Source organism: Curcuma longa, chromosome 5, assembly GCF_044706935.1.
Source record: "Curcuma longa cultivar G26 ecotype Majalengka, Jawa Barat chromosome 5, ITB_CL_G26_1.1, whole genome shotgun sequence".
Taxonomy (NCBI): Eukaryota; Viridiplantae; Streptophyta; class Magnoliopsida; order Zingiberales; family Zingiberaceae; genus Curcuma; species Curcuma longa.
In genome coordinates this window covers 13,799,539-13,871,627 of record NC_133865.1, presented here as the reverse complement: position 1 = coordinate 13,871,627, position 72,089 = coordinate 13,799,539, and the positions used below count along the sequence as shown (strand labels likewise).

At 37.1% G+C, this 72,089-nt stretch overlaps 2 protein-coding genes across 2 annotated transcripts; both read left to right on the top strand.

Annotated features, from left to right (window-relative positions):
• Positions 1-20,535: 20,535 nt before the first annotated feature.
• Positions 20,536-48,294, top strand: LOC141829510 (uncharacterized). The gene is made up of 3 exons (XM_074716998.1): positions 20,536-20,757; positions 21,112-21,294; positions 47,730-48,294. Exons 2-3 carry the CDS (start codon positions 21,133-21,135, stop codon positions 47,895-47,897), a joined length of 330 nt encoding a protein of 109 aa, XP_074573099.1. The 5' UTR covers positions 20,536-20,757; positions 21,112-21,132; the 3' UTR covers positions 47,898-48,294.
• Positions 48,295-70,209: 21,915 nt separating this feature from the next.
• LOC141830232 (transcription repressor OFP3-like) lies at positions 70,210-71,358 on the top strand. Its single transcript, XM_074717717.1, has one exon. It carries the CDS (start codon positions 70,366-70,368, stop codon positions 71,188-71,190), a length of 825 nt encoding a protein of 274 aa, XP_074573818.1. The 5' UTR covers positions 70,210-70,365; the 3' UTR covers positions 71,191-71,358.
• Positions 71,359-72,089: the final 731 nt, after the last annotated feature.

Genomic DNA, 72,089 nt, shown 5'->3' with positions numbered 1-72,089 from the left:
CGGAGCATCCCCGTAACAATTATATTTAAAAATTGAGAGTTTAAATACTATATAATTTTTAAATAAATTTGGATCAAAATTCATTAATAAATTTAACTTAATAGATTCAATCTAAAGCAAAATCAATATATTTTTGAGACTCTGTTGAGTGTAACAATGCTCTTAATCTTAGTTCCACACCCTATTTAATCCCTTGTGAGTTAAAAAAAATTCAGTCTTTTTTAGACACAAATAAAAAATTTAAAATCCTATTTTATGATCTATTTTTCATGATTTTAAATGTGGGTTGGTGGTTCTAATAGGTTGGGTGAGTGTGCATAGACGGAGGTGTAATTTCAAAAAGAAATGCATATTTTGATAAATTAAAAATATAATATACAATTCAAATATTTGTAAAAGTAAGGTGCGTAGGTATTAAGAAATTAGAGGAAAGGTAGGAAAAAAGAGATATTTATCGAATTAGATATGCAATTTAGATATTATTAAAATTGGGTAAAAATAAAAAAAATTATTAAAATCATCAAAAAAATATCTCATTTTTATTTATTATTAAAATAATATTCTATCTCACCTTAATATATTTTTATTTTTAAAAATATATTTATTTTTAATGTTGTTGTTGTAGTTACGAGATTATAGTTGTTATAATATTGAAGTTTCAATTCTAATCAATATTAGGAGGCGCTTGGTAGGTGGGTTTAGGAGAGGGGAATGGGAATGAAATCTATTTCATTCCCATTCTTAATGCTTGGTAAACGGGAATGGAAATCAAAATAAGGATTTGATATCCCTGATTTCATAACCTACCCCTCCCCTGGTTATCAAACACATTCCCATCTGTGCAGCTTTTTCCCCTTTCGCTTCGCTTCTTTCTCGTCCGCGGAAGCCCCTTCATCACCTTCTCCACTACTATCGCCGCCACCGCGATCTCCATCTCCTCCGTCAACGCCTTCATCGACGTCTCCGCCAACGCCTCCTTCACCAAGCACACTCTCCGCCTCAACAACGGCCAGACCTTCCTCTGCTACTCCTCGCGCAGCAGGCAACTCGCTGCTCTTCGCCCCGAGCTTCACCGGCGTCGTGCGCCTCGCAGCTCTCCCTGATCCCGCTTATGAGCCAGTCCTCAATTGGTTCAACGCCTACTATTCGATCTCTGACGAAGCCTCCTTCACCCGACCCTTCTCTGTGGAGTACAGGTGGGAGAAAAAGGGATGGGGCGACCTGCTTCTCCTTGCCCATCCCCTCCACCTCCGCCTCCTCTCCTCCCACGACTACCGCGTCACCGTGCTCGACGACTTCAAGTACAACAGCATCGACGGGGAACTCGTTGGACTGATTCTCATTCCCATTCCAGTATCTATACCAAGCACCAAAAATTCGGTAATCATTCCTATTGCCATTAACTCCTCAATGGAAATAATACTCATTCCCATTACCGATTGTATACCAAGCGCCCCCTTAATAATATTATATTGTAGCAGTTACACATTTGTAACTATTACAATATGACACTTCATTTCTAATTTTTTTTTATTAATATTAGTCAATATAATATTACAACAATTACATAATTATAACTATAATAATTGTTAGTAGCTGTTATAATATCGTTGAAAATATAGATATTTTTGAAAATAAAATAGATTGAGACAGAATGTAGTTATTTCAGTAATTGTCCAAAGGGTACACTTAAAGTTTCTTATTTCCCAAAAGGCGAATTCAACTTTTAGAATTTCCAAAGGGTGTACCTATTTCCCATTTTACCCCTCTTGTCAATAGCTTCCCTCATTCCCTTTTTCCGAAGCATGCGATCCACAATTTTAAAAAATGGTTTGGATGTACATAATCTCGACATCTCTCCTCTCTTTCTCAGCTCACGTAATCATCGAGAAGTCGAAACCTCTTCTTCTTTCCCACTCAACTCATGTTAAGTGTTAGGGTTTTCTCCAATATTCCCAATTCAAGGTTAGGGTTCATCTTTCCCTCTCTCATTTAAGTTTTGTTTTTCCCATTTCATCATGTGTCTCGATGCTAGTTATTTCCCTATTCTCCTTCGAAGATTACTTGTAAGATATGTCCATTTAGGAAATTGGGCCAGCCTTTAAGCCCATATAATCAGCCTAAATTAGAAGCCAATTAAGATAGGATAATGGATCCGGGTTTTAAACCCGAAATGGTTGGGAATCCAGCGTGAATAGGAGGTAGTTTTTTTCCCTTAACCACGCTGCGCTGATCGTGCTGTGCAGCTGGCTGAGAAATAGCAGGTCTCCACTCAGTAGGAATCTGACTCTGTGGTGTAGCTGACATCGACTGAACATAAGAAACAGGTGCTGTTGGTGGTTGATGTTGCATCGGAACTGCTGCATAACATATCTCCGATTGGGAATCTGCTGGATATACTATATAGTCTCTCCCCTGAATCTGGTATAACTGTCCGGAAGATGGTGGGGCTCTTTGCCGCTAGGGTGCTTTGAATCTCGGTGGTATCCTCTGCTGTCGTGGCTGTGTAGGTCGTCCTCCAGCAGAAGAAGTACCAGTACCCTCCAACTGAGCTCTTCGTGGGCAGTCACTCAACATATGACCAGGTTGTTTGCAATAATAGCAAACAACCTAATCGGATGGGCAGTCTGCAACTCGATGACCACCAGATCTACAATGATAGCATTTACTCTCTATACTGTCCTTCCGCTGGCTACCACTCGAAGGTTCCGCAAATCGTTTGCCTTTCTGTCGGTCGGAGAAATCTCGTATACCGGATCCCTAAATTGGCCTCTTCTGACCAGATCTCTGTGAACTCCGACCCTTGAATTTTTCTGCCTCTCTCTCACGTGTAATCTGCTGCTGGGTAGACTCAATGATCAGAGCCCGATCCAGGGCCTCTCTGAAGGTACTGATGGGGCAACTAGACATCTTCGAGCGGATATACGGAGCTAAACCCGCGTAAAATAAAACAGTCGATCCTTGTCCTGAGTTACCATATGAGGGCAGAACTCCGCAAGTTTGAAAAACTCTACATGATAATCAGTCACTGATCGGTTCCCTTGCTTCAGATTCATAAACTCTTCTTGCTCCGTATGACAGAATGCCTCTGAAAAGTACTGTCTCTCAAAGGCCTCTTGAAAAACTGTCCATGTTGAAACTCGCTCTCGAGTATAGTCTGCTGAGTCCCCCACCAGGTAACTGTCTGATCACGTAAGTGATATATCGCTAGCTCGACTATCTCTGCCTTCGTACAGGAAATGTAAGCGAACGTGTCTGATAGACTCCTCAACCACGAACGAGCGAGCCATAGGTCAAATCCCCATGGAATAGTGTCAATCGATCCTTGACAGACTTTGCCAATATCGGTATACGGCTCAAATCCACCGTCTGACTAACTGGAGCAGTAGCTGAAATTTACTTACACTGCTCGGAGAGTTCATGCCGCTGTTTGTCCATCTCACAACTCGGGTCAGGTAACCAAATTAGACATACCCAACAAGATAACAAACTCGAAAACTAGACCTAAATCCTAAAACTAAATGTTTACCTAATATGCTCCGATACCAAACGATTGGTATCAGATAAACCTACAAATGCGATGATAACTCCCGAAACACCGATAAATCCGACGACAAATCCGACGGACATCGAAAATCGACCCAAATGCAACAAAAATCCTAATGATATGAACCTTTGCTCTGATACCACTAAATTGTCCGGGTTCGATACCCTCATCTATTTACTTGAGGTATGATTTTAATTAATATGGTATTTGTGCACTGTAGTATAAAGGAAGTAAATTTGGGGACCATCTATTTGGTTACAATCTATGTGCCATTACTTGGTTTCCAATCATTATTTTGGAATTTTAGCTTTGTTGCCTAAGTAGATTTGTCATGGACAATGAATAAACCACATGGTGATGATCAAGAATTTTGGATTTAGAGTTATGGAAAGAGAAGTAACTTCAGGTGGAAATTTTATCATTTAGATGGAGTTTAACTGAAGATCTACTTGAGTATTTTTAGATTTACCATGTTGCTTTCATTGCATGAAATGACTTTACTAAAGATTTTACTAGAATGTGATTGCATGGAGCTTGTTGAGCTGTCATGGTTAGAAGTTTCACTCATATAACCACTAAGGGACACGTGGGTCAGGATGATATATCATGACTATCGTCCGGGAAGCTTTTGAGAGACAATATTTTATTGGGATCGGTTGGTTCGCTAGAGGGGGGTGAATAGCGTTTTTCGAATCTTCTTTGATTGTTTCTCTACAAGAGTGTTAGCGGAAGCAAAATATAATAGAGAAAATAATAAATCAACGCTAACCCGGTTCGTTTACTTGGTATCCACCTCCGCAGAGGTGACTACTCCAAGGATCCACACGCACGCACACACCCGCTGCACTATGAATCGTCTCCTTCTCGAAAACCTCGAAGGCGGAGAAACCTTTACAACCTTTTCGTTCTCCTCAAAAATGATGTGAAATAATGTTTTGGAGGAGAAGACGAAAGCAAAGAATCAGAGAACAACAAATTCTCAAAAGAAGCGTAAAGAGACAAAAGAATGACAGAATCTCCTTGATCAGATCTCGAGCAGGCTTCTTTTATAATTCTGCAATATCAGTCGACTGCTGGCAGGGCCAGTCGACTGATGGCTTCAATCAGCAGTAAAATCTTGCATTAAAACGCATTAAATGCTTGCCATCTTTCTCCAACGTTCAAATATCAGTCGACTGATCCAAGACCAGTCGACTGGCATCAGTCGACTCCAATACTCCAGTCGACTGCCTAGTCGACTCCTGTCTTCCTCTGGCTCGACTGATTTTTCTGTGTAAGTTTGATTTATGCGCAGTCGACTGCTGGCAGGGCCAGTCGACTGGTAAAGCTGAAAAATCTCATTTCAGCTTCTCTTGACCTTGACCTCGGCCTTCAAACACCTCTTATAGCCTCATGCCTCCCCTGGATGCTCCATCATTCTCGCACTAGCTTGAGATGCTTCCATCAGCTTCGTCATGTCAAGTCTTTGCCAAGACCAACCTTGGACTTCTCCTTGCCAAGACTACCCACTTGGACTTTTCTTTTGCCACGACTTCCCCCTTAGACTTTTCTTTTGCCACGACTTTCCACTTGGACTTTTCTTTTGCCAAGACTACCCACTTGGACTTTTCTTTTGCCAAGACTTCCCACTTGGACTTTTCTTTTGCCAAGACTTCCCACTTGGACTTTTCTTTTGCCAAGACTACCCACTTGGACTTTTCTTTTGCCAAGCACTACAAGAAAATCGGTCTTTAACAACACTCAAAAGACATCGGTTTTATGTCAAAACCGATGTCTTTTACTTTTTAACAACGGTTTTAACAAAAACCGATGTCTTTGAGACATCGGTTGGAGCCTACGACAACGATTTTTGGAGGCTACAACAACGGTTTTAAAACCGATGTCTATGTGCGCTTTCAACAACGGTTTTTGAAGACTACGACAACGGTTTGAAAACCGTTGTCTATTTGCGCTTTCAACAACGGTTTTGAAAGCTATAACAACATTTTAAAACCGATGTCTATTTGCGCTTTCAACAACGGTTTTGGAAGCTATAACAACAATTTAAAACCGTTGTATATTTTCGTTGTCTTTGAGAGGTTGATTGGAGACTACAACAACAGTTTTTGGAGGATACAACAACGGTTTTAAAACCGTTGTCTATGTGCGCTTTTAACAACGGTTTTTGAAGACTACGACAACGGTTTGAAAACCGTTGTCTATTTGCGCTTTCAACAACGGTTTTGGAAGCTATAACAACAATTTAAAACCGTTGTATATTTTCATTTTTTCTTTCCCTCTCTCCCTCCAAATATTTCTTCCACCACACGCTTCCAAATCTTAGGTTTTTAGTGGTAAACCCCGTTTAATTGCGCCCCGAAATCCCTTCCTCATTAATAAAGGTTTTACTAGATCCCTTGATAAATTCATTAATAATGAGCATTTAAGCGTGTGGTGGAAAATAAATTAATAAAGGTTTATCATCATTAATAGCATTATTTATTAATATTACAACGCTTTAATATTATATCGGTTTATCATCATTAATAAAGGTTTTATATAATGCTTAATATAATATAGTTTAATATATTTTAATAATAATATTAATTAATAATATTATTTTATAATGAGGAAGCGAAATAATGTGGTATTAATAAAGGTTATCACCACACGCTTCCAAATCTTAGGTTTTGAGGAAAGTCCCGATCGCTTCTGTTCTTCGCGAAACTCCCCCCTCCGACACCGACTACTTCTCGCCCGCGCGATCGGCCGGCTGCGCTCGCCCGGCCCCGGTAGCCAATCCTCCCGCGCTCGACCGCCTCTGTTCTCCTCCAGCGCTCGCCCGCCCCCCGCCGGCAATATTTGCTCCCGCGTCGGCTTTCCTCCAGCGCTCGCCTGCTCGCGCCGGACCGCCCGCCTGCCCGCCGGTGATATTTCCTTAAGCGCTATTTCCTCCAGTGCTCGCCTGCCCGCGCCCGGCCGTCCGTCGGCGATTTTTCTCCCGCGCTCGCCCGCGCCCGGCCGGCCGTCATTCGTCCCGTCCCAGCACTCCAACGAGGTAAAATGCCGGTTACTTGTTTCTTTTAGGGTTTTTGTGATTCCTTTTGTTGTTTGATCAGGAAGATGAATATCTATAGGGCAGTATACTTGTTGTTTGATCAGGATTTGCGCCCATCTTTTACTTGTTGTTTTAGGGTTTTTTTTGGCATGCGGCAGTATAGGCATTTTGGGGGCTAATTTCTTCAGAAATGGATACTGACTAAAAAAATAGTTAGAAAAATAGTTAAAATTCAAAGTTAAATGCTATTTGAAACTATATTCTGTGATTTACTTTGTTTATTTCCATTCCTTTTCGTGGGCAGATTAAGGAAATTGCTTAAAGAGGATAAGGAGAAAAAAATCAGCCGGGAAGAAGTTGTGAAAGCCTTGGGAGAACTTCAAGCACAAGCTGAAGTAGCACTTTGTTTCGCTAGCGTCAAACATTGACTTTGCATTGTAGTGGTATGCTTTTCTGTCTCCATGGTACTAATGCTGGCTCTAGTGATGCGGAAGAGTTCTATCATGACTAACAGCTTGTTTTCAAGAATCTTTTCAAACAGGAGATTTGACAGTCTACAAGATTAGAACCAGTAGCGGCACATCATTGTAAATGACATCCTATGGTATAATCACCGGAGAGGTCCATAGTTGTAGCGGTACCATTTTTATACAAAATGATACATGCAACTCTGCCTAAGTGGAAGAGAATCATTTTTCTAATCTCGTTCCATATTAATTTTTATAGTCATAAGAGTGGTAATTTATGATGGAACGTTATGTTTGCACTTTCATTTTGTATATGAACTGTGATGGTATAGATAACATGCTGTGTACACTGATTAAACTTTGTAGACCGATGAATATGGTATTAGTTTGTCCCAGGAAATTTGCTGCCACTGAGCTTAAGATTAAACCTAGACAAAGAATTCAAAGATATTTGTAGGACTTTGCTTTCCTCTGTTTTTCATTGCAGGTGGGAAAAAGAGAGACTCTTCTTGGGTATAGCATCATCTTCAATTGCTGGATATTTGTATTAGTGATTAATGTTCTTATTCATCAGTTGAAAATGTTGTTACACTATCAGCTGTTCTTCAATTTCTTGGCTGCCTCATGATTTGACTATTAGTGTGGATTCTTCACCTGCAATGCTTGATTATAGTCCAAACTTGTTAAAACTGATGCATGCACTTTTCTTCTTTGTGGCTGAAATACTTTTTCTCATTACAGTTTTTCATAGTTTCTCTAACATTTATTGGAAGTTGACAAACTATCCAACTTTGCAGATCACTGGTTTCATTATTGCTGCAGTCTTTTTTCCTCTTGATTTTAGCTATCTATTTAGTTGACTATGAATTGCATTTCTGTCCCAGCTAAATTGTCCACATTGTTCTAGAGAAAATGTATTATTTGGAACTTGGAAAGTGATAGACCTTCTTTATATTTTCTTCTAAATCTAATTCCAGATCGATTTCTGTCCTTTCCTGCAAGGAGGTTTTTTTTTCGCTGCTACTGATCAAGTGATATGGGGGTTGGGAGAATTATCAGCCAGCTTCTAAGGAAAAGGTGGCAGATTCAACCATGTGTAAGCAACTTCTGCAATCCTTTATCTGAAATTGATATTATACCAAGAATTTAAAGGAAGAACAGAATGGAGTGAATGGAGTCTACGGAGAGCATCCAAGAATTTAAAGCTTGCTGGTCCAAGCCTGTTCCAAGTAAGTGAATGGAGTGGCTCATGATTCATTGCTATGCTAGATGGAGATTTTGTTTACTTTTCCCTTTTGGATTTGTATCTGTAGAAGTACAGAAGTCAAAAGGTTATTTGTAAACGTTGAGGATTCTATATTAGTTCCTTCTGAGGATGAAAACAATGTAATATGTTGCAAGAAGAATAATTTTTTTTAGTTACTTTTGATTATTTGTAAATATTGAGGTGATTAAATATATTGGTGCTTTTGTATTTGTGATTTGTTTGATGAATTTATAATATTATGATAATTTTGTCATCTTGCTCGATCATAATTTACAAACAACATAAAAAAATAAGTGTTATTACAACAGTTTTAAATTCAATGACATCGGTTTGGAAGCGTTGTCGTTAAGTGATATTACATCGGTCGAAAATCGTTGTTAAAATTGATGTTAAACATATATTACATCGGTTTTATACCGTTGCAAAACCGATGTCGTTGTGATATTACATCGGTCGAAAATCGTTGTTAAAATTGATGTTAAACATATATTACATCGGTTTTACACCGTTGCGAAACCGATATCGTTGAGTGATATTACATCGGTTTTACATCGGTTACAAACCGATGTCGTTGAGTTGTATTACATCGGTTACAAACCGATGTCTAAAATGTCAGACCTTTTACAACGCCTTCATAGACATCAGTCGATTTTCTCATAGACATCGGTTTTCCACCGATGTCTATGACTGTTTTTGTTGTAGTGAGGGATATCGCAGACTTTGTTGTGAAATGGTTAGCGTGTCAGCAGGTGACGGCTGAACATCAGAGATCAACAGGGTTACTTCAAGAGATATCGGTACCCGAGTGGAAGTGGGAACATGTTACGATGGATTTTGTTACAGGCTTGCTTAGGACTCGAAAGAGGCATGATGCGATGTGGGCCATCCTTGTATTTGGTCAATACAGAATAAGTTCTAGTGCAAGTTATTTTTCTATTGTAGTGGGTTGGACATCTTAGACATTCATGGTTATTCTATGCTTGTATTTGAGCCGCTTGAATCTCAGATGACATCTATTTTGTTGCGTGTTCAGACATGTTGCTGTCCATGTTGATTTAGCATAGTAACTGTTGGCCATTGTTGCTTGATCATTACATCATACATGGTGTAATGTGACGATTGTAATTTGTGGGTCAATCATCATTGATAGTTAGCCTAGTAGCGGTAAATTATAAATTAGGTGGTTAGAAATTCCTTACTCATTGAATCATCGAGGGATGGTGGTTGTATAGTTTGTACGCAGCCGAATTTATATCCTGTGTCCTGGTCACCGCAGAGGGGTGGTACTCAGAAACGAGTATAAAGAACAGACATTGATTATATGATAAATGTGTTGGGTTGTAAAGGTGCAAACATAGTCCCACATCTAAAACACATGGGAAAGATCATGAGTTTAAAAGGATGGAAAGTATCTCCATTGGCATGAGGCCTTTTGGGGAGAGCCCAAGAACAAAACCATAAGGGCTTAGGCCCAAAGTGGATAATATCATGTCATTGTGGAGATACAAACATCCTTGGGGACCCAACAATTGGTATCAGAGCGAGGCCGCTCTTCACCGGACTAACCGCCGGATGAGCCATGATCCAGATCTAATCATGTGGGTTGAACCTTAAAAACAAAGGAAGTAGGGGCTCCCGTATTTGAATCAAGAGGATCAGACACCGGGCAGGAAGTCCTAGTAGGTCGGGTAGACCGAGGGGCATGAAGTCCTGGTTGCGGCTGGGCAGGAAGTCCTAGTAGGTTGGGTAGATCGAGGGGCATGAAGTCCTGGTTGCGGCTGGGCAGGAAGTCCTAGTAGGTCGGGTAAACCGAGGGGCATGAAGTCCTGGTTGCGGCTGGGCAGGAAGTCTTGGTTGCGGCTGGGCAGGAAGTCCTAGTAGGTCAGGGTGGACCGAGGGGCAGGAAGTCCTGGTGGGTCGAAGATTCAGACATCAAACGGAGGCTTTCCGTTTGAGGGGGGGTCTGTGGTCCTTTGTTTGAGGGGGGGATTGTTGGGTTGCAAAGGTGCAAACATAGTCCCACATCTAAAACACATGGGAAAGATCATGAGTTTAAAAGGATGGAAAGTATCTCCATTGGCATGAGGCCTTTTGGGGAGAGCCCAAGAACAAAACCATAAGGGCTTAGACCCAAAGTGGACAATATCATGCCATTGTGGAGATACAAACATCCTTTTGGACCCAACAGAATGTAGCTATATATGGCTGTATATTGATCTATCACCAGGTGACTTGTTGTGGTCCTGGATTTATGGTAGTGTGATACCGGACATCCTTAGCGACATATATACGTGAGTACTGGGTTAAGTGTGGGCAATTGCATCATGTATGTGTTGTTTTGTGTGCGTGATATATAGGTACTGGACTGTATATATTACATCGGACGGTTTCACTGGATTGTTTGGCAGATTTGTAAGATAGAGAGATCATTAGGTTACATGAAGTACCTGCGTGTATTATGTCGGATGGAAATCCATGTTTTATCTCACGGTTCTGGTAGAGTCTGCAGCAAGCTTTGGATACAGAGTTTCGCTTTAGTACGATAGTTTATCCACAGACAGACGGTCAGTCAAAGCGTACTATTCAAACTCTAGATGATTCACTTGAGGTATGATTTATATTACTATGGTATTTCTGCACTATAGTACGATAATAGTAAATTTGGTGATCAAATTTTTGTTAGTGGGGGAGAATGTAAAATATGTCCATTTAGGAAATTGGGCCAGCCTTTAAGCCCATATAACCAGCCTAAATTAGAAGCCCAATTAAGATAGGATAATGGATCCGGGTTTTAAACCCGAAATGGTTGGGAATCCGGCGTGAACAGGAGGCGCGATTTTTTCCCTTAACCACGCTGCGCTGATCGTGGATCGTGACCCCGTCTCCGCGATTGCCGGCGCCGGCAACGCGAGAGAGACTGATCTAAGGGGAGAAGGAAACCCTAGTGAGGCTGTCTTCCTCCGCCGTCGCTTGATCCGCAGTGGTTGCCGACGGTGAACAAAGCTTCGGCTATCGGGGTTGACAGGGAGTTGCGACGCAGCGACGTTCAACGCGAACAAGGTGTTGGTGGCAGCAATCGACGTGGACAGAGGAGTCGACAGCGGCATTCGATGCAACCAGAAGAGCGAGATTTTGACGAATTGATCCGTAAGAGTCTAAATTCGTGGATTTGTTAGGTTTTCTATGGGTGTTGAGACTTGGATTCGGGTTTTGTGGAAACAGGTTAGAGACAGAGGGTTTCGGCAGCTAAACCCATCTTGAACGGGGCTGAGCAAAAGTTGTTAGGGCTTCCGTGAGGTAAGTCTTTAATTGAAGTCGATTCTTGTAGTTTGTCTTGCTAGCGTTGAAAATTTTGGGATGGTTGGAAACAAGAGGGGTCTGATGCATTGAATGACCTTGATTAGTTTTGATATGAATTGATCTATTGATTTTGTTGGAATGGTTAGAATTAAGTTGGATTGGAGCATGAGTCCAATTAACATGTAGTAATTAGTTAATCTGTTGGTTTTGGGTTGAGATGTTGGATCCGGTAAATTAAACAAGGGTTGAGGTTAATACAACTAATCAATGTATTTGGTTAAGTTGTGTAAATAGGACCCAAATGGTTAGATTAATCTAACTCCGGGTTAGGTTATATTGGATGGGGTTAAACTACCCTTTGATTTGGCTAGGGTTTTGTGAATGAGAAGTATATATATGTCGTTGCATTTAGGAACGTCGTTATTCTTATTGCAGGACCTTGATGGTTGATCCTGTTACACACGAGGGGTTCTTTATCGACGTGCATACATCAGATGGGTACTCATGTGCTTGGTCAACACAGGATTGTTTGTAAGTGCATAATTAATTTCGTTGTTAATTACCTTGTTGATTATCTTGCTATCTTAATTGTGATCTTGCTCTATGATACTTTATTATGGATTCTACTGTTGTCCTATGTTGATGATACTTTACTGTGATTAGTTCCTTACTTGTTGTTCGATATCATTGTATGATCTGCTGATTATGCCTGATTAGATATAGGCTTAACTGTTGTATTGAGTATCATGACACATACATGATAGTAGTAGATGTGTTGTTCATCATTGTTGTTGTTGGCCTCACTTGTCGCTGTGTGATAGTGGCATAAGAGTGAGAGCAATTGTTGCGCTAAGTTGGGTGCAATCAGGATTGACCCTCCTGATCCCGCCCGCTCCCCACTTGTGTAGTAGTGGTTTATTGTTTGAGCGAGTGCGGTTTTCCTGTCGTGCGCCTCAGTTCACTGCACTGGGTGAGTGTCTGGGGGTGGCGAGTGCAGACAGTGATCATGCATTGCATATGTGCATACATTGTTAGTAGCTGTCTCCTGCATTTATGATCATTGCACTGGTTATTACATTATTGTAGTTATTACACTTGCTGATATATGACTGTGATCGTGTTGCATGATACTTACTGCTATACATAGTTTATTGGTCTTGGATGTTGTTCTGCTGTTTTCTTATATATTGATCTGTTGTGCACTTTCTTGTTTATACCCACTAAGTATTATATACTCACTACCCAGACCCTGGGGGGTCTCTTATTTTCTCCCCAGGTAACAGGTAAGGATGCCATGTGAAGCTTGGAGATCTGCTAGACTGCCCTATCTCACAGCAGGAGAATCCATCTTATGGTATTACTTCGTACATATTTTGATTGTTTTTGGATATGTGAGCTTTATTTATGGATGTGTAAAGTTTTGTGTGTACATGATATTTGGTCTTATGTTCGTACTTATGTAGTTTTGAATTGTGTTCGATATGTCGTTTACGGAGATTTGGATCCGTATATGTGGTTTTCGTTGTTTGTTTCCTTTGGAGCAGTTTCTTTTATCGTACACTCGTGTAATTTGTCGTTTGATTTTATTGTCAGCATTAGAGATGCGTTTTGGGATTCTCGTTGTCATGTAGTTAATGTCTGTTGGCAATTATACCTTGTTGGTATAAGTATGTGATTTGTCATTGTTGTTATATTGTTGTGCGGCTGTGTGGGCCTTGCATTATTTATATGTATTTAGGAAAACGACATTGTTACAGGGGAGATGCTGAAATTTTTTGGACAGCCGTCTCCCGAGACGTGACATTACTAATCTAGTATTGCAAATTATACTCCTATTGTAGAATGGTGCAAGAACATAGTTCAACCTATTGATTATCTCCAAAGGTATGTTTCCAATTTCTACTATATTCAAGCATGAAGTCCCACCTTGGTGCTACATTTTGAAAATTAGCACTATAATACCATGGTAATACAAAGTCTTGTAATCGACACTTTCTGCATCTAAAAATTTAGCTCACTATCCTCTTTCGAAAATTAAATTTATTTTTATTTGTTAAAAGTGTAGGTATTAGTTGATGTTGGACAGAAACTACAATGGACTTATGTTTTGGGACACTCAACTTTCACATTTAAACTATGACTCTGCTGATCTAGTGGTGGTAATAGTGATTACACAAATTTGACTATTAGACACTAACCATGTAATTGACTACTTATTAACAGATTACTTATTATAAATAGTAATCTGATTATAGTGTAAATGATTATTTTGTATACAAATAAAATATAGTATAAATGATTACAATGTAAATAATTGACTAGGCATCAATGGATTTTGTTTTGTTGAAACTTTAAAAACCTTTTGAGCATTGCTGTTAATGGAAGAGGGTAGTGCAGAGAAGACATTTATGGTGTCAAATTCGATTTTGAGATTCCTACAATAAATTATGAGTCCGTGTTAATTGATATAAAATTTGAAACTTTATAAATTTTCTAAGTACTACTATTAATGCCTTTAAATTGATAGCTCAGGATACAAAGGACTCCTAGGCACTACATGAACCTACTTAACTTGGAATGAGTTCAATTAGAGCATCATATATCCATCAATGGATTTTGACAAAAATACATTGATGGACCTAAGAGATTTAGATTTTTATAAAGTTGACATGTAATTAAAGAGGGTAGTGCAAGGAAGGTATTTATAATGTCTAATCCTGGTTCTAAGATCTCCATGATAAGTTATGAGTTCATGTCAATTGACATAAAGTTTGAAACTTTAAAAACCTTCTGAGCACTACTGTTAATACCTTAGCTTCAAGCTGATAGCTCTGGGCACCATATAGACTCCAAGATACTTCAGAAACCTATAACACTTGGAATGAGTCTTAATTAGAGCATCCTAAGTCCATCAATGAATTTTGACTGAAACTCATTAATAAACCTATGAGATTTAAAGTTATATAAAGTTGGCATGTATTGGACGAGGATAGTGTAGAGAAGATAAATATGTTGTGCATGACTAGTTCTGAGTCTCCAAAACTATGTTAAGAGTCTATGTCAATTGACACAAAGTTTGGTTCTAAATTCAAAGGGTGGCATCGGTTTCTAAAAATCAACACTATTGTGGTATTGTTCTTCGAATAATAGAACCACATTGTTTATTCTTCTCATAAAGGGTGGTGTTGATTTTCAAAGATCAACACCACTGTGGTGTTGTTCTTCGAAGAACAAGACCTTAACGTTCTGTTCTTCTCAAAAAGGATAATGTTGGTTTCCAATGATCAACACCATTGTAGTATTGACTTTCGAGGGCCTGCACCACTATGTTCTGTTCTTCTCACAAAGGATGGCGCTAATTTCCAAGGATTAACACCACTGCCATGTTGTTCCTCGACGAACATTACCACAATATTCTATTCTTCTCACAAATGGTGGTGTTGGTTTACAAGAATCAACACCACTATGGTATTGTTTGTCGATGATCAACATCATAGTGTTTTCTTTTGATAAAAAAAGGTGGTGCTAGTTTCGAAGGATTAACATCACTATGATGTGTACCAATTATGCATATATTTTTGATATTATTTAGCATGCATTTGTTGTATTATATGAGGATATTTTGTGTAAACTTCTAGCATTTATTTTCATTTTATCTTTTTAGTTTAGATAATTACAATTTGCATTTTTATTGATAGAAAGGTGAGATCGTGACATTGGCGCATGCAAATCGAGATGTTAAACTAAAGGATTATGCCTAGAGATGCCAAACTTGAGTAAATGTACTGGCATAATGATCCATGGTCTTGGTTCTCAGTGCTAATTGGAGGAGAGCTCGTAGGAAAGTGTGGGAAATGGATAGAATGATCCACAATCAACTTGTGGAAAGTTCCACGGCGTGGATCATCATTGGAAGAAGGATCATGCCCGTGGAGTATCAATTGGGACATGTCGCAAGATCCACATCCATCCCTTGGAAATGTCCATGGCTATAGATCCTACTACCGAGTAAAATAGAGAGTCGAGATAGAATGATTTATGACCAATTCATGGAACATTCCACAATTGTGGATTGTCTAGGGTTGGATGTTGCACTCCTCTTTTATTTAAGAAAGTTTATCAGGGGCTAAGGGGATATAAAAATGAGCAAAGGGTGTCATTCCAGGGGTCACCTGGTGACAACAGACCAAAAAGGTGGTCACATCAAAGACACCAAAGGATCTAAAATATTTCAGACATTAAACAACATGAAGAGACACCAACAAACATCAACAATCAAGTTCTTCTACTCCTTTATCTTTATTTTTAGATTTTTAGAATGTTATTATTGATTTTGATGGATTGTATCTTTAATTTTATAGAGTAGTTTATTTATTCCTTCACCTTCGCAGAGTAGTTTATTTAGTGTATCTTTCTCTATTGACCGAAAGAGAAGAATAAACTTATTATCATAACATTAAAAATCTCAATTATACTATTGACTTCTTCTTCTCTTTCTCCGTTGACTGAAAGAGAAGAAGAAGTCATCATCCTCTAGGTTAATGAGTACACCATTGAAGAGGGGGTGTATGGTAAGTAAGGAAAGGAAAGTTTTTAAAAATAAATTGAAATTAAGAAGAAATCTCCTAGAGTACCACAAGAAAAAATGGAAGGAAAAAAAGATCAATCCAGTGATATAATTGCCAAAAAAAGGGGCATATGAGCAATCAATGCCCCAAGTTGAAGAAAGCCAAGGAGAAGGAGGTGGCACCAAAGAAGAAGGAGAAGACCTTAACGACAGCTACATGGATGGTACCTCAACCTCCTCCCCATCCAATGAAGAAGTGATGGTGACTCATAGACCAAACATTGGCTTTATGGTAATTGATAATAGAGTCTCTTGACCATCATCTGAAGAAGAGAGGAGATCGAGTCAAGGGATCAGAACCAAGGATGAAATCTCAAGGGACTCGATAAGTGAGGTAATTCTCATCCTAAATTACTCCTTGCAATGAACTCATGATATGAGAATTATGGATGAGGAGCATTGGAGTTTGAGTGAGTCGAGGAAGCAAACTTTATAGGCGAAGGTGTGAAGGATGACATGAAACCACAAACTTGGGTGCATCTGGTAGCCTGGTGAGAAATTACTTCAAGGCAGAGGTAAACTCTTTGTATGTTGAGTGTTGAGTTATACTTGGTAGAGGATAAAATCTCAATATACTCAACCATAGAAGTGGTTGGAGTTATTGACTAGTTGAATGGTACTAGACACAAATCGACTACTAGCTAAGTCACATACTAAGTGGTTTTGAACAAAAGTATTTTTTGTTCATGGTTATCTAGTCTACTAATGTATTGGGATTAATCAACTAATGAAATCTCAAATCTTAAATGAGGAGTTTTAGGGTTATGATCAATTTGTGGTAACACTAGTCAACTATTATGAATTACTAATTGACTAGTGGTCTAGTCAACTAGTGCAATTGATTAGGGTTGGATGATAGGTAAATAGAATATTTCTATTCATGACCAAATTAATTGCTAAGTTGACAGATGAAGGTTAGTCGACTGATGACAAAATGTTAGTCGACTACTACTACAGGAGTTAGCCTGGAAGCAGTTGTTGATAAAATAACAATGATTGGATTTGATAATAACAATAGTGGATCAATCAATTGATGAAGAATCTCAATCAACTACTTAGAGTTAGATAATACTGACTAATAAGTTGTATGAAGGCTACAAAAAGAGAGCAAGTGACTAAATTGAAGGTTAACGTTATCAACAATATTTGAGAATTTCCCTAATCTTCTTGTGCTAATTTGAGAGTTATAATTGTGAGCTTCATTGTAATTGTCAATAGAATTATAAGAGATTTCTCTATCTCTTATAATTAATCGAGAAAGAGAAAGCTAGTGGTTGTTTTTGAGGTGATCAACTTGAAGGATTGATAGGCTATATGGATTAAGAGCCAGGGTGTTGTCGAATCATGTTACATCTCAATATTGTTAGTTTGATTATCTTTATTTTTATTTCCATTGCATTTGATATGTGTTAACCTTGCTAAGAAATTAACAAAGACATCTTAACTCATTAAATTAGAGACGTGTATTATCCACCTCCTCTAGTTTAATTGCACTAGCACCAACATAGTCGTGATCCATTCAAAGGAGTTGAAGATGAAAAGAGAAACAATAAGATTTAGATAAAATTCTACAAATCAATCTATTGATATTTGTGACCTCATCATAATAGCATGAAAAATTTGAATAAAAAAAGGCTATAAAAGGAGCATAGGAGGTTGCGACTAGAAAATCATAATCAAATGAATATAATGCCCATACTATATTCTTTTGAAAAGACTTATTGTATACTACATTTTCATATATTATAATTCTTGAATGTTGAATTGTAAGAGGCTTCTCAAACTTGATTTTATCAAAAAGGATAAAAATATTGTTGGATATGATTTTGCAAGGCAAAATTAAAGTGCCATCGATCGTTGAAAGTCTGATATGACTTCAAAATCGAAATCTACGTTTCGCATAGATAAATCTAGACTATTAATTTGCTCAAAACCGATTATGGATGAATGAGAAATTAATTGGCTAAAGTGGTGTCCAAAATAATATTAAGGAAAAGATGAGATTTTAGTCCCACATTGCTAACCGGCGATAGCTAATGTTTCCTTATATGTGTTGCTGTGTTAATGAAGTTAACACAAGAAGCACAGGTACTCTCTATCCATGGGCGAGCTGGTGCTCGCACCTGTGAGCCCGCCACCCGCCACCCGCCACGTGCGCACGTGCGCAATGGGCGCTTTGTAGGCGCACTTTGCACTTACGCGTCGTCGCGAGGAGCATTGAGGAGCTTAATTTATTGCTCCGGGTGATATTGCAGTGCCTGCGTGGCACTCGGGTGACGTGTTGGGCGCGCATGTGACGTGGCATTGCCTGTGTGGCATCCGCGTGGGCAAGTAGAGGTGACTGTGTTGTTGATTGGGCAGGCAGATGGCAACCGTCGATCAAAGAGGTGTGATGGATCGCTTGTGATGCGATCTGGAGCGTTGGATCGCGAAGAGTCACGATCAGACCGCTTGGGAAGAGACTTGATCTGAAGCGTCGGAGTGAATGGATCCAGATCCGATGGCTGATGGTAATAAGCGAGATCTGAGGGTTGTGTCCCTCAGATCTGATGGATGAGATTCGAGTGGGCTGTGTGAAGGGTTACAACCCTTCAAATTGGACGATCCAGATCGATCCAGCCCAAAGAACACATCCTCTCTTCAAACCTCTTTGATTAGTATAAATAAAACCCTCCAGATGGTGGAAAACTCATCGAATTCATCGATTCAAGCCTTCCTTGTGCATTCATCCATCTAGTGCATTCGGAGTCCAAAAAGCCTACGAGCAAGTTCGTCGGTCTCGGAATTTGGAGTGCTACGATTCCGAGACATTCGTCGTTGTATCTTGGGAACGAGTTGCTGCTATCCGTTGAGCACCGTAGCGGAGCAATATCGTTTACGGAGATAGTGTCCAACACTAGCCTCGACGACCCATATCAGTTTGCGTACTCCCGGAGCTACCGGAGACAACAAATATAAAGGTGTTCTCAAGAGTGATCCACCTATGAATAATAACCATGAAGTAAGATCCTTAGGGGGACGATCGAACTATGTTCAACAACCATGTATTTTGGTTTGTATTTCTTTATAATCTTTACTTTCCACTGCATATTTCTTTAGAACACTAATATTGTATAAAGTGGTATCCATCCCTTCTACCACACTAATCATTGATCGAACACGCTCCAATAGGAACATAACTAGGAGACTACTGAACCACATAAATTACCTTATTGATTTGTGTATTTATTTTATATTTGCATTCTTTATGTTTTATGCTATATAATAACTTTATTGTAGATGAACACACAAACTTAAAGCGGGTGTCTATTCACCTTCCCCTAATTATGTCTCACGATCTAACAATGATCCATTAAATGGATTGTAGGTCATAGACTAGACATGAGAGTTCTAAACTATGTAAATGATTTGTGTTAGCATTGTGACCACTGTTTATTTGTTATTCTATTATTATTTCTATTGCATTTTATGAGTTTATTTGGCCTTACAGAACATACAAGAGAAAATGATAATTTTAACACATTTAATCGGCACTCTAGTCCATAATGTCAGTTCTCAACAAAACTCATGACAATATCTTATTACCATTTTATCCATTGAAAAAGTTATTAAAATTTCCAGACTAAATACTTCGATCAACTTTCTAGTAATCAAAGCCTCATATTGTCATTTTGACCAATTGAAAGATATTGTATAAGAAAATCTTAAGTGCTTTGGCAAACTTATGACTAAAATACTTTGATAACATTTCAAGTGATTAAAAATTTAGCATAAGACCATTATTGAGTTCAAGATGCTTTCAAAAGTTCATTTGGGTTGCACCTTTTAGATTTTGATTGCTAAACCTAAAAGATCATTAAAGCATTTTAATATATTTTATAGTCAAAATGATAATATGCATTTATAGCGCTTCAGATTGTATTTATTTTATTATTTTAATAATTTAATTTTTAATAGCCAAAATGACAATATGGCACATCAATACTCCTAGGAGTTTATTTATACTTATTTTTTTAACAAATAATTAAAATATCATGATCAAAATATATTTGTTAAAATCCTAAAATAAAATCACTATTAGAATTTTTATTGTTAAATTAATTTACCGTTTCGCTTATTAATTTTGTCTATTAATAAATTATTAATATACATACATACATATATATATATATATATATATATATATATATTTGAAATTTTAGAGGCATGATTAAATTTTTATATTAAGAATTTAGTTCATGGTTGATAATTCCAAACCGGTGATGCACGTTTGGTAAGCACTTGTGCACCAGGTCGACCCACAAACATTATTCAGCTATGCATTTGCCGTATGATCCTAATCAACCCCTCAATCAAGCGGAACCCATCACGGGCTAAGTCGGGGTTTTCCCCCAAATTTCCGTTCCAAAATCATCTGCTAATTTAATTCCACAGTTAAGGGAGACGGTGAGCTTGGATTCTAGAGGTTCGGCTTACAGCTTCCTCGAGGCCTGCACTCCCATGCAATCCCCGGTGTGTTTCTTCACATCTTTTGAGCTTTTATCGTCCATGTTGATTATTGTATTTGTTCAAGGGTTCGCTTGGATTTGGAGTTTTCATTGTTGTTAGAACAAGTATAACCAATGATTATGAAGGAATTCTATTTTTTTACGGCTTTTATTTTGCCATGCTTGTTTGGGAAAAACGAGATAGTTTCCCCAGATCTACGAGGTTGACCTAATCTAAGCGGCCACATACTGTTGGATCCGTTGATTGTCCATGCTACTTGATCAATCATGTTGATGTTAATCTCCGTTGGTTAGCTTTCCCTTGTATCGTCGAGTTTAACATATGCCTTGAATCTGACCCATGATTACTCCATGATAGGTTACTTGTTGACTGCTGGCAATGATGTCAAGACCTGTGGTTCTTGTTTTTCTTCTGGTAATATTAATAATCACATCACAGTTTGAATGGAAACAGCAACTCACGAATGAACTAGAAACCGGCTCAATCTTCTCCCCAAGGCAGCCCCAGGTTTCTAATAGAGAAGAAGTCATTAAGGAAAAGGTTAGTTCATAGCATACAAATCCTTTATATTGTTAAAGCTGATAATAAACTGTTGAAGGTGCTTTTAGCATCAGTACCTGAAATATGAATCCATTATGGATGCCATTTAAAGTTAGTTTCGGGATTATTTTGATAAGTGTTATGTGCTCGTGCAATTCAGTGAACAACTAGAGCTCAATATTAACAAATAGTTGTGTTCATTCAATTCTACTATTTAGATTTTATTATACTTCTGAGTTTGTATGGAGTTGGCCCACCAAGGAGAAAGGTATTGCAAATTTATTTATTTTTTAATGAGTTTATTATTATGAGGCTGATTCAAATGTACACATTGCATACTAAGTTTATTGAAATTACAAAGAGTAGATAAGAGTGGCTATACATGTTTACATCAATAAGGGGACCAAAAAAATTGTAGTTACAACTAATTTCCCCTCCTTCAAGAACAAAAAAACCTTACACAGAGAACACAACTTTAGCAAGGCAGGTAGACATTTATAAATTGACTATCCTGATCCATATTCAAATTTGCCTTAAAGTCATCTAGTCCATACTCTATATGAGAACCCTCAAAGGGTTATGTTGAAATGCTGGAAAGAGCAAGCATATTTGCAACTGGGATTGATATAAGTTGGCTAAGGTGGCAAAATATAAGCCTCAGAGGGTTGAAGAACTAAGGAAACAAGAGGAGAAGTGCCCATGGGACTTTAGTAAACATCCTTCTTTTTTTTTGGAGGCCTAATACTAGATGCCCACATATTCAGGTGCTCAAGGATCAAAATCTACCATTTCTTGAGCTTCATTTTATTCTATCATGTTCTACGATAAGAATAGATTAAAGTAATATTGATACCATAGAGATTGTAGCCATCATATGGATGAGTGCATTTATCCAATATTTCAAATTAAGGTATTAATTGAAGAAAGGAGGATAAATCAAATAAGAACAAATTAGGGAGATAATGTAAAATACATTAATTTGATCATTAGCAGACTAACATCTTAAGGGAGTCTAACAATTTACATACTAAAAAAGTCTTCATATGCTTTACATGATAATTCTTAATAGAGTTGAAATTCAGTGTTTTTGGAAAAAGATGCAAGGGGAATTAGCTTGTATAATCAAGATTCCTTATGGTTTTTAACTTGAGTCATAAACTGCTCGACAAGATGGGTGTTAGGGATGCTGGTAATTTGTTGGAATAGTTGTCACTTTGACTTGGAGAGGGAAAGTATAATTTTCACATGCTTCACTAGAAATGAGATAATAACTTTGAGGACAATAACTAACATTTAAGATCTGGTATCATGTCAAGCGACACAATTGAAATGTATCATCGCTATGATATTGTGTTATGTCAGCAATTGACACTCCTTTACATGCTACAACATATGCCAAGATGAATTAAAATTTTGTAGCTTATGCCCATACAATATAATATAAAAATGATACTATTTCAAATAGGATATAAAGTTTGAATTTAGGTATATAATTGTCATCTTTGCTTTTTCTTCTTTATTTCCTTCCTCTTCCACTTGCAATTTGCCATTGACACCATAAGTCGGAACACTGGCATTGTATCAACACCATATCATTCTAATCAAACGTCGAAACTTTGGCACAACTCCAAATTTTGAATTTTGATAATCAGGACTGTAAAATAATAATACAATGGATTTCTCTTATTCTATTACAAGATATAAGCCCCTATTTATACATGAATATAGGGACCTATTGTAGGAGAATTATTCTAAAAAAGAAAAATAGAATATTTATCCTTAATAGAATATTTATTCCTAAATATTCTAACACTCCCCCTCAAGCTGGAGGATATAAATCATATGTACCCAGCTTGTTACATATGTAGTCAATTCGAGGATGTCATTTGTCTTCATACAAAAGACCCTTTCCTGGAGCATCTCTGATATATCGGATAATGCTTGTTACAGCATCCCAATGTTTCTTTCATGGAGAGTTTACTTACTGTAAATGAGATATTCGGACGAGTAACAGTAAGGTAGCTTAGTCTCCCTACTAATTGCCTGTATCGTTCAGGATCTGAAAGAGACTCTCCCTGATTTGGCATGAGCTTGACATTCGGAGAACTGGAACTTGCTAGCTTGCTGCCGTTATTGGAAGAGGGCAGCGGAGAAGAGAAGTGGCTGATGTTGCTGCTTCTGTTGAGAAGAGAGGAGACGCGGACGAGTAGAAGAAGACGGCACGATCCTTGCGTCGAGACCCTAGCCGTGTGATGAAGACATGCTGCTCAGAAGCGCACAACCACGAGAAGAGTGGCGTCGCAAGGAAGAAACAGGAGCGCACGACCACGGGAAGAGTGGCGTCGCGAGGAAGAAACAGGAGCATGCGACCACGGGAAGAGTGGCGTTGTGAGGAAGACGTGTTGCTCGTCGCGTCGAGGAAGACACGCGACGAGGAAGCCGCTGTGATTGCTGCGTCGCGACGAGGAAAACACGCGACGAAGAAGGCGACGGAGGAGACGTGCTGCTTGTCGCGTCGAGGAAGACGCGCGATGAGGAAGCCGCTGCGATTGCTGCATCGCGACAAGGAAAATGCACGAGGAAGGCGGCGGCGGAGACGTGCTGCTCGTCGCGTCGAGGAAGACGTACGACGAGGAAGCCGCTGCGATTGCTACGTCGCGATGAGGAAAACGCGCGACGAGGAAAGACAGCTAACAGAAACACACGCAAGGAAAACACGTGGCGAACAAAGAGAGAAGGAAGCCACTGCGATTGCCGCGTCATGACGAGGAAAACGCATGATGAGGAAAGACGGCAAACAGAAACGCACGCGAGAAAAACGCGTGGCGAATAGAGAAAGAAGGAAGTCGCTTGTGATTGTTGCGTCGCGACGAGGAAAGACGACGAACAGAAACACATGCAAGGAAAATGCATGGCGAACAGAGAGAGAAGGAAGCCGCTGCGATTACTGCATCGCGATGAGGAAAACGCGCGACGAGGAAAAACGACAAACAGAAACGCAAACGTGTGGTGAACAGAGAGAGAAGGAAGAGGATTGGTTTGGATAGATAACCCTAAACCTAAGGAGGGAGGAAAACCCAAACCTAAACACGAGCACACGTGAGGAAAACGTGTAGCAAACAGAGAGAGAGAGAAGGAAGAGGATTGGTTTGGGCGGATAACCCTAAACCTAGTTTTGGCTCTGATACCATGTAAAATAATAATACAATGGATTTCTCTTATTCTATTACAAGATATAAGCCCCTATTTATACATGAATATAGGGACCTATTGTAGGAGAATTATTCTAAAAAAGAAAAACAGAATATTTATCCTTAACAGAATATTTATCCCTAATAGAATATTTATTCCTAAACATTCTATCAATTCCTAAATATTCTAACAAGGACATTAAGTATAAAAGAAGTGCCACGTGTTTGAGTTATTTGAGTCAAATTTCTGGTAGTGGATTTGTCCATGCCCTATAATGTTATCTTACAAAGGCCAATAATAAGTTGAAGACTGCTGTGCCAATTTATCATTTGGATATGAAGTGCCCAAGATTGAAGTGGATACGAATTATTAGAACTGATTTGGTAGAATCAAGAAGGTATTACCTGCACTTTCTCGATTTACCTCCTCACAGATGGTCGTGGGGCCGACCGTGTGGGGCCGCTAAGGTGGCGGATCCACCTTTTTGCAGAAGAAAAGAAGGTATTACAAGCATTTTCCTGGATATGAATTGAAATTCAGTGCCCCGAATTGAGAAGGTAAACAAGTTTGAAGTTGAGAGGTTGGACAGACCTTCCAGAAGATCTATGGTACAAGTGAAGCAATATTAATGCATTTTAGGAACTAAATCAGTGGAGCTATCAAGAGAACATGAATTTGTGAAAAGTGGAGATAGAAAGCTAAAGGTTGGAGTTGAATTGAGAAAAGATGAAATACTACAATTTTCCAAAGATTACAAAGATATCTTTTCCCAATCTATGAAAGACATGCGTTATATTTCTAGAGAAATTACAGAGTATCTCTCTAGAGTAATATTAAAGGATTGAAAGTTTGCTAAAGAAAGGAAGGAAGCTATGGATGAGGAGATAAACAAGCTGATGAGAGTGAATTTTATCAATGAATAGAATTCTTAACCTATTTGGCCACTGTAGTAGTCAAAGAGCCTAACATGAAGTGGTGGATCTGTGTAGATTTCATTGGTTTAAATAAATCTTACCCAAAGAATTATTTCCCATTGCCCATGATAGACCTACTTTGAGTATTAAATGTTGTATATCTTGGATACCTTCTCAAGTTATGATCATAATTTGCATGGCTAACAAGGATGAACCTCATACGGCCTTTTGAATTTCAAATACTTATTGCAAAACCAAAAAATATATCAAAGATTAGTTGACAAATTGAATTATATTATGTTATAATGACTATTCTTAACATATCTTTTGCTTTGAGCATGGTCACTAAGTTCTTTGAATTTGAGGAGGTATCTAAAAATTGCCCCAACAAGCATCTCCTCCTCTATCATGATTGTGATAGAGGTCATTTACATAATTTATGAATGTGAATTAATCAAGTTCTCCCGTAGATCCATGATCTACATCAGGTTACTAGGGCCTTCTATAAGGAAATTCTAATGTTGGAAAAGTAAAAAAGGTAAATGTAGTGGCTAGATCAAGTGTAGAGGTAGAATACAAACACTATCTCTTGCTATATAAGATTTTTTGGCCTTAAAACTCATGATAGACTCTAGAGAGTCTTATTAAACCAATGAAGTTATATGGTGAGAGTCAAGTTATGTGCATATTGCCTTCAATCCAATGTCTCACAAGAGGATAAAACATAGAGATACATTGTCATTTTGGGAGAGTGTGTAGTCTAAGATCATTACACCTTTTATTAACTCCAATGCTTAATTATCAAATTTATTAGGTCTTCAAAAGGAGATATTTGTAAGAAGTTAGATTTTCATATTTTAAAGCATGCTTGAAGGGTAGTCTTGACCATCTATTTTTTACTTGTGTAGATTCATAAGAGCTAGATGGCGATACTACAAATATAATTCATATGAGGGAGAGGGCATTGCCTAGAATTATTCTTTTTATTTTTCCCCTATTCCTTCTGTGTGACAGTGGTTCAGTTAATTTTAGTCGAGAAATTCAATTTTCTCCAATAAATCAATTATTTATTTATTTTGAGAAGGAAGAATCTGCTTTCAAGCAAGTAACAATATGACCTAGAATAACTGTCGAATAAAAATACGATTCACACCCAGAGAAAAGCAAATTGAAAATATATTTACTCAAAACTTATTCAATACATTGGATCCTAACCCTTTTTATAGGTTGATAGCGTGACTTATTCTTTATAAAATCATAAACTTTTCTAACCTAATCGTTCTAATAAAAACCTAGTAGAGTTTTCTAAAAACACCAAATAACTTTTTTAAAGTTCAAATAAATTATAAAAATTAATGACTTTGACAAATTTGAATAATTCTAAATAGAATTAAAGTCGTGACTACATTATTATAAGACAAGGGAACAAATATTGTAGAAAAGGATATTGCTGATAAATTCTAGATTGGTGCATCCATGATAAATGGAAATAAATTTCAAAAAATCAACATTAATATATCTGTGTTATCAAAAGAATACATAAAATCTTATTCAATTAAGAGATACAAGCCCCTCTTTATATAGGAGGTTTATGGACCTATTCTAGGAGATTTATTCTAATAAATATAACCAACTTCTAATAAATATAACCAACACTCCCCCTCAAGTTGTTACAATGAATTAGAAATTTAGTTTTTATCATATAGTAAATAACATTTCCTGTTTTGGTAATAAATAAGGAATAATTATAATCCCTATTAAGAGTAGAACATTTTCTTTATTTAAAATATTTATTTTCATAGTTATTATCAAGTCGAGTTTATAAAAGGTATCTAGAGTTCTGAATTTTAGGTATCTTGAAATTAATATAATTTTCAATTTAACTTCTTTGTGTGATAGTTATTCCTCTATGTGAGGTTATTTTCTTCTTCGCTTCAACTTCGTTCCAAGTTGGATTTTGGTTCCATAGTTGGATTTTGGTTCTATGGGTGGTTCGATAGTTGGATTTTGGTGTTGTGTTTATCATATTTTTGAATTTTTCTAGCTATTCTGTGTGAATCAATAGGTTAATCTTTGTTACTACATGCTTTTGCAACAACTTAATTTGTGTGAATCAACAGGCTAAACTTTTGTTGCTATATGCTTCCGCTACATCAGTTGGTATTAGAGCCAAAGCCTGGTGGTTTGGTGTTGGTATTAGTTATCTCCATTATCCATTATCCTCAAACTTCAGCTTTGCCCCTATCTATTACTCATTTACAACCCAAGATCCGTAATAGTAAAAAAAAAAAAAGAAGAGAAGTCGCTAACTCGTCAGGAGTCAAGTTTTCCTTAATAGGGGAGAATGATGCAGACAAGGAAACAAATAATGCAGAAGGGGAAATTGCTCCATATTGATGCATCCATGATAAATAGAAATAAATTGAAAAAAAATCAAGATTGATGCATCTACAATGAATTAGAAATTTAGTTTTTATCATATGGTAATTAATATTTCATGTTTTGGTAATAAATAAGGAATAATTATAATCTCTATTAAGAGCAACACATTTTCTTTATTTAAAATATTTATTTTCATATTTATTGTTGAGTTGAGTTTATGAAAGGAGTCTAGTACGCTTCTGCTATACCAGTTATTCTCCTTAACCAAAAAGAACTTGACTTTGTCAAGTGGGAAGGTGAATTAGTTATTGAGTGAAGGTGCCTTTTCATGCATATGTTGATTTATTTCTTCAATTATTGTCTTTTGGATATTGATGTTTTTCCTTGTTTGCGTTATTCTCCTCCACTAAGAAGAACTTGACTCTTAACGAGTTGTTGACCTTTTCTTTTTGGATTGCCTTTTCTAAGCATATCAGTGACTCTATCTAGCTGTGTCTCTTCATTAATTTTGTTTCTTTGGACGCCCCTTCCCATGAGAAACAAATAGATGCTTTTTGCATTTCGATTTTGAGACATTTTCTTTTGGACATCCTTTCCAGTGAGTAAGGAAACAACTAACTTTGTTGTATGACAAGACGCAACACAATGGATGAATAAAGATACATCCTCACCCTTAGAAAAATTACCGATTCTCACCCAGAGAAATTTTTTTTGAAACTATATTAACTCAAAACTTGTTTAATACATTGGATCCTAACCCTTTTTATAAGTCGATAACGTGACTTATTCTTTATAAAATAATAAACTTGTCTAAAAAAACCAAATAACTTTTTTAAAAGTTATTACAAATTATAAAAATTAATAACTTGGTCAACTTTAAATAGTTCTAAATAGAATTAAATTCTTGACTGCGTTGCAATATTATCAAAGCTTCAGTAAGTAGTAATGGTTGAGATTTAGATATTTATTTAACTTGAGTAATGTATTGCCCTTTGTGTCATTGTTAGTAATCAAATAATCATCCATATACAACAATAATAGCTACCCTAATTGAGGTTTGCTATAGAAATATAGAATAAGCAACTTTTAATGCACTAGTGTAACCATTATGACAAATGAGAATTTGAATCCATGCTCTATGATTTTCCTTTAGATCATAAACTAGCTTCTTAAGCTGGCATATTTTCAAGTAACATTCCCTGATTATGTTACTTAAACTCATGTATGGGAATCAAACTTAGGTGTGGATCCAAGCATTTTTTTTCCCCTCGAGGCATGGTTGAGTTGGTTACTATGGGGCAGACTTGCTGAAGTGGGCAAGGGTCAAATTTCGACGAAGCTGAGGCAATGCGCTCCCCTGTAGTGGCCAGCTGCAACTTCTCGATTTACCTCCTCACAGATGGTTGTGGGGTCAATCGTGTTGGGCCGCTGGAGTGACAGATTCCACCTTTTGCTGAAGTGTACCCAAGAGCATTGGTGTTGGAGTTTGCAAATGCGAGTATTAAGAGCTAAATCACCATGTAGAACTTCTTAACCAGTCTGCTTATGTTGATTTCAGGTAGTTGACAATGGGATTCGTTTAGTTTGGATAGTTGTAGTCTATACGTAAGTAAATCAGGCTTGCCTAAAGTTCTTGGTACTAGTAGGTTGGGGGTACTTGCTTTCTGTATTCAAGTAGAATTCTGGTAAAAGAATAAGAAATTAAAGCAGGTATTTAATCATGTCTAGGCAGTGAGTATTTAATTGGGCGTGAGTTTGGGTAATGCTAAAAAATGTGGATGTTCTAGCCATTGCCATCTCTTCAGTGATTATATGCCTCAGTCAGTAATCTCTTCAGAGAAATTTTCAAATATAAATTGTATTATTACTTGAACAATTAACACCATTGGAGTGACTTTTTTAGCTGTTTCAAAATAATAGGTCTCACCTATTAGACCCAGCAAAAATTTACTAGTTTCGCTAAAAGATTAAAAATAGGGAAATCAAATCAAGTAGATATAAAATAGAGTTGAATTTTAGACCATGAATCAATTTTTTTTATAAGGATCTATATTTATTTGCATTATTTCTCTCCACCTTGTGTACGTGACTCTAGACTTGTGTTATGGTCATCTTCATCTTGGTCTTCTTGAAAACCTTGGGGATTACCATGAGATAAAAACATTTTCTGCATATCAACTACACTCTCCATGTCAGAAATGAAAAATGCTAAAAATGAGAGTGCTAATATAGCTTGGTGGTATCTGGATTAAACGAGCATTTTCTATGGTAAAGTGAACAGCCAAAGATGGAAACTCAAATGTCTCCCAATAAAGGTAGTAAACCTCTACGCAAAAAGTTGGACTAATGTTTTAATCAATTGACAAGTCAATAAATAAGCATTAGAATTAATTTATTTTTACAATATCCGATGATAACTCACACATGAAGATTTTTGAGTATTGAAGAAACTGCATGAGCTTATACACAAGAGCATTATCTCCTATGTTGTGGTCTTTTAGCTTTTCTAGTTGTATCACGAGCATCCAGACCTAGCATTTCCTGCTTGACACCCTTTGTGGCAACTCCCTTATAAATACGGTGAAATCATGCTCCTGGATAATAAATGAGACAGAATATGCTAAAATGGTATAGATTTTAAGAATGATTTATAAATTTTATTATCAGAGACGTTAAATAATTTAACAGGAAGATACCATGGGTCAAGCGGACAAATAAAATTCTAATTAAATATAGTAAAACCTATATAACTTTGATATTACTAATAATATGACCTTTATAAGCTTCATATAATAAGGTAAATGTAGTTCATGTAGATAGTGACTTATGTCACTTATAATTTTGTTGTATATATTACCAGTGTAATGTTTCTGTGTCAGGATAATTTTTATCATTTGGTAATATTATGAAGGTTTGATAGAAGTATAGAGAACATAAGATTGGTTAAATTAAATACAAAATAGACACTAGAAGTCATACTAACATTCGGTTCCCTTCATGTGGGAAAGATTGAGAAGTTAAATTGGGTGAATTGAGAGAGACAGATTGTATTAATTCCATTGAAAAATGGAATTAGATAAGAGAAAGTATGCAATTAATAAGACCAAGTCATCAAGATATACATAGATTGAATTTTCAAGGCTAGGTTAATTGTTTGTCAAATCTTACATGTGGGCTAATTTGCATCCATTCCATTTTAATTTTACCATTTTTTGCATTTCTTTCATAATTGTAGGCCAAGATTTTCTAATAGATAACTGTTAATGTTGGTCTTAAACCTGAATGAAAAATACTAAGGTGCATTAGATCTTGTCATGCAACATTAAAAATGTCATAAGAACATGGTTCTAGTCGCCTTTTACTTATATATTCTTTGTAAGCTTTTGTCTATATTTTTTAGTTTTCTTCCGTTATTCTATGGTGTATAAGTTTGCATGTTTAGTGTGTTATTTTCAATTTCTTAGATTTTAGTTATAAAATGTTATAACATCTATGTTATTATTGACATGGACTATTCAAATTGATTGAACCAAATATCGAGAACTAAACAATCAAGTAGTTCACTACTCAAATAAAAAATATCTAGTGCTTCTAAGTTATGGCCTACATGTTGATAATGTTGGTTTATGATAGACATCTAATGTCTGTCGGTGCAGAAAGTACCATATAATCGAATCTGAGTTTTGATATTGGCAAAGATTTTAAGCAAAGTCTTATTGTAATCTAATGGTTCTATTGAGTGTGCAAGTAGATCAATTAGAAAAGCTCTAGTAGGTCAAGTTGACCAGATACTAGGTAAGTAAAAGCCCTAGTAAGTCAGTTGGACCAGATACTAGGCAGTGGTAATTTTAGCAGATCAAGGACACCAAACATGGAAGTCCAGATGGGTCAGTGGATCGGACATCTAGCAAGTTAGACTTGATGAGTCACCAAAGATCGGGCATCGAGTCAGGAGAAAGCCCTGGCAAGTCAAGTGATGGATTGAGCATCGAGTTAGGAGAAAGCCCTGGCAAGTCAAGTGATTGGATGTTGAGTAGAGGAAGCCCAAATAGGTCTGGAGGATTAAATATTTGGAAAATGGTAAGTAAGGTAAGCTCTTGGAGTGAGAGGTTCTTCTGAAAAGAAGAACGAGTTAGGACGAGTCCTCTTTATGAGGGCAACCTTAGATGACAATCCAACTGAGAGTTTATCCTTAGATTCCGAAGTTGAGATCGAATAGTTGGTATAACTGTTGTTTATACTTAAATTACATATTTCTGTATTAACTCTATTTTGTAGGGTTCAGTAGACCGATCGGTATAACCGATCCACCGAACAGTTTGGACGACCAAATGGTAAGGTTCGGTTGACCTAATGCTGAGGTGTCACAATTGATGACTCAACAACTGAGATGTCCAAAAGTACTGACGTGACATCTGAGTTGGCAGAGGACAAGCCTTAGATGACCGACATGACAGAAGATAATTTAGCATGCTAATGTGATAGAGGATAATATTAGCAAGGTGATGTGGCATGAGGAACGGCCAAGGATTAACCTTGCAAGGCTGACGTCGCTGTAGATTGACGTCAAGATGTTGAAGTGGCAAAAAGTGCTGGTGGGATGAAGGATTAGTAGATCGCTCTTGTAGACCGGTTGATTGATAGATCGGATCTGGATCTCGTTATCGAGATGACCGGTAGACCGATCTAAGGGATCGGTAGACTGGACCCAACCTATAAAAGAAGGCTTGACCAAAGGCTTCAATCATCAACTCTTACAAGTTCTGCTCTCGTTTTGTGCAAAACTCCGCTACTATGTCGTTGTGCTACTCAGACAACGAAGCGATCTTTGAGATCTAATTTGTCGATATTATTAGTTTTTATTGTCGCTTTTTCTTTGTGCTTTCAATTCTAAGGAACAGTAAAATTATTACCGTTTTATAAGAGGTGGATTTCAGCCTCCGAACAATTGTTCGGAAAAGAGATCAATAGTGAATTGCCCACTCGTAAGTGATCTAAGATATCGTAGATCTTGAAGTAGCAGCTAGAGGTTGTGAACTAAGTAAAAATAAAAGTATTTTATGTGTTTGTGTTTTCTACTGTGCTTTTACTTTAACTCTAAAAAGAAAAGGTTTCAAAATGATAAAAAGCGACGTGTGCTATTTACTCCCCTCTAGCATTTCTCCGATCCTATAATGTCTGTATAGACAAATTTCATAAGCGAGCACAAAGAAGGCGTAATATGATTATTTTTTTTATAGGAAATGTAGATATTATTTTTTAAAACAAAAGATATGTACATAAATAATATCTCTTATAAATTGTACTGACTTTCTTCATAATCTACTCTTGTAAATTGATTTTCACATGTTATATACCTTACAGACGTTTCTCAATTATTTTTTCCTTCATCAATCATTAACTACACATTGTTATATAGGAGTTGCATTTGTCATGCCTCGGGGTATAAATCACTATCCGATGATGGTAAATATCCCTTAGTGACAATTTGGTACAATGGAATACAAAGCCAAACATTGCTAACACTGAAGCGACAAATGACAAAAAAAGAAATGCAATCAAGTATGCAAATAAATATTAGTAAAAGTTTGCATGAATACACGTTTTAAAAATATTTTTTAATGAAAATATAAAAGTAAAGCAACTGAATAAAAGCAAATTTCAAATGTCAAGTACTAAAGAAAACAAAGTGCAACGACAAAAAGAGAAGAAATAAAATGTCTCAAATCATGTGGGATTGGCAAGTAATGATCATTGAGTGACGCACGAGTAGTCAACACAATATGCCCTCTACCTGCTAGCCTGGAGGTTAAAGAAAAAGGGATAGTGAGTATAAGTCACTCTGTGGGCATATAAGGAGATAGTGCATGATGTAAAAGTGTATGGAGATCAAAGGAAACGGTCTTATGTAATATTACATATTAACAAAAGCAATAGCACCAACATAATCATCTACTAACCTTATTCATAAGGTATGATAAATAAACCGAGAGTACATATCATACATCTAAATCTTGCACAAAAATCAATTCCTAACTGCGGGCGACAATATAGGCTACCACGATCGGGTCTCGTAGGCAGTCAGGATATATGTAGAGAGTCATTGTTTGCGGGCGACAATACACGTTACCACAATTGGATCTCGTGGGCAGACAGGAGTGTAGGTAGATATCTAGTTACTGACTGTGGGCGACAACACGCTATCACAACCAGATCTCGTGAGCAGTTAAGATGTTTAAAGAATCACTATTTGTGGGCGACAATACATGCTATCATGATTGAGTCTCGTGGGTAGATAAGAGTGTAGGTAGCTATCTAACCACTGACTATGGGCGACAAGGTCAAACAAATAAAAGGTCAAGCTCAAGAAATGATAATGAGTGGATATCAATGTAAAAATAAATAACTACTATTTAATAATAAAGGAAAATAATCATGCACTAAGGACAAAGAATCTACAGAGGTCAAGGGAAGAAATTATCCACCTCTATAGTAGATCATCCTAACCGTCTTTGCCTCAGGCTCGAAGGCTCAAATCTTACAAGTACAAGATGTGAGGGTCTACCTCAAGCTCGAATCCATATGAAATAAAAACTAAGTACTAGAATAATCCTTGTAACTATAAACAATCTATGTAGGTAAATCATTTATCCCCCCTTAGTATTTGTCTAAATTTCATAATCATGTTGTAGTAATTTCTTAATTGATTGATTAAAGATTGATCAATCAATTAGTTGAACTATGACTTAATTAATCAACTTATAAATTTAATTCATCTTGGAATACTCCATAGCAAAATCAATTCATTAATTACCAATTGATTAATCTTTTTACTAATCGCTTTAAATCAATCTGTTAATAATAGGTTAATTTTTATATCGATCAATTCTATAATCATATAAAAGATTCATTAATTAATCAATAATTGAATCAGTAAATTAACCACTTAAATTAATTAATTAATTCAGCAATCAATCTCATTAATTTATCTATCAATAATTAAATCAAACTCCTAATCACTCATTTAATCATTGGTCCATCTAGCAATTTATTAAGTTAAGTAATCTATTAATTAATAATTCACATTCTCAATTTAATTAAGAGGCTTGTTAATTACTCAATTAACTACGCAATTACATCGTTAATCGGTTTAGCAATTAACCGCCTAATCAATTGGTTAATTAAATCAAACAATTATTTGTTTCTATAACCTTATTTGGTATGATCAATTAACAAATAAAACAATTAATTAACCAAATTAATTAATATGTAAATAGGTTAATCTAATAATTAACCACTTTATAAAATTATTAATTAGCCAATTAATCAATCAATTAATCATTAATTAATCAACATTAACCAATTGTTAATTAACCCATCAACTAACCCACCTATTAATTACTCAATTAACTAATCAATCTAACCAACAACCAATCGCTAATTAACTAATTAATCACTTAATTAATCTTGTCAATTATAAATTAAAGGTTTAATCAATCCAGTAATTTGCATTAATTACTCGTTACCCTAATTCACTTGCGGTGCCTCACGACAGTGTTGACGGGGAAGTAGGGAAGGCAGATGATAGTTGTTGTTTGTGGCTGGTGGTGAAGGCTGCGACAACACGAGCTATTTAGATAGGATAGGCAGCGGTGGCTCGTGGCGGGAAGACAGGGAATGACAACGTCGTTCCTCATGTAATGACAGTGATGGGATGGTGGAAGGTGCACCGCGCAGAAGGGGAGGAGAAAAGCAGCACTAGCGATCGCCGAGGCTGGAGTTGCTTGTGACAGCTATTCGGCGGGGAGATAGCGAAAGTAGGTGGGTATGTGGTGACGACAATCCGGACAATAGTGGCGGCAGACGTGACCTATATGTGTCACGCATGCGGGAAGGAGAAGAAGAGCTTCGATCATCAGCATGCGTGCGTTGCGTGCATGGGAAATGGAAGGAGGAGAAGAGCGGCGGTTGATTAAAAACTTAGGTATTTTAATTGAAATTTAAATTAATTGATTCAATCAACTTCTAACTTAAATAGGATAATCTAAATAGACTTTCTTAAGTCCCAACCAAACTATCCCCTTATAAATTTGTTTAAAATTCTCTCTAATAAAATTCTATATGCTCATATATATTTTTTGTTAATTTTATTATTATATAGAGTTAAGTTAAATTAAAATTTTTACTTATTAAGTCTTTATCATTCTATATATATGTATATATTCATTTATTTATTTTCATGAATTTGTGGAGAAATCACAAACATTATTTTGTATACTTACTTTTGGATTTTATGGATCATCAAGGTTGCAGGAACTATCAAATCTTCAAATGTTGCTTACTTATTGTCTTCAAACTAGGTTTGTCTCAATTATGTTGTATCTCGATTATAGAGAAACTAGAATGTGGAAGCTCTTAGGTTTATCCTAGATTTGATTTTCTGTGCCATATATTTGTTGGATAGGTTTCATTAATATCTAGAACATTTTGTTTGTCTTGAATTAAGATTTTAATGTTTGCATTGTCAAATGTGGGTGAATTTTGCTATGATTAATAATAACACTATAATTAATATCAAATGAATTTATTCTACAAAATCTGAAATGATATGGAAATTGCATTTGTTGTGTTCCAGAAGTTGGTTACAGTTGCTCTCACGATGTTGATGCTTTATCGAAACCTAGTTTTATCATTGGTAAATCCTGTTTTTAAAGAAATAATGTTTGTATGAGCAAACAAATAAATACTTGGTGCTTTGCTTTTGTTTTAGATTTTATGACTATATTATTCTCAATCATGTTTACATGTTATTCTTGTAGAACTTAATAGAAAGCATTTCATTATCACAATCTGCCCCTACCAGTTAAATTACTGATAGTTGCTATACATGCATTGTTTGATCAGCATACATTGTAATGTAAATCAGTTATGTTAAATTAATATTCTCTTCATCTTCATCAGGGATATTACAATGGATTGATCCACTGACTTCTATGGGTGTGTGAGCCCCATACAAAGGGAAAAAACATGTAGTGACTCCGTTGCAAATAAATTAGATAGAAGAGGTGAGTAGCAAATGATAATAATTGGAGAAATAGAAAGGACAAATAAATAGAAGGTACTCAAATACATATAGTGAGAGAGTAAACAAACTCAATATAATTAAAAGTAATAGAGAATAGAAAGAATCGACATATGATGAATAAGAGATAAAATGAATATGTTCAGAAATTAATTGGGGTTTCATCCAATTGATGTAAAAATTTGCATATTATTTTATTGATCTAGAAAAGCCTCTAAAGTTCATAGACAGCTAATATGATGAATTTCAGAAGTGAAAAAATGTAGTAATCATGTTGCTGCAATGAAGGATGTGTATGCTAATATAGTTTATAGTTTGGGAGTTTAGCTACTATGGTGGGTTTTAAAAAGGAAAAAAGAATCATGTTTATGTGATGAATATGATAATGTAGTTTGGGAGTGTAATGATTTTTTATATAATTATAGGTTTACATCAGAAACTACATAAGTATTGAATCAATTTACTAACCATATTGAAGCTAAACTTCTTTGGTTATGTTATTTGCAAATGATGTTTTGAATTCATGATGGTGTAAGCAGTTTAAACTCGATGCTTGAATCTTGAAGAGAACCTTAGAAGCTAAGTTTTTAAAGTAAAACCAAAAATAAGTAATTTCAATATTTAAAAATGTTAAAAATAGTTGTGATATAACCATGAAAATCTTGTAAGACATTTTAATATCTTTGATTTCTTGTCCAAAAGGAGATATTGATGTAGATATAGATATCGAGTCAGAAATTGAAATAAAGGAGCTCCCAAGTTATCACATATGTTGGTGCAAGGAGCACTAGTCTGTCTCCAGAGTTTTGATGCTTGACAATACACCTAGGTCTGGTCTGTTTGATCAAGCGTTGATCTAAATGTGACATAATGTTTGGATGTGAGTGAAGAATAGTGAGGTCAGTTTGACCAGAAGACTAGCGAGAAGTCCTAGTCAGTTGGACAGGGCAAGAAGTCCTAGTCGGTTGGATCCGGCAAGAAGTCCTAGTCGGTTAAACCGGGCAAGGAAAAGTTTTAGTTGAGGCTAGGCAGGGAAAATTCTAGTTGGGGCTAGACAAAGGAAGTCTTGATCTGGAGGATTAGGCAGGAAGACTAGTTTTGAGGACTGGGCAAGGAAGACCTGGTCGGAGGCTGGATAGGAAGTCTTGCTAAGTGAAGTTGGACAAGGAAGTTTTGATTGGAGCTTGGGTAAGGGAAAGACCAAAGCAGGTCAAGGGTGATCGGATGTTTGGCAAGTGAGAAGTATACACTATGGAAGTGACTAGTCTTAACTGGAGGTTAGGCAAGGGAAAATCCAAACAGGATGTTTAGCAGGTGGGAAGTCTACCTATGGAAGTGACTAGTCCTAATTGAAAGTTAGGCACGGATAAGCCAGTAAGTTAGACCTACAGGGTAAGGCTTAGGTAAACTTAGTAGGTCAGATGGATTATAGATAGGCTTAAGTTGCTTGTTTGTTTGTATGCTGATCTTGCAGGAATCAGGAGCTGAAAGCAAGGAGGAAACATAAGAGGATTAAACAGAAGCAGTCGAACCAAGTTCGGGATCAACTCAGGGCAAACCCGAGTTGATTGGATTCAAGCACCTGGATGTTACTCCAGGTGCTCGGACGGTCTAGGCGCCCTTGCATGGTCCAGGAGTCCGGATCAAGAAGAATTGACCTCGATAAAGACCGAAGAGATTGGATCGGATCCAAGTGGCCAGATAAGAATCCAATCGCTTAGAAGAGTCTATATTAGGGTCTTAACGTGCACCATAAGGAACAACTGTGATTCTCCATAGTCTTCATCTTGCTGTGCTGGTGAATGCGAATGGATCCTGTTCGTGCGACCGGGGAAGCTCTAGGAAGGGTGCGCTGTGCTCAGGACTTCCAGAACGATCGACTCGAGAGTATTCTTTATTTAGTTTTACTTGTTTGTACTTTAATTTCTATTATTGATTGGATTGTAAGACGAGTTTCTCCACCTCCAGACAAAGGTCTGGAAAGGAGACTATTAGTGGACGGACGTCTTCCCATGCATAGGTCTTGGATGTATTAACTCTAGGAGTTAGGAATCAAGTAAATCCACGAGTCCTCTGCTTGTTATTATTAATTACGCTGTTAGTTTTTGTAAAGTTGAATGTACGAAAGAATGTGCTATTCATCCGCCTCTAGCGCGCTCACCGGTCCTACAATTGGTATCAGAGCTGGTCTGCTCTTGATTGGACTAACCACCACGAGAGCAAAACGACAAAGATGGAGGGGGAGAAAGGTAATAATTATAAAGTTCGTTTTAAATTTTATATAATCTGTTTTAAGTGCAGGGAGAGAGGACAATAAAAAATCAGTGCCCTACTCATAAGAATTGAACGACATCACTAGTGGCAAAGGAGCAACTGATGCTAGAAGCCCGGTGATCCAAAGAGCATATTATGTGTTCAGGTGCCAGAAATGCGGACATTACAAAAATTAATTCCTTGAGAGTAAGACGATAAAGAAGAAATCGGAATTAGGGGATGTGATTCCAATAAGTATGTTTAATTACAAAAATGCTACTAGGGTTTCACATGATAGAATTATTTTTTCTGAAAAATTAGATAATTCAAGAAATTTAATTAATAAAAAATATGAATTTGACTTGTTCAAAAAAATTTAAATTTAAATAGTTTGAAAATTTCAATAATAGAAAATTTAAATTTAATTTAATTTATAAAATTTAATTAATTTGAATAATTCAAACAACTCAGAAAATTTATAATTATCTAATTTAAATAATTCAAATAATTTGATCAATTCAAATAATTTAAAAAATACAGAAAATGCAAAATTAATAAATTTGGAAAAGTCAAATAAATCTGAAATTTTATTAAATAAAAATAAATAAATTAATTTAAAAAATTCAAACTTAAATTTTATCAATAATGAAAACTCATCTAATTTGACTAATTCAAATTATCCAGTTTGACAAATTCAAATTTAATTAATTTAAATAATTTAATCAATTTAATTAATTCTGAAAATTTAATTAATCAACATATAATTTTAATAGATAAGAAATTAGATTAATTTTTTAATTTAATCAATCAAGATAATGATAAATTAGATAATTCAAATTTAATTAATTTAATAAATTTAAAAATTAATAATAATTCAATCAAACAAGATAAAATTGATAATTATCAAGATAAATTGAATAATTCAATTTTAATAAATAACTCAGAATTAAATAATCAAGATAATCCTAATAATGAGAAAATTCAAGATCCATCAAGAAAAATACTAAAATTAATAATTTAATCAATAAAAATTCAAAATTAAATCTTAAAATTCTTACAATAAATTTTCAAAGTTTAAAAATACTAATTCAAATTTAAACACTAAAACTCCAAAAAATAATTAAATTAACTGCAATCGTGTACCCTTTAATTATGAAATAATGAATAATTTTAAAAATTTAAAATTAAATAAAAAAATTCGAATTTAAATCCAAATTTTAAGAATATAATTCTATAAATTTTAACAAGGCAAACTTAAATCTTAAAATCTCGAATTTAAATTATCATCAAGTTCCATTTAATTATGGAATATAACTAACTAATAATTCAAAAACAAATTAATAATCCATAAACAAATTTAAAACAAACTAATAATTTAAAAATAAATTAAAAAAAATAAAAAAATTAACAATTCAAACATAATTTAATTCAAACCAAAAATTAAATCCACAACTTAATAATTCAAACAAAAAGAAATTAAAAGCCATGAACCTAATTATAATAAAATACTTATAATTATGAAACTAACTTAAAAGATTACCTAATGTAATAAAATTCAAAGTGTGTCAAAGTGGGTTGACAGATTCGCGGGTCCACATGAAATGTATGAAATCGAGAATTTATATATTATTAGAAATTAAAAATTATTTACCTTGATTGAATCATGCATACTTGCCATGTACATGCATATGCTTATTTATTATGCACATAAGTGTTATGACATTATGTGTAATATGTGCTTAATTTAAAATGGTTAGTTAAGAACAAATATTGGTTGAGACTTGCCCAACGTAGTACCATGGTGGGGTGAGATGATAGTACGTCAGGGAAGCTTAGTGTAAGTAGTCAAGTAGGGTAAGGAGTATCTTGCTTGGTCTACTTAGCTAAGTCAACTTAACTGAAGTTATCTTGTCACGTCTTAGATTAGTTAGACCAGGGGTTTTCAAGTTGATTAAGGTCATAAAAAGGCTTTGTTTAAGGAAGTGATCATTATTCCGATAACCGAGAAGGCCTCTGTCTCGTTATGACCTGAAAGTCAATTTTTTGAAATATGGACTAAACCAACTGACGGTTAAATCTAAATCTAACACAAGGTTAAACACTCATTAGAACTCAACTTAATTAACAAAAATAAAATTGACAAAACATCTCTTGAAACCCATAAGATAAATATTGTATGCCATGTACTGAGCCACTTAGAATGAGTGAGATGTTAAGGACTATTAAACCACAAAGTTTTGAAAAATAATTTAAAAAATTATTAAAACTATTTTCTAAAAATTATTTTTAAAAATTTGATAATTATTTAAAATTCTTGTTTGTCGTATGTAATTATATACTAAAGTTTTTAAAATTCTATATCTTTGAAAATTGATTGACCAATACTTAGACACAAAATTTTTAGGTTAACACTAGGTCTAGAACCCTAAGACACAGACAGAAAATTTTTGTGGTTAACAAGGATGTCCTAAGAGAGTGTCTAGTTGAGGAGAGGTACTTTTTAAAAGATCTTACCTTTAAAAGACCTTAAAATTTAATTTTAATTTTTTTAAAAACTTTTTGAAAATATCTCTATTGAAAACTTTTGTTTTGCAAAATATTTTTTTTAAATTTAGTCTTTTGACTTAGAATAACCCCTGAGACACATAGAGAGATTACCTTGTAGTCAATAAGGAGCCCTAATGGAGTGTCAGATTTAAGGAAAAGTCCAAATTGAAAGCTCAATCAAAATTCATAATTTAAAAAATTATTTTGAAAATCATAAGTTATTTGTTTTGGTGACTTGGATTAACCTCTTAGACACATAGGGAGCTTGCCGTGTAGGTAACAAGGAGCCTTAAGGAAGTGTTAGATTGAGGGGGAGGTTCAAATCAATAGAGCAAAACTATTTCTAAAATTATTTTTGAAAAATATTTGAAAACTATTTCAAAATCATGTTTCAAAATTATTTTAGAATTCTTTTTTAAATTTGGATTAAACCCTTAGATACATAGGGAGGATGTTTTGTGGTTAACAAAGAGCCCTAAGGATGTATCAGGTTAAGGGGGAGATTCTGATTTAACAGAATAATAAATAGTTTTCAAAAATTTATCTACTTTACAACACTTTCAAAATTATTTTTAAAAACATTTAAAAAAAAAACTTTGTTCAAAGTCTTTGCAAATTCTTTTGAAAAATAATTTTAAAACTTATTTTGAGAACTTTTTTGAAAAATTATTTTTGAAATCTATTATGGTCTTTCAAGAACTGTCAATATAAGTTGTGACCATAGGACATATCATAATTGTTGGTGTAATTTAACAAGGTTTTGATGTATGAAAAGGGAGAATGGACTTAAGTTAAAAATCTAGATTTTTCTCAGATTTATAAACCCTGACCTTGATTTTAAATTTAAGAAATTGTCAAACATCAAAAAAGAGAAGATTGTTGGTGTAAGGAGCACTAGTCTGTTCCTAGAGTTTTGATGTTTGACAATACACCTAGGTCTGGTCTGTTTCCTGACTTGATTTTAAATTTAAGAAATTGCCAAACATAAAAAAGGGGGAGATTGTTGGTGCAAGGAGTACTAGTTTGTTACTAAAGTTTCGATGTTTGACAATACACATAGGTCTGATTTGTTTGACCAAGGGTTGATTCAAACCGGACTTAATATTTGGATGTGAGTAAAGTTTAGTTAGGTTAGTTTGATCAGAAGACTAGCGAGAAGTTATAGTCAGTTGGACTGGATAAGCAGTCCTAGTCGGTTAGACCGGACAAGAAGTCCTAATTGAGGCTAAACAGGAAAAGTCCTAATTGCGACTAGGTAAAGGAAGTTCTGATTTGGAAGATTGGACAGGAAGACCTGGTTTGGATGACTAGGCAAAGAAGACTTGGTCGGAGGCTGGATAGGAAGCCCTTGAAAGTGAAGCTGGGCAAGGAAGTTCTGACTGGAGGTTGGGTAAGAGAAAGACCAAGCAGGGCAAGGATGATCGGATGTTTGGCAGGTAAGAAGTATACTTATGGAAGTGACTAGTCCTAATTGAAAGTTAGGGAAGGGAAAGCCCAAATAGGATGTTTAGCAGGTAGGAAGTCTACATATGGAAGTGACTAGTCCTAATTGGAACTTAGGCACGGGTAAGCCAGTAGGTTAGACCTACAGGGTAAGGCTTAGATAAGCCTAGTAGGTCAGACGGATTATAGATAGACTTAAGTTGCTTGTTTGTTTGTATGCTGATCTTGCGGGGACCAGAAGCTTGAAGCAAGATGGAGGAAGTATTAGAGGAGCAAACAGAAGCAATCGAACCAAGTTTGGGGTCAACTCAGGTCAAACTCGAGTTGATTGGATCTGAGTGCTCGGATGTTACTCTAGTCGCCCGGATCAAGAAGAATCGGTCCTGATAAAGATCGAAGAGATCGGATCGGATCCAGGCGCTTGGATAAGAATCCAAGCGCTCAGAAGAGTCTATATAAGGGCCTCAATGTGCACCATAAGGAACAACTCTAATTTTCCATACTCTTTATCCTGCAGTGCTGGTGAATGTGAATGGATCCTGTTCGTGCGACTGGGGAAGTTCCAGGAAGGGTGTGCTACGCTCAGGACTTCTAGAATGGCCGACTCGAGATTATTCTTTATTTTAGTCTTACTTGTTTGTACTTTAATTTCTATTATTGATTGGGCTGTAAGACGGGTTTCTCCGCCTCCGAACAAAGGTTCGGAAAGGAAACCATTAGTGGACGGGTGTCTTCCCGTGCATAGGCCGTGGATATACTAACCCTTGGGGGGTTAGGAACCAAATAAATCCGCGAGTCCTCTGCTTATTATTACTAATTCCGCTGTTAGTTTTTGTAAAGTCGAATGAATGAAAGAACGCGCTATTCACCACTCTCGAACGTGCCCACTGGTCCTACAACATACCCTTTAATTTGAAAGGAAAGGTTCATAAGATTGTACTACGATCTTGCATATCTTATGCATCATAATGTTGGGCAATTAGTAAATAACATAATAAAAAAAGATTAATGCAATAGTAATAAATATGCTATAATAGATACATAGGGTTAATAGGAAAGATAGTGAAGGATTTGGAATTCTGTCCTGTTTAATTTTTCCCAGATAAAAAAATTGTACGAGGACAGAACCTTTCCAAGCAACCCACATCTATCAGACATGTGCTTGATCGATCAAGCAAGTTCTTGACCGATCGAAGTACACCTTGATCGAAGCATAAGATCGTTGGCCTCTTGTGTTGGTATTCAGGATTCATACAAAGAAAACTAACTACGCAGTAGAATTAAACTAGTTGTACCTTTCCTTTGTAGATTGTATAGAAGATAGTTTGTAGCCGAAAACCTCTTGATCTTCTGTTGTATTCCTCTCCTCTTCTTGGACGTCGTATGAACGACGATCTACCAAGAGAATAACCACCCTCTTCCTCTCTTCCTCTCTTCCTCTCCTCCTCTCCAAACCGCCGGCCACCAAGAGGATTCTTGGACAAGGGGCGCCGGCCCTAGCTAGAGAAGAAGCAAAGTTGGGCGCCGACCCTAGTTAGGAGAAGAAGCAAAGGTTGGGCGCCAACCCTAGCAAGGAGAAAACAAGGATGGGGCGCCGGCCCTAATGGAGAAGCAATACAAGGGGGGGGGGGGGGGGGGGGGGGGGGGCGCCGGCCCTAATGGGTTTAGAAGAGAATAGAATGTTTTCTTTTGAGCCACCCCCTCTCCTCCTTTTTATAGCTTTGCAGCCTTAGGAAGTTTAGGAAAAAATTAACAGAATTTTATTGGATAACAAAATTAACAGAATTCTGTTGGATAACAGAATTAACAGAAATTTTATTGGGTGGATACGAGGTTTTTTCTAGAGGCTACAATAGGGACCTAGAGGAGGAATTGGTTTAGGCCTCCTGATGGGCTTGGACTTCCTGTGTTCGGCCCGAACACCCAACTCAAGTCCATCAATAATAATCCATACCACTAAAGGGTTATTATTGAACTACCGCACCAATCCCATATTACAATATGAACTCCTTATTATGAGTGCATTAATCTCCCTGTGTTTAAGATATCGTATGTCCGTTAATTAAATGAGTTACTGACAACTCCATTAATTTATTTCTAAATTCAAAAGTAGTACCACTCAACTTTATCATCATACCGGATTAAGTCCACTTGCAGGGTTTACATGATAATCCTTTTGAGCTCCTCAAGGGGATATCATCAGTCTAAATAATTAGGACACAGATTCCTTCTATAATTAACAACATACCATATAAATAACACTATCTTCCAACTCATCGGGCCTATTGATTTAACGAATAAATCTCACCCTTTGACAAGTTAAAGAAATAAATACTAAGTATATGTGTTTGTTATTATATTGAGATTAAGAGGACGCACATCCATAATAATAGAGGTTTTGTTCTTTTATATAGTCAGTATAAGAAAAACAATCTCAAACGGTCATGTTCAATACACACAAAGTGTACTAGTGTAATTTTATAGTCAAGATAAACTAATACCAATTACACTACAACCGTTCCAATGATTTGTCCCAATCCATCTTGGTTGTGAACTACTATTTATAATTTATAAGGAATTGATAACATGATCTTCTGTGTGGCACCACACACCATGTTATCTACAATATAAATTAAGTGGATATCTACATTAACATATATAAAGAATATAAAATGTAAACTTTTGGCCAAAGTGATTCTCATTTCAAAATAGATATTCATACAAAAGATAGGCTTATAATATACATTTTAATAGATAGAACTAAAAATTTTATTATTTGAGAGTAATTAAATGGAGCTCTAATAAACCCAAGGAAAATACTAAAAATACTATTATTCGTGAGGAATTAGATGTAGCTCAATAGATGATTAAAGTAGAGAAAATACATTGCAAAGATACTAACTTGTGTAAAGACAACTAACAGATTCTATTGCTACATAAGGTGAGTAGATGACATCTGATGTGATCCAATCAATTTTGCCAAATTGACAAATAAGAGAGTTATTTTAAGCAATTGCTTAGTTCAACATAAAATTTTCTTGTACACTGATTGCTGCAGTTGGTTAACATGCATTGGAATATGTTGTCTCATGTTATATGAATTACTTTGTTCGTTTGCAATATATATTAAATAATGAATTGTTAAGGATGTTTAGTTTAATTGCTATGAATAGATGTAAATTTTTTATAATGTTTCTCTAGATTGATTAATTTGATATATATATATATATATATATATATATATATATATATATATATATATATATATATATATATATATATATATATATATATATATATATATATATATATATAACCCATGATACTATACATAATTATTAATATAACTGTCGTTTTTCTTAAAAAAAAATGAATGCTTATATACATGAATATGTGCCAACATATCACTTATGCATTATGTACTGTCAAATCATAATACCTGAATGCCTGAATGTATTTTTCGAAATTTGATTTGTAGGTATAAAGATAAAGGGAGACTACAGAAAACCCTTGCTAATATAATAATTATTTAATAGATTTGAGTGTTAGCTGCAATCATGGTTTAAAAATTAGCCTAGGCATTTTGAGCACCTGGCCACTTCACCTGTGTATTATGTGGTCTCAGGTAGGTGGCTGATTTAAAAGTCAAGCTCAGCTAGGTGGGCTGCCTGAGTGTCCAGTTTGGTTCATTAGGGGAAGAATGATATTTCAGTGGGAGGAAAATGGTTCAGTTGAGAATAATCTTAAATCGTAGTCCACAAAATAAACCCTTGCTTCTCCACATAACACCTAACATGAAATGTCTTCTCTACTTCTCTTCTCCCTGTACCCACATCGAATCTTGGTTGCTACCAACATATGCGATACTGCCAGCCACACAATGCTGCCAGTTGCCACTGAGACTCCTCTCCACAGTCCACAATTTACACAGGTGTTGCTGTTGCTGAGACTCCATAGTCCACACACAATGCTGTGCTAGGAATCCACATGTGATGCTGTCACAGCATCCAGGCGAACTCTAGCCATTGTTTTGCATCATTTGTTCACCAGAAAAAATGTAGTTAGTCATCCAGACAACATCTAGCTGCATCGTCTTTTAATACTTTTTCAATGCTGGCCACCTAGGTGCTAGGTGGTTGACTGATCGCCTACCACCTAAAACCGGTTTTTTAACACTTTGGCTGTGATATATCCTCGCTGTGATATATCCTTTTATAGAATTCAATGGAGGGATAAAGATATGTATTGCTCAACCCAAATAGTTGAGAGTAACATGACTCGTCACTGATCATGATGTTGAGTCGTTGGTGATTATGTGGGTGATAATGATGATGAGAACAAAATACCTGGGACTAACAATATAGCCACACTGTTCATTCATTATTAGGCATTCATATTTAAGCCCTATTTAGCTGTGCCTATAAAATTCTTGCTTTGGCTTCTAATTAGGTCATCACACAAAGTTTACAATATTATTAAGAGGGCCTAATTGTTCTCTTTCATGATATTTGCTTGGACAACAGTGTATGACCAAAATTACAAGGGTTACAGGAGTTTGGGTTATGGTTGCTATTTCTATGTATGATTTGTGTTGATGTAACTTGAAGTTTTTTGTCTTTCAGATAATCTTATCTCAAGAGAAGAATATTCAACGTTTAAATGAGCTTGTTCAGAGCCTTCAACTCCAATTGTTGCAGTGCCGTGGCAGCAACAACACATTGAATGACACTGCAACATATTTTACATCCAATAGTATTGAAATTAAGAAGCAGAATCCTTTGGAGGATTGAGTTGGCTTGTCTTGCAGTGGCAGTCATTGTCCTTCACTAAGTTACCAATGTTGCTTGTTGGAGCAGTTCACACAGCAAAATCAGCAAAGTAATTGTTAACTGACTTCTCAATAAAAATGTGAATTCCTGTAGAGAAGCAAAGCAGTATCCTCCAATATTCCGACTCCTGTTTAAAATGTTTTTTGTGTACAAGAACGAATCGTCATTTGAAGTTTTACTCCTGTGAATTCTTATGTTCTGACGTAGAGTAGCACCCTTGGAGGTCACTACAGGAAAGCTGTGTTTTGCCGATGTTTTAAGATGTTGGGGAAAAAGGCCATTTCTGAAAAATGTTGGCTTACATTGTGAGTAATTGTGGTGATGGAAACTTGCCTGATGTATTTTCACTTTTGCTTTATGACGTCAGTATACAATGTGTCGTTAACTGGTTGTTGGCAGCATGGTTTCCAAAATCGGGATCCGTACGATCCTACTATCCGGAAGCAAAAAATCAATCCGGGATTGATTGAGATCGAGTTTTGTACTGTGATTAGAGCAATTGAGATTAGAGCAGGATTGTACATGATCAGTAGGGTTGGTGGTATTGGTACAATTTTATGATCTATTACAATTTTTAACTCGGGTTGAAATATGAAATGTATAATGTATTAAATTGAAATTTATTGAGAGATCTACATTTATTATTGGATATAATTTGTAATCGTCCAATTTTTAGTTCAAAAAATATTATTTAAAATTTTTTTTGAAAGTTTTGAATAATTTTTATTATTATATTAATGTTATTTTTATCTTTTGCATTGTTATAATTTTGAAATTATTTAAATAATTATTTAGTTGTTATTAGGGTATTATTTTTATTTGAGTTAATATTATTCAATTAAATCAAAATAAGAATTTTTTGCATTTCTCTATTCTATGTGTCTTGAAAAATTCTCGGTTAGAATTAGCCTATAATATAACCACTATTATGTTTGGCATCAGGTAATAATGTTATATGTGATGTCGAACGATTACATGTATATATAAAATTATTAATATATTTATATGTAAATATTTTTTAATTATTAATCTTGTCCTATAAAATTTTAAGAGTTTTTGATAGGATAGTACAATTTTATGATTTGATCTTGATTCATTTAATTTTGATTATAAATCGATTCTGTGGGATCGTGATCTTATATGATTGATAGTTAAAATGTTGATAAATGTTGATGGTGCCTAGTGTAGAAATATTAATTTCCTAAATTATTGATGATAATATTGTCTAATTAAGTCAATTCCAATTGAGATATATATAAGCATTGATTAAATTTAAATAACTAAACATCAATTCAATACATTAATAATTAACTTTGAAGAAATAAAACTTGAAGGAAAGTTGATTAAGTTTTAATAATTAAATAAACCAATTAATACAATAAATGATTAATTTTGAAGAAAAAGAGGTTGAAGGTAAGTTTAAATTAAAAAAAAAGTTACTTGTCACAATAGAATTCTCATCACAAATGTTGTGACGGGAATTTGCACCGTTGGATTTTAAAATTAAGATTAAATCCTGATCGTAGATTGAATGGATGATTGTGATTTAATGAGTGATTGTGATTGAATGAGTGATTGTGATTGAACGGTCCAGATTCCCATCACAAATTTGTGACGGGAATATGTTGTGACAAGAGGAAGTTTAAGTTGTGAATTTATCTTCGTCCTCTCATGTAAGGATATAACTGCCTTAATTTTTGTTAGAAAGGTGACGGTGCATGAAGAATTCCGTGCTATAATTGTTATCGAGGTGACGATGTCCTTGAAACATTCCGTAGCCACTTTCAACGTTAGTAACTTAAAAATATCGGCATTTTACCGAATCATATATTTGGTTTTGTGTATTATTTAAAATGTGTATTCTATTTTCGAATCAATCAAATTATATATCTTTTTTCATTCTCTTTTCCCAAATACCTTTTTTTTTCACGGTTCATCTGAATAAATTTTTTTTTAAAATGATTTATTTAAAAAAAATCTAATCTCTTAGCCCTCCTCCATCTCCATCTTGATGACTTTCCTCCATCATCCTCTTTATCTTTGCACAACAGCGCAAAGAGACATGGTAAGTGATGACTATTTGAAATCAAGGCTAGAGTTTTGGATTGATTCACTGTGAGCTTTGGGAATCAGTGGTGTTTTTGATGGAGATTTGAAAGAAAGCAAATGACATGACAATATTGGCGAGCTACGTTAAGGACACCGAGCTGCAACTTGGTTTGCTTGACTCCGATGCGTCGGAGAAGCCAGTCATGAGAGGTAGAAAATGAACACTTCTGGAGGATGAGACCAACTTCGTCAATTCTTTGTTAGAGGACGATTTCGGTCGTAGGAGTGTTGGTGTGTCCTTGATGGCGAAGTAAGTTTTTGATTTCGGATTAAAGATGTGAACTTTATGTTTTTTAGGGTGGTTCTATTTTTTTATCGATATTGGTCCATCATAGTCTCCACCATCTCCACCTAGACCATCTTCCAGACCACAACCTCCCACCGATAATAGATTTCCTAATGCCTCCCTTCAAATGAATTTCGCTAACACATCCTTTCAGTTGATTCCTCCACGGTCTGTGGATCAAGAGTTCATGTTACATCATTGCTTTTCAATCCACCAAATCATTGAACACTACAAATTGGAATCCATTGTCTACTGTGAGCGTTCGGTCAATGTTGACTGTCTTGCTGAATTTTATAACAACCTACACACCGCTGACGGTATTCACTACCGATCACGCGTAGCCAAGACCTACATTGACTTTACCCAGCAGATCTTGGCTGAGTATCTTGGCTGTCGTCCGTCACAGTCCACCTTCGTTTGCTTTCCTGCCCTGCCTGAGGTCCTCCCACCACCGTTTGATTAGATCACCATTGGTCTGATGCACCAGGAGCTCCTTCGCCGTCCTCGTTCGGATGGACCGGATAGCACTATTACCGCTTTTCGGGCTCTCCGGATGACTGCGGTTGACTATATTTTGTTCAAGATAGTAGTCAACTGCCTTTTGCCCATCACCTCTCGAGCTCTGGCCATTATTCGACCTCCCCATTTGTTTCTGGTGTATGCTCTCCTTCATCGACTTGATATCGATATTGCTGCTCACATTTTTGCTTCCATCCTCCACCACTCATCATCAGTCCATGGTAAAGTTCACATGCCTTTTGGCCATATACTTACCGGTTGGTTGGAGTCTTTAGGAATTAATGTCACTAGGGGCAAAGTGGAGAAAATGTCGAAGAAGTACTCTAGACTTGGAGTTCGAGCTTTCTCGAAATCCAAGATTACTCCACTATACGGGGATGTTGGATGAGTAGATGGTCGTGCACCAGGTACACTGCCGGCTGCTGCGCCTGCCGCGATGGACATAGAGGAGGATCCTGCCCCCGAGGGAGCCGAGGCTGCTGAGGAGGAGGAGGACCCCGATTATGTGGCGGAGCCGGATTACCAGGCTCAGATAGCAGCGCTGGATGCCCGATTCACCGAGTTTGGCGTACAGCTCTCAACGATCGGGGCAGGTGTCACGAGGCTGGAGACACGGGTGGATTCTGGTTTCACAGAGATGCGAGGCCAGATGACCAACCTGTACGACATGATGCAGTCTTGGATGCTGGGTCACCCGCCTCCACAGCCCTTCACCAGTGCGCCTTTAGATGCTGCTCCCACTGCTGATGCCCCTACCGATGATGCTCCTACGGCTGCTGCTGCTGATCCTGATTCGCCTCTTGGGACTGTCGTGGTACATCCCGTGACTGGCGAGGAGCTATTTCGTGTTGACTTACGTGATATTTGACTTGTTATGCTACTATGCCATTATATTACTTTGTTTTTACTGTCTTGACTGTCTGCATGTTTCAGTTCGGCTGTTACTTTGGACTTGCTATCATGTTTTGTCATGTTTATCGTTTTCTTTCCCTTATGCTTATGTCGTATCTTTTGCTTATTGTTTATGATATGACACATGTTTCTCCTATTTCTCGCTATTGCATTTCTGTTCATATGGTCGAACGGAGACACGATTGGATTTAGGGGGAGTAAGTGAGACGTTTTGCCGATCTATACCCTTTTCGGTGTTTGACAAAGGGGGAGAGGATAAACTTAAGTTTATGATTAACAAGGTGATTTGATGTAGGGGGAGGATTTGGATATGAACTTAATTTTTGTTGACTGCTGTAGGGGGAGGATCCTGATCTCTTTACTTATATAATAGAATTACGAATTCTGATCTAAACTTAAATCGTGTTGTCAAACAACAAAAAGGGGGAGATTGTTGATGCAGTTTTGTCCCGATTGTTGTTTTGATGTTGACAACGATTTAAGTTCATTTTCAGATTGATCAATGACGGATTAGGTCAGAGAGGGCTCGGTAGCTCGTTCTCTGGACCGGATGGAGTTGGAGAGGGCTCGGTAGCTCGTTCTCCGGACTAGGTCAGAGAGGGCTCGGTAGCTCGTTCTCTAGACCGGATGGAGTCGGAGAGGGCTCGGTAACTCATTCTCCGGACTAGGTCAGAGAGGGCTCGGTAGCTCGTACTCTGGACCGGATGGAGTCGGAGAGGGCTCGGTAGCTCGTTCTCCGGACTAGGTCAGAGAGGGCTCGATAGCTCGTTCTCTGGACCGGATGGAGTTGGAGAGGGCTCGGTAGCTCGTTCTCCGGACTAGGTCAGAGAGGGCTCGGTAGCTCGTACTCTGGACCGGATGGAGTCGGAGAGGGCTCGGTAGCTCGTTCTCCGGACTAGGTCAGAGAGGGCTCGGTAGCTCGTTCTCTGGATCGGATGGAGTTGGAGAGGGCTCGGTAGCTCGTTCTCCGGACTAGGTCAGAGAGGGCTCGGTAGCTCGTTCTCTGTACCGAACTATGGTCGGAGGAGATTCGGTAGTCTACCTCTGGACCAGATCATTATCAGAATAGGCTAGAGAGTCCAATGCGGTTGGCTCGGGTGAGATCCAAGTTAACCTAATCAAGTTTTGAAGTCTAGCCTGATTTAATCGATCAGTGAGTCGATTAACCAAGTGTAGTTTGGTTAATCGATCATCTGGTCGATTACGGAACCTTCTGTGAACTAGAAATGGAGAGTTAATCGACTACCAAGTCGATTACGGAACATTCTGTGAATTTCGGGAAATAAGGGTTAATCGACTGGTTGATCGATTAACAGCTTTAAAGAGGAATGACATTTACGAGCGGTAATCGATCGGTTGATCGATTACCGTTCCTTAATCGATCTCCTAATCGATTAAGACATGAAGTAATCGATCGGTTGATCGATTACCCACTTTAGTGAGAAACGGTTTACGATATTTAATCGATAGCTTGATCGATTACGCTTTATTCTGATCTCTGCTGTACTTACTCCCGATTTCTTTGCTTTTGCTTCGCTAATCCTCTGATGAAGGTTGCAGGTGAAGTTTGAATTCAAACAAAAGAGGGTCAAGGCTTGGCTTTCCACATGCTCAGTTTGTCGAGATGATTTTTAGGTAAACGGAGCTCTGAGCTGCAGGAATCGATCAGTGAGTGAGCTGAGACTGATCGTGGTGCAGTGGACTCAGAGTCCGTTGAAGCAAGTAGTTTAAAAGCAAGAGAGGAAGAAGAACAGGGTTTAACGCTGAGATCCAAAAACCCTAATTGTGTGCGCTCTCTCTAGCTCCCGTGCTCTTCGCTGAAGCTCTTTCTCAGGTGGTGCAAGGAGTGCGTCGCTCTCGGGAAGATTGAGTTTACTGTTTGATTGAGGCAGGCCTGTGCTGTAAGTCTATTTTGTGGTAGCCTCAATCCCAAGTTCCTTCTATAATCTCAGTAACTAACATTCATCTTTGAGATTGTTGTGGAGAGGTCTCTCCACCGAGAAGGAGGAATTGCTTAGCCGGTCTTTGCCGGGGTTCGATCTACCGAAGATCAAGGGCTCGTCCACCTTACGGACACGCCGAGGAGTAGGGGCAAGTTATCCCCGAACCTCGTATATTCTCGTGTCTATCTTGTGTTTATTTTTCTCTTGTTTCCGCTGCATACTAACCGTTTGTAGGAGAAAAACCGTTCAAGTTGCGAAAAAGAGCTATTCACCCCCCCTCTAGCCATCTCCAAGTTCCAATAGATACCTCCCAGGGGAAGGTTGCGAGAGGGTAACCAATGAACCCTGTATATTACCGAATAAGGGGTCGAGCTAATGATCATAAACAAGCTCTTCTTGGGATGCAACCTAAGGGTTTTTAGTTTCTTTTCTTATGTTCATACATTTCCTTACTTGTATAGTTTTTGTTTGTTTCAGCAAATTGCTAATAAAATTTACTATTTTTGTAGGAAATTTACAAGACCCAAAACCAATAAAGCTGGGTCGTTCCTCATAGGCACGACTGTGCCTCCTAACAGGAAGGCCCCAGCTTGAGGTTGTGTCCAATGGACACGGTCGTGTCTAATAACAGAGCAGGGACAGGCTCAAGCCGTGCCTACTAGGCACGACCGTGCCTCTCAAAAGAGTAGTCACTTGGCCAGGCCGTGCCTTTAAGGCACGACCATGCTTGCTCACCAGAATAACACCCACCCCAGGCCGTGCCTCCTCTAAGGCACGACCATGTGAGTTTTCCCGAGGAGCAACCGACTCTACTCGTGGCTCATAGGCACGGGCGTGCCCAAAGTCCAGAGAAGCAACTGCTCTAGGTCGTGCCTTATAGGCACGGCTGTGCCTCTCGCCCTATATAAGGCACGCGGTCGTGCGTGCCCTAGTACACGGTCGTGTGCCCCAAAATAGATCAAGCCGCTTTCTTCTTCCTCACTCCTTTCTCCTTCCAAACTCCTCTCAAACCCTACCTCTTCACTCCTTTTACTTCTTCTTCACTTCTCCACCTTCTCTACCTTCTCCACTCTCAGATCTATAACAAAAACCCTAGATTTGCTCTAGCTTGCTTCTTCTCTCTAGATCTAGCATTACACTACAAAAATTACTGAGAATAGCGACGGACTATTTCGGTCGCTATTCGGTCGCTAATCGAGATTAGCGACCCATTAGCGACGGAAACAACTCGTCGCGTGTTTTTCCGTGGTTGACGTCACTTTAGCGACGGATTTAAAAATTCCGTCGCTAATTAGCGACAAAATTTTTTAATCCGTCGCTAATTAATTAGAGTCAGAATTTAAATTCCGTCGCAAAAAACAGAGACGGAAATTAAATTGTCACAAAAATTAGCAACGGAATTTAATTTTTGTCGCAAAAACCAGTGACGGAAATTAAATTCCGTCGCAAAAAATAGCGACGAAATATTAAATTCAATCGCTAATTTACGACGGAATTTAAATTCCATCACTATTTTGCTAAAAAAAAATAAAATTTTATTTATTTTTAGGGAGCAACATCATTAAGAGATTTCGTAGATCTGGAGGATCTGACGAAGGAGATAAGCCGGAAAGGCGAAAAGGGAAGGAGCCTGCCAAAGAAAAAACTCCATCGAAAGGAAAGAGCACCGCTAAGGACATGAGAAAGAGAAAAGCCTCTGAAGGGATTTCTAAGAACATCCATGGTATCATCTTCTGGAACGAAGATTAGAAGGCAAGGTATAACTGTTTAGTTTTCCAAAAAATTCTTTGCTCTCGATATGTTGATACTTATACTATGGAGGCATTAGGAATTAAGGATGATCTTAAATGGATGTTGGATAACTTAGGTTGGATAGACTTTATGAATTGTAGACATCCAACATACCTAAGAGTCACGTTGGAATTCCTTAATTCCCTAGAGGTTTACGTTACTTCTGATGAAAACTACAAAGGAAAGATCAATTTTAGATTGTTTAACGAGGAATACAAGTGGACCCTAGATGATTTCAATAATTACTTAAGATTTCCAAGAGATAAGACTAGGAAATTAGACAAGAGGTTTAGCAGTACCCGATGTTGGAAAATGATTACGGATTCTGAAGAACCCTATGATCCATACAAGTCTAAAGCCTCGATGTTGCAAAACTCCGTCTTTAGATATCTTCAACACGTCATGACCAAGACTATTTTTGGTCGAGCCGAGAGCGACAGCGTGGTGAGGAAAATAGAACTGTATTGTATCTGGGCAATGCTTCATCAGGTAGAATTTGACTCAGGGTTCTAGTTCTTTCAAAACCTGATCAAGATAGTTAAATCCTCAACTGGAGTAATAGTAGTTGGAGGCCTCATCACAAACATTGCTGTCTGTTTGGGTTGCGAACTGGAACACTTAGAACCTATCATTGATAACTCCAAGATTGATATTGCCACATGTTTGGCGATGAAGATGATTTGTAAGTTCGAAGGGGGATACGCTTTTAACAGAGCATCTGGATTTCCATTTCCATTACCTAATCTCTCAAGGACTACCATTAGAAAGACCGACAACTAGATCTTATGTTCTCCCATTCCTAGTCATTTCTCCACTCCTATATATGAACCAGGATCAGAATATTCCCAAGAAACCTCATATCATCATGAATCATCTTATCATGAACCTTCTTCCCCTAGAGCTGAGCCTACTAGGCATTCTTATGCATATGGTGAGGTAGGCTCGGCTTATAATTTTTTTACATTTCGTAGTTCTCTAGATACGCTCCATGAAGAGCACTTAGCTTACCAACGTCAGTTGGATGAGTATAGTGCTATGACTCAGGGGCAGTTTAGAGAAGTACAGGATCATTTCAGTAGAGCGGATGAGTTCTACTCTTCGGTGAACGATTTCATGAGACACCAATATGGGGAGTGGAGGAGAGAGGAGGAATTTAGTAGGTCTATAAACCTAACTCGCCAACAGGTTGCTTCATTATACAAGTATCATGAGAGTCTAGGCCTCCAGATCAGCCCAGACTTTTACTGGGACTCGATCCTCCTAACCAACCCAGACTTCTTGCTGCGACTCAGTCCTCCTGACCAGTCCAGACTTCACCTGGTGCTTTGACTCTACCAAGTCTTCAGCCTGATACTCCAGATCAGGATTTTTCAAGTGCCTAGCTTCCACTAGGACTTTGCTCAAACCTGTGCTCCGTGCACACTTAGATCAACATTGTTAGCTCAACAACACACTTAACTTGAACCTAGTGCCATTATCAAAATTAAAGTTCGATTGTCTGGTGCTCCCTGCACCAACATTCTCCTCCAGTTGATGTGCACACAAAGAAGGAATTCAATATGTGATTACAGTGGCTCAGGCAAGGAAAAGGAAGGAGATTTGATCTCCTTCCCTGATCTGCCAATGAGCAAGAAAAGGCAAGGTATTAGGGTTTTGGGGTTCGGTTCTTTAAGCAAAGGTTGGCGGTTTGTGGCTTGAGGTGTGTGAGCTCTGTTATTGCCTCTTTTCTTGTCGCCCCTTCCTGCCCTACTTTTGCCAGTTCACGTGAGGAAGAGCACAACCTGCGGTTCATTTTCTAGCTGTTCTGGTTGCTGAAAAACACCCCTACAACTGAAGCTTCCTCTCGTGACTTGCTTGCTACTACCAGCCTTGCTTGCTGCCGCCAGTCTAGCTTACTGCTGGCATCCAAGGAGCTGTTGCAGCCGACCAAGGAGTATTGTCTTCTTCCGTTTGCTGCCACTTCCTATTGCTTGCTTCCGGAGCTTGTGTTTCACTACCGGAATTCAAAGTTTTGGAGGTCTTCATCATCACCGAAAAAGTTTCAGCTCGTGCCTTTGAGAAGTCACCAGAAATCAGATTACTGGAGATCATTAGAAAACCCTGGAAATGAAAGTAACGTGTGTTGTTGCACATTTTCAATATTAGGTTATTCTTCTGTATCGACCGTTGCTGATTCACGGCTAGTACCGCAACCAACAACTTGACTCGTGTTTGAGAAGCTATCCAGACCAAACTTGGCATGGATCACCGATAGAGATAAACCTCGAGCAATCTGATTAGTACATGCCATTTTCGCTGAGCGTCATACGTCAAGTATACGTAGAATAAATTTATTATTCTAAAATTTTAATTTCCAGCTATTGCACAAACTTTGTTGTATCTTGCATGTGTGGTTACGAGTGTTGTAATAATTTAGATTATTATTTACTTTTTCTTTCATTGTGTACGTTTTTAAAACGAATAAACACGTGCAACGTACCGGGTCGATCCCAACAATGGTATTAGAGCCTGGCTATGCAAGCGAACGTGGAAAAATTATTTTTTGTATTATAGTTTGTATATTAGGAAATATATAATTTAATTAAGAACTTTTCTAATTATAAAAATATGTGGTTAAATTTAGAATTATTTTCTAATTTAACTAAAGGATCGCGATTCATGAAATTAGATCCTTAAACATATTTTAACAAACTATAATTGGAAAGTCATAATTAGTAGCCATAAATATGTCATGCCATATAAAATTGTCATGTTTAGCTGCATTAATTATGTCATGCCATAAATGTCATGTCATGTAGATTTTGCATGAAAAGAGGATGAGACTGAAAATCCATTATTCAAAATATTAAAGCTAATACCTTCATTAATATGTTTTGAACCAGAACTTGGTTTCTGATTTGGGTTGTTGGACTCTCTCCAAGCCCAAACTTAAAATCAAATATGTTCAAACCATAGAGACTCGATCTCGTGATTAACGGGTTGGCTTTGACTTGAAGCATTGACTTGTTGGACTCTCTCCAAGGTCAGTGTGGATAGAGGTGAAGTTGGGTTGTATGTATACGATGCATATGTGTTAATGCGTTAACAACCCGATGTTTATGTCGATATTCAATTAGTTGATAGCATAATGTAATAGTTATGTATACGCGATATATAATTGACATACAATGCCTACCACCGTAGCTAAGAATGACTTGTTGGACTCTCTCCAAGGTTATTCTTATTTATGATAGATATCAACCCATTGGAAAAAATTAATTATCTCCCGAATCGGAGTAAGGGCTCTCGTATTCGTAAAATAAATGGGAATTATTTATATATGTAAATTGTTTACAAATATATTTCAAAACTCATCTCTCATATATGCTCGATTTGTTTTCTTTCTTAGGTTAATCGTTTAAGAATGTCGTCTTTGAATTTGTGTATGATTTTGGATATCAATAAGTTGATTGGCCTTAACTTCCTGGACTGATATAGAAATTTGAGAATTGTTCTCAAATTGAAAAACTTGCCTATGTCCTCAACGATCTTCTTCCCGTATCCTTGGTAGATGATGCAACTGATGACCAAAAGTTGTCCTATCAAAAACATCTGGCTGATTCTGAATTAGCTAGCTGCGTCATGCTAGCCTCTATATCACCCGACCTGCAAAAATAACATGAGCATATAGATGTTTATACCATTATTTTTCATCTTCGTGAGTTGTTCCATGAGCAGGCGAGATCCGAACGGTTCGATGTCTCTAAGCTCCTCTTTCGCTCATGAATACAGGAAGGTACACTACAACAAATATGACTTTTCGCAGCGCGTCATCAACGGCGCACAATTAAAGTGTGCTGTTAATAATAGTTTTTACAGCGCGCCTAATTAAGTGCGCTGCGGAAAATATTTTATATTTTACAATTAACAGCGCATAAATAATAGTACGCTGTAAATACTATTTTTTACAGCGTACAAAAATTATACGCTGTTAAAAGGCTATTAAAAAAATTATTATTGACAACGTGCATTGATGTACGCTGTTAAAAGGTTTTAAAAAATTATTATTGACAGCGTGCAAATGTACGCTATTAAAAAATTTAAAAAATTATTATTGATAGCACGTATGAATATATGCTGTTAAAAGAAATTAAAAAAAATATTAACAATGTGCGTATGCTGAGCTTTTTCCCTCCCGCTCAGTGCTTTTTCTCGCCTATTATTGGCAGCGTAGAAGGATACGCTGTTAAAAGGGTTAAAAAGTTATATTTTTACTCGTGTTTCCTCGCGCTCGGCTAGGTTTCCCCGCTCCGTCGCTCGCTCAACCTATTCCTCTCCCATCCCGCCGTCGCTCCGCCTATTCCTCTCCCATCCTGCCGCCTTCCAACCGGAGATCTCCCCGCCCTTTCACGTCTTCCTGCCTTGTCCAGGATCAGGAGGAACCGGACCGAGCAGTTGACCCTGCCCCCCAACCGCCGCCGCAGCCGCGACAAGGCCCGCTTCGCCTGTGACCCGGTATTCTTCTGCTGGGTCCTCGACGCGCTCGGCCGCGACAAGGCTCGCTTCGCCAAGCTTGACCTCGACGCTTTCCTCGCCCTTTTTGCCGCCGGCGACGCCGCTTCCGCCTGCAGGGGCGCTGCCACCTCCAATGCCCTCTCGCCATTGCTCCCAAAAACTAGGGTTTGATCGGTGGTTCCCTCTTTCCCTTCGTACAACTCCAATGCCCTCTAGCAATTGGGGATTTCTCATCAAGCTCCAATCTTGACGTGAAAATGCCCTAGCTGTGAAGGATTGGTCCTGGTTTCTCGAGTTTTTCTTCGGAATTTCTCGTCAAGTTGAGGTTTTGTACTGACAGATTTTAGGTCCATCAGGGAGAAGGCGGCGATCGGAGAAATTCACTGTAAGTTTCGGCTCTTGCTTCGGATTCTGGACAGATTTTCTTCTGTAGACTTGAAGCTTCCTCTTGTATCCCTTTGGTTTGGATTGGATCTGCATCGAGGGAGGTCGCTGCGCTGAGCAGAACTGAAGATTATCCTCTTCGTTGGAGATCGTTTGGAATGGCGAAAGAGGACTTGGTGGAGCTCAAGTTTAGGATCTTTGACGGCACCGACATAGGCCCAAACAAGTATGAACCTTCCACCACTGTCGCCTCTCTTAAGGAATTCATACTCGCACAGTGGCCTCAAGGTAACTCCTTGGTCTTCTTCTTATCGTGGTGTCGTTGTCCTTTCACTTGATAGTATGAGATTCGTTAAATTTCTCGTATTGGCGACGAATTAACTACTGTAACTTCGTATCCTGTTGTTTTTATGGTCTAGTTTTGTAGATTGGTGATTCTGTTGCTTCACCTTTTTTTCTTAATGAGTTCATCTCAGTGTTTTTGCTATACATTTTTGAGTGTTCGCTTCGAAACATTATCATCATGTTTGTGGTTCATTCCTGTCAAGACCATAACCTGTTTAGTTGCAATCTAGGATGAATTCGCATATCTCAACACCTTTGGTTAACATTTGTGTTTTAACTGAGACTTGAAATATGGTTCTGTCAGAACAATTGGTGTTCATAACAAAAGCACTGATAATGAAGAGGAAGGAATTTTTAAGCAAGGCCAAGTTCATATTTCATGCAAAGGTAATTTCCTTCTGCAGGCTTGTCATTGAATAGTTCGCTGGAGAAATTTTTAAGCAAATCACACCTACTAAGCTTGAAGTCATCATATACCCAATTCCCTCTGATTACTAGGTAATGTTGAAGTGATACACGGCAGAACTTGCCTCTCAATATAGCCAACTTCCTACCAATTACTATGGTGTCACATGTGAGGATCTTTGGTTTGATTAACTATTATGGAATATATAGTAGCCTATGAAGAAATGGACTTCATGTAATAGCTATGTTTAGGAACAAACTCAAGGAGTAAGTTCATAGAACAGAACTTGGTGAAGTATAAAACATAACTAACTCCTTACAATTTTACAAGTGTCGTCATATTGTTGTATGAAGCTGGAATGCTGCCACTGAAATTATTGTTATCAAGCTGACTACAGACATAAAAGAAAACAGTAGTGTCACTTGGAGTTAAACATTATTTTTGAATAAAAAAAGATAGATTAAGATGAATATCCTTTGAATTGTGCATGTGCTACATGACTAGTCCAGAGTTCAGGCATCTAATGAAAGCATAACCAACATTTTCTTTTTCTATTAGAATCTTCAAGTCTTCCTCTTAATGAGGTAGGCTTCACAAGTATTGGCCCAACCTTTCCTTGAGAAGGGGAAAAATATCAGGATCAAATGCCCAATGTTCTAAGCTATTAGACCAAAAATAAAGATCATTCAGCATACAATATAATATTACACTCAAACTCATGCTTATGTAGTAAGTACAACAATGCAAAACACCAAAATGCAGCATTAACCTAAGCAGTCACATGTAGATCCTACGGTTCCAAGCAAAATATAACACCTGCAGGGGCGCTACCACCTCCAATGCCCTCTCGCTATTGCTCCCAAGTAGTTTGGTCTTTTGCTTGGATATGCTGATAATTGAAAACCACTCAGTTTGTTTTATTTGTTTGAGTTGATGTATTATCTATCTTATAAATGCGCACTATTGTTCTCTTTGTCCTTGCTGCTGTATGATTTTATTCGCTAACATTGACAGAGTGCACTTTCGGAGTTTGTTAAGCCAGATGTTGTCCAACGGCTACAAAGTTATATTCTTGATTTTGTTCCTGTTCTCATGTGCATCAGGTATTGTCATATTAGGCTTATAATTTCCTTGTGCAACTGCAATCTGCTTTACATTTTCATTTGGGTTGGGAATCAATATTTGCTGATTCCTATATGTTTTATCTTACAACATTCACTAGATTCAGACTATATTTTAAGTTCACAAATAATTCAGTTGTTGAAGTTTTTTGCTACTTAGTTTACCATACACAAATCATTGGGTTTCCTATCATCAGCAGGACAATTTAACTAGCCTCTATAGCTATTTCTCTAATTTTCTATCCTGGTCATGCTTTCCTAAAAAATGGTAGTTTTCATAGATTAAGATATCATCTTTGTGCTCATTGGTCAAGTAGACAGGAACTATGACATAGAATGCCTTTGTTTATTCATCTCAGGTAGCAGTTGTTGATATGTTGTTTTGAAATAAATCAAATTTTTTGCTTTTGCTTAATTTCTTTCTCCCTCTCTAATTGTGGTCAACTGCTCTAATATGATTTCTTCTTACCTATTGCACTGATGTTACTTCAAATTTGCAGGTGCATATGTAGGGATTAATATCGGCACTCAGATGTCGTTCCAAATGCTGCACTCGTATGTAGGGATTACCAAATGTTGCACTCGTTCTCGTTCCAGCAATGCAGTTCCTCCAGTCTGCTCTCCTTGCCGCAAACCTCAACTTTCATGATCCTCTTCTGGAGAAGGGCAAAGAGAAATTCAATAGAATGCAGGCGAAGCTCACGTGACGGGAGCGAGGCTGGAGATATCAGTGTTAAAAGGGATTTAAAAAGTACTATTTGTAGTAAAGATGAATTTTTGTTACTAGTTTGTATTGTTTTATCCAACTAAATGTTGATGGTTATCTTTGATATATATTATAATTGTTTGAGTTCTAATTTTATAATTGTGAATGTGATATTATAATTTTATATGATATTTGTATGTGGTATTTGTGTGTTGGATTATAAATGTTACTTTGATTTTATAATTATTTATATTTTTATTATATTTGTGTATATAGGTATATTGTATTTTAAAAATGTAACTAACCACAGTGCGCGCTCGCGCGCTGCGGATGCACTTATTCGCAGCGGGCGCCCACATGCTGCGGAAAGCGCGCATGCACTTTTCCGCAGCGCGTGGCCGTATGCTGCGGAAAAGTGCATCGGCAGCACGCGGTTGCGCGCTGCGGAAAAGTGCATCCGCAGCGTGCGGCTGTGCGCTGCAGAAAAGTGCCTAACTTTTAACAGCATGGAGTTATGCAGCATGCAATGTGCGCTGCGGATAGACTTTTTGCGCGCTGCGGAAAGTAATATTTGTTGTAGTGGTACATCTACAGTACAACATGTATTGAAGATGTACGGGTACATTGAGAGGCTAGGATCACTTGGTTCTGCGATGGACCACAAGTTAAGTATTGGCTTAATTCTGCATAGTTTACCCAGAAGTTATTCACACTTTGTGATGAACTATTGGATGAACCGAATCGAGTCCACGATACCAGAGATGATCAATATGCTATATGTTGGGTTTTTCGGGCCGCAAAAACTCGTTTTTTGCGTTGCGGAAACCCCGAAAGTCCCATGCCACCGGATCCGTGCGAAATAAAATTTTTCACATACTTGTTTTCTATTCCTAGATCTACTCTAGATCTACATGTAAAGAAGCCTTTACCCTCGATGCGTGCCCTTCGCGTATCCTGCTTGTCCAAAATGATGCCGGATCTCGAGAACGTCAAGCGCCGCTCCTCTATTGGTATCCACACGGACAAGGAGTGGAGAACCGAAAGCTTAGAGTGTGCTAGCACTCCTTCTTAGTTTCGGCAAGGCTTGGAGAGGAGAGGAGAAGAAAAAAACTCTAAGGAGAGAAAGAGCACAAGAGGCTTAAATGAGAGAATGAATTCTATTCTTTCCTCTTTGTTTTTTGGCCGGCCACTTCAAGCTTCATCAAGACCATTTAATCCTAATTAAAAGCCATCAATTTTTATGAGTTACAAACCTCCTTTGTAACCCTCATGAGGTGGCAACCCTTGATGATGTGGAGCATCATCATTGGCCACCACTTATGCCACCTCAATTTAAAGTCAATTGGTCAAGTCAAGCATTGACCATGAGGTGGCATAAGTCAAGTCAACATGGACTATGACATGGCAAAAGTCAAGTCAAACTTGATGATGATGTGGCACAAAGTCAAGTCAAACTTGACCCTTAAGTCAAGTCAAACTTGACCCTCAAGTCAAGTCAAACTTGACCCTTAAGTCAAGTCAAACTTGACCATAAAGTCTTCCTTCTCAAGTTAAGTCAAACTTGACTTCTAATCTCCCAAAGTTGATCAAATCAACTCAACTAGTCTAGTTTGGATTACACTTAACCAACTTGATTCATCACATGAATCTAATCATCTTGGTTCATCATATGAACCTAATCTCCACCTAATTGTCCTTTGTGTGTGACCCTATAGGTTCTTGTAACGTTGGTAATGCCTCTAAACTGATTTAGAAACATAAGTAGTGAGCGGTATCTAGCAACACATCACTACTACCCAAGTTACAAGAATGTTGAGATCCAACATCACCATTGTGACTACTAATTGTGACTCTTCACAATATGTGACAATGTCCTTATATCCTTGATATCATGATTGATCAAACCGAGGCATAGACCGTGTCATCCTCTAATCAATCTATGTCTTGAACTCCAAGTAGACTCACTACAATCAAACGAGCTCAACATCACATGTTGACTCATTTGGGCATGGTCATGCACTTTAGTGGTCTCACTCTATCAAGAACTATGATATCACTCCCGTTATATGGGAGGGATAGATCCCATCTGTATCACTCACATCCCTCCGCATAATTTGTTACATACCCAGTAATCGCCTTTATAGTCCACCCAGTTACGGGTGACGTTTGACGAAGCCAAAGTAAGCAACTCCTTATGTAGGGAACCATGGTGACTTCAGGTCCAAGGACTAATAGTCATACTAATAGCCACATGAGAAAGTATATGACACTCATATAACGATCCATGATACTTTCTCATGGCGGGTCATTCGGTATACATTCTCCAATGCATACCCATGTGTCAACTTGATATCTCATATCCATGACTTGTGAGATCAAGTCATCATGTTGACCTACATGCTAGTCTCGTCGCATTAACATTGTCCTTGAATGTTAATACTTGACTAGGAATAATTTAGAGTAGTGTTCTCTATATCATCTCACTATCGATTCAACCAATCGATTGATATAGATATGAACCATCTACTCAAGGACGTTAGTATACTTAGTTATTTGGCACAAATACAAGTAAGTATAATAATCATAATCAAATTATAAATAAAAATATGATACAATGAGTCCATACAACAATCATCATATGATTGGCTCTAGGGCTCTCACTAACAAATTTGGACTGAACCACAACTAAAGCAGAATTGAACCCAGTTCAATTCAAATGGCCGAGTTTAAACAACTTTAGCAAGGAATGCACAGTGTCCGTGATTTTTGACACTGTTCATCTTCGTTCTTCGCTTTCCCACATCATTTTTCTCATCATTTTCACGCGGCCAACCTCGATTCTTCCATTCCAAATTGATTTCCGGATCCTAGAAGGCGATCACAAGCTAAGCTCGGCATCAATTTTGATTGGGATTGACTAGTGAGGGTTTCACAAGAGATTCTGTTCCGTCGCGGATTTCAACTGGGATTTCTTAATTTGAACCGATCAGAGCAATCAAAAGCATTTGGGGGTTCACCAAAGGTTCTTGAGGGTTCTTGAGCTTAAAATTGCAAGTGATCAGAAGGATATCAACTGGATTTACAAAATCTTGGATTGGCTCTATTCGGTGTATTGCGAGAGGGTTTTGAGTGCTTCATTGGATTGGATCCTATTTCATTCAAAGCTGAGCTGAGCTGAGCTGAGAGGTTTTCTTATGAGATTTCTGGTCTAGATCAAGTCTTGTGTGACGACAAGAAGGCGATCGATTAGGAAGGGAAGGATTAAGTTCAATTTCTGATTTCCTTGTTTCTGTTATTTCTTTTCTGAAATCGTTTCAATCAGATCTATTCCAAGATTCTTTAATTCATTTTGTTTTGTTAATTCATTAGCTTGAATTGTTTGTATAGATTCGTATTCATGATTTCTTTGCTACATTCTTCTGATCCCTGATACTTGCATTCTCTCTGCCAAGTTTGTAATTGTTCTGTTTCAGAGTTGGTCACTATTCAGTATCAGCATGTTTCATGGTTTAGCTAATGCATCTTTAGGTGTTTGTGTTAGCCAATTGAATTTGATTAGTTAATTTGTTTTGAATGTGAGATTAGATTAATTGAATTCCTAAAATTTGTGCAAATTGCTTAGTCTTGCATTTACTTGTTACCATGCATTGCATTTCATGTTTCAGCTGCTTACTTCATTGCTTTGTTAATGTTTGAGTTTTGCATTTGGGTTCCATATTCATTAGTGTTGAGTTCTGATTCCCTTCAAGCTGAGGAAATTGAATTTATATTTCATAATTAGGGATGGCATGTTTCAATGATAAATGCATAGGTTTGATACCTTGAATTGTGTTGCATTTATAGATTAGTAGATAATTTGTTTCAATTATTTCATTTCATTCCTGCATTAGTGTTTGAATTTACATTTTATTTGAAAACATCAAAATAACAAAAATCAAATTCATTTTCAAAGAAAACCCAAAAAGAATTATTTCTAGCTTGAATTCAACATTCTTCTACTAGTCCTAGGAAAAATACAATTTGAGGCCCCTATACTTCATTTGTTTTGTGAGCTAAGGGTTTTTAATTATAAATTTAATTTGAGGTTCACTCATGACACTAGTTGTGGGCTTATCAAATTTTGACGTTGTTGCTGGGGACTTTACTAGTAGAGTTGTTTAATTTGAGCTTGTGCATATTTTTATTTTTCCTTATTGTTGCTTTTGCTTTGATCATTGTTGGTTTATGACTAGGTCTGCAGGTGGGAATTTAGTTGAGTTTGATCTAGAAATTGAGAGGACTTTAAGAACTTTGAGGAAGCAAGAAAAAGTTTCAAGCAGACCCATGGCAAAAAATCACAAAACTATGAAGGAGCTTACAGCACCTGATGATGCTTATCAGTATTCTTGCATACCTTACCCAGAGTTGGATGGAGATTTTGAGCTTAGATCTGGACTCATTCATTTACTTCCAAAGTTTCATGGGCAGTCTGGAGAAGATCCTAATAGGGCACTTACATGAATTTCATATGGTATGCTCTACCATGAAGCCTTAGGGGATTTTTGAATAAGATATTAAGTTGAGAGCATTTTCATTTTCTTTGACTGGAGCAGCTAAGGATTGGTTCTATTATTTGCCAACTAGACATGTTGCAAGCTGGATTGACATGAAGAAGGCATTTTTAGAGAAATATTTTTCTGTATCAAGAACAACAATTATCAGAAAAAATATTTGTGGCATTCAGCAAGTTATGGAAGAGACTCCTTATGATTTTTAGGAAAGATTCAAGATGTTGTGTTCAAGTTGTCCTCAATATAAAATCAGTGAGTAATTACTTGTTCAATATTTTTATGAAGGTTTACTTTCCATGGATAGGAGCATGATAGATGTTGCAGCTGGAGGATCTTTAGTGAACAAAACCCTAGAGCAAGTTAGAAAACTTATTTCAAATATGGCAGAAAATTCACAACAATTTGGGAATAGAGCACTTACTACAAGAAGGGTTAGTGAAGCTCAATTGGTTTCAAATGAACAAAAGAAGATCAAGAACTCATTATTGGAATTGACACCTTTAGTGAAACAAATGACTTTGAATAACAAGAGCAAGAATCAAAATTTTCCAATAGCTTCATCAACAAATCAAGCCATGAGAGTGTGTAGCATTTGTTCAAGTCAAGAGCGCAACTCAGATTTATGTCTTAATCTCCAACAAGATGAATCATTAGCCGCTTTGACTAGAGCTCAATTTCAACAAAAAAATGACTCATTTTCATCTACTTATAATCTGGGATGGAAGGATCATCCAAATAGCAATCGCAAGCTATGAACCAAGTAAAAAAAACTCATGTTTTATTTTATTTTCTCTTTATTTTTCGTTGTCTGCTTTGATAAATAAAATAAATTTTACAAAAATGAGTAAAAAAGAAAACAAAATATTATTCACCTTCTCTAGCATGCTCATTGATCCTACAACTTTCACAATTTGTCATAAAGCTTAAAGGGTCTATCATAATTCACTTTATAAGTTACAGTTAAAGTAGACACATCGGTGTCCTCATTCTTTTCTTTATCACACGGAGCACAGATCACATTAGGATGATCACATTAGGATGAATTCCTTCATGATCATATGTTGGGATAAGAGGATTTGTATATGCCAACATTCATCGTAGTGAAATCAAAACTCTAGAATTGTCTTCCTAATAATTTTCTCGTTTTCCTTTGATCATTTTTGGTTCTTCGCACTAACTCATTCAACTTCCATTTTTCTAGATAATTTATTTCATGAACATTTTGGTACATGAAGCACAAGATAGTTTTTATTATTTGATGACACTATATGCTTGCGGTAAGACACACATAACTTGTCACTGGCAATAGGTATAACAAGTTGGGATCTTGCAATGAGGGGTAGGATTTGATCCAACTCTTTAGACGTGAGTTCAATTTATGCAAATAAGTATAACACGAAGAAAATATAAAAATGTATTTTTTTAGGTTATTAGAAAGAATAATTAAAATAACAGCAATATACTGGAGCAATTAGCTGTAACTTTGTGTAACTTAATTAATAATAAAATTAAAAGTTCTATGTAAATCTCTTAAATAATGAAATTAAAAATAAATCGGTAAATATCTTCAATTCAATTTGATGGATAAATTTATAATTACCAGGGTTTAAATGTTTAAACCATAGAAAGAGAATAAAAACTAAAATTAATATATTAAATTCATAACTTATTTGTATATTTATAGTAATGCAATTTATATTAATTACTATGAGAAATAATTCAAAATCAAATTTTAAATCTTAATAAGAATGAATATTTTAAAAATCAATTTTATATAAATTATATTTTAAATTTATCATAAATAAATATTAAAAATTAAAAAAGATCTATATAGTCGATGTCAAATTATTAAGACAAATATAGCTTGATGACCTGATGTTGTTATCAATTATACAAATATAATATTTTTAATATATCAGGCTAGGCGGTGGTTGAGAAGCAACATTCAAAGCTGTAATGTAACAAGAGAATCTCCTGGTTTATATCTTAATCGTCTTCAAGAATCCAAAACCAGTATTAACATTAACCCAAAAGATTGGGTTAATAATGGATATCTGCCAATTTAGTTAATAGAAAACAAGATTAGTACACATCACATGCGTACAGGATTACGAAGGACACATCAACTTCGATGGTTCCTAATCAAAACTATGTTGCTTAATCAGTTGTTTCTCTTGTACAGAAGACCAATTTTTGTTTGGAGATGGGCGTCTTAGTCGCTAAATCTACGACCAGGTGTACATCAAATCACCATATAACGATCTGTGATTACCCAATTAATTATTTAACCCAATCCAGTCTTTTGATATTTGAGCTTATCATAATGTTGGCCGAATAAATAATATGGCGTCGAGAATGACATTTATTCCTAACATGTTTAATCAATGGTCCACGTGGGCCCCCACCTGATCATTCTTCTTTTGTCCGCGGCAAGAAACCTCCACGATCATCATCATCCTTGTTATCTAACATTTCTAAAAAACAGTCTTGCAAACTCAAAGGTGAGGAACCCATTGCTCTCCGTATTGTTGTCACTTTGAAAAACAAACAAATTTATAATTTGTCTTCAAAATCGTCTAATTTTGACACCGCCACCAGCTTAATTAATTAAGGACATAATCCCTCAGCTGCCTCACCACCACCCACCCTTCATATATCGACCACCCCTTGAGGAAGAGCATCCTTTAGAGAGTGAGAGAGACGTTTATCAACAACAGGATTAGCCCATGCCCTTCATGTGGTTAACAACTACTTTAGAGGAGCATGAAAACTATGTTAATGCAGGATATTTAGCTTCTGTCCCGCTTGCAATTCCTTGTTCTTGTGAAGGGAATTGAGAGAGAGCTAGGGGTACCCTTTATAGATGAGGAGTTACAGGTTAAGGTTATCTGCGTTGTTGCCTAGCTCTTGGCTCAACAAGCTCAGAATCAAGGGCAGAGAAAAAAGGCAAGTGATGGAGCAGTACATAGGGCAAGACCAAGCTACAGCAACAGCACAAACCCCCGAAGAACAAGGCCGCATCTCCAACAGAGCCTCCTCCTACATCCCAAGCAAAGACAGAAAGGAAAAGCTTCTGTGTTCCACCATGAACACCGAGGCATCACCCGCTCGTTCCTCTGCTGCCGATGAGTTACCTCGGAGATTGAAGCGCACACCGCAAAGAATGGCTACGAATCCATGTGCTGAGGTCGTCGTGTCTTCCAACTGTCACTGTCACGTGTCTTCTTCCAACGGCAACATGGTGAAGAAGTTTAAGGAACTGGAGGTGATACCGGAGCTTGACAAGCTGCCACCAATTGTAACAAAGCCAGCGAAGGAAGCGATGCACGAGCCGGCGTCAAACGGCAAACTAATTCACTCAAGCAGGAGGCGGCAAAGCTCGCCGAGGATTGGAATCAAAAGGGTGAATGATTACAGGAAGCAGAGCACAGCAGCACAAAGGGTAGCAACGCAGCAGAAGAAGTCCATATTGGAGAGTTTGGTGGTGATGAAGTCATCTGCAAATCCTTTGAGAGACTTTGCAGAGTCGATGATGGAAATGATCGTGGAGAATAATATCCAGGAAGAAAATGAGTTGGAGGAGCTGCTAGCGTGCTACCTGTCACTGAATGCCCAAGAACACCATGAAGTCATCATGAAGGTTTTTGAGCATGTCTGCTTTGTTCTAAGTAAGATGAAATGCAACTGAAGTAATTAACCTAAATAGAATGTAATTTATACTAGAAGTAATATGTTAAGTTATCTTTCAGTGTAAGCGATTTGCCTCCTTTCTCTCTCGCTCTCACGAAGAATCAAATTAGCAGAAAAACTGTCATTTAGGGAATCTGTCATTCAACAGCCATGTATTTTGATTTAGTTCACCACATATAAAAGTATTACACTAAGTTGTGTCGTGGAGTTTACATACATTGTGAAGAACTTGCTAGTTGTCAAGTTAATTACTCAATTCTATCGTAGTTATAGCATGAAAGAGGGACATTTTTTATCTTTTATTATACTTATTTTCATAGCTTAGCTTAGCAAATAATTAATTTTCTGCTTACAGTTTTGTGTTTTCTTTTTGTTTGTTTGCGCGCGAGTGAGTCATAAGTCATTCTCACTAATCAGAATTAGTCTCGTTCTAAACACCCTTTTTTTTTTTACAGATCAATAGGTGCCACAATTCCAAACTTTGTTTAAGATCTCTCCATCTCTATAGGGGACCCCAATTAACAATTTTCTTTCATGAGAAAAGAGGAATACATGATTCCTTTCTTTCAGGACAACAAAGAGAGAGACCCCCATGTTCCAGAATTATTGTCATTTTCTCTCATTTCAAACTTCACTTCGTGATACCAAATACATTTTAAAGATAAGGGACCGCCATATGAGTACTTCGGTGGGGTTTAAAGCTCAAGAGCACTCTGTTTCATATCAGAGTTCGGCCTAAGTGTAGATGTTGGACAATCTTGTTGTTAGACATTACAAGGGAAATAGTTGAATTGAAATTTAAATTCAACTTCAATATATCTATTGGAAGACCTATGCAGATAATCTCAATTTATCAATGGAATTGATTTGACGGAGCTTTTCTGAATACTTCCCGAG

What these genes read in the sequence shown, in the direction of transcription:
- LOC141829510 (XM_074716998.1), top strand. Translation starts at nt 21,133, where the DNA reads ATGATGTCAAGACCTGTGGTTCTTGTTTTTCTTCTGGTAATATTAATA. An exon ending in AAGAAGTCATTAAGGAAAAG is followed by an intron (nt 21,295 to 47,729) that starts GTTAGTTCATAG and finishes TTTGTCTTTCAG; the next exon opens with ATAATCTTATCTCAAGAGAA.
- LOC141830232 (XM_074717717.1), top strand. Translation starts at nt 70,366, where the DNA reads ATGAGGAGTTACAGGTTAAGGTTATCTGCGTTGTTGCCTAGCTCTTGG.